Here is a 72,089-nt window from a genome sequence, read left to right as displayed (position 1 = left end):
GAGTTGTTTAACTTCAGCTCGTTTTTTGTCATCCAGCTCATAATATCATTAACAGTTTCTTCAACAGAAGATACGGCAGACGTGGTATTGGATTTCTTGAAAGACAGGTACAGCTGATTGTCATCAGCGAATTGATGGAACTGGCGTTTATGGCGGTGGATGAGCTGTCCGAGTGGTGATATGTAGATTAGAAACAAGAGAGGTCCAAGAACAGACCCTGTGGAACTCAGTATCGCAGCATTTGAGGCAGTGATCTTTGTCCATTTAATGTAACTGACTGGGATCTGTCTGTGAGATATGAACGAAGCCATTGAAGAGGAGTAGATTTGATTCCAAGATTTGATAAACGCTGCAAAAGTATGTCATGATCAATGGTATCAAAAGCTGCAGATAGATCCAATAGAACCAGTAAAACAATTTGTCCAGAGTCAAGAGCAGTGAGAATGTCGTTATGAACAAGGAGGAGTGCTGTTTCTGTACTATGATATTGTCTGTAGGCAGATTGAAGTGGATCGAGTAGATTGTTTTGGTTCAAGAAGTGTGTGTGTGTGTTATGTTATATATACGAACAAACAGACTGAAGTAAACCATTATGGTTGAGAACAACTGTTGTGCAAGAACACTATCTTAACAATTTCTTTATTTTGAACGCACCTTTTACCTTCACTACAAACGAACAATTAGCTGTGTTGCCTGAAGGGTCTTCAGCTTCGTAAGCCACTGTTGTAACGCCAATGGTAAAGTAACTACCAGGTTCATGGCTTCCGGTCACTCGGACAATACCAGAATTGTCAGTGGCACTTGGAAGTGGCCACGTTAACCGTATAGTGGGCGTGTCTATGTATGTGTTTGTTTCTATGTTCGATGGGCAGATAAGAACAGGCGTCACATTCTCTGTGAAAAAAGCCGGATGGTTAAGCAACAAAGAGAACAAATGACAATGAGGTACCTGCACAACAAGCGAACAGTTAGCCGTATTGCAATATTCATCTTCAGAGCTTTGAAACACACAGATGACACTGCTATTGAAAGTTACAACACGTGCAAGGCTTCCTGTCATCAGCACAGTACCAAGACTGTCAGAGGCATTGAGAAGTGACCATGTTAACTGAATAGTAGGCGTGCCTTGGCATATGTTTCTTTTGATCGAATCGATACGTAACAAAAGCATCCGCTAGATCGGTGAGGGCAAAGATATAATTGGGCATGAAATGGAAAGAGCGGATAAATAAAAAGCGTCACTCGAATGTGATGATAACATTATATCAATAACCATGTCACATTGGAGGGTCTTGCACTCATAAGATCACATTCAATGCACATTTTAATAGTTTAAATAGCTTGAACTGATTGGGATTATTCGATTTACACATTTTTTCAAAATATTAACATTTTTTCAATTATAACACCAAACATTGACAGCCGGAAGACATATTCTATTAAAAATTTGTAATCTCGTGCAGACAAGACAATATCGGATTTAATATCATCTAAAGCATGTGATCGATATAAAAATGATATTATGTCGCACATGTTTTATCTTATTTAAATTCGTTGTTTTGCCTAGACAAATATGACCCTTTTTGGTCGAAATGTGTGATATGCCCTTGCTACATTGGTGTTCACTATGTGTCGAACTACGGAAAAAGAAAGAGACATTACCAAAATGGCCGTACTCTAACAGTCACTTATTACTTCATGATGACATTTACAAAAGAATAAAACAGCTAAACGGGTACGAATTCGACTTACATGATATTTATGAATATATGTGCATTAATTTGTTTATTTGTTTTTTATGTTTTGGATCGCTTAAAACTAACTTTTTAATGTTAATTAATCCTTGCATACTTTTGTTTTGTGTTTGTTAATCAAGCGTCTGTTTTGCGTGTGTCTTAAGTTGTAGATCTTCCGTTAGGCCATCACTGTCTGAGATAGAGTAGGACTTTTTTGTTTGCTTTAACGCCTGATAATAGCGCAAACCTTTTCAAATGTTTCAATGTTTCGCAAATTTCGATGTGATCATTTTGTTAGAAAATGTAAACATTTCGATTTCTTGACCTGTTCATTATATTAACTGCTATCCATTTATTGTGATTAAGCTATATTAAGTGCCATCTAATTATTGTTATTAAGTTCCAGTGGTGCTGACAAACACGCTCCTAACAACACGCTAATAAGAAGTCTTCTGATCAGTCTGCATTGTAGAAGTACAAGCTTTTCATTGACAATCAGTCAATAACAGCAAATGATACGTTTTACTATTTGTTCGATAGTTTCTTGAAGAGAACCTTCTCACCTGCTTTACAGGAAACAGATACATCTTCATGATGTCCGCAGTTTTCATTTCCCCAACCACTGTGCCCGCACACTGCCAGTTGATTTTCATATCCATTGCATTCCATATCATCAAGCCATATTGTGCCTACTCCTTCACCAAAGTGGGCTCCCTTATGCTGTGTACCCCCACTGTAATGAAATGAGCTTCTCATATAATTCTTTGGCACAGTGTCATGGATGCTAAATCTGAGACCCTCTATTATAGTATTGAAACTGTGGCTTATAAATATAAACTATATACAGCAGAGTGTGGGCATATGATATGTATTTCTCGAGCAACTTTTAAACGGCAAAGGTTTGTGATATATTATGATACTTATCATGGTAGGAATTTCTTAGAGGTAGTCACCTGTATCCAAGTTGTCGGCATGCTACTTGTGCGTCCTTCTTTCCGAAGCTGTCATCACAGATTGTACCCCATTCATTGTTGTGATAAATTTCTAAGCGACCTTCATATCTGTTAGAGCCATCCTCTAAACGAATTTGACCCTCAACTCCTACAACAAAGAGAGAGTAAAACGCAAATAAAGGTGTATGTCATTCTCAGGGAACATTTTGACTGTCACTTCTGTCTCTTATTTGCCTTTAAATTATCAATTAATGTTCCGTTGAACATGATTTGCCCTAAATATGACTTGAAATATGTATTTGTACATTCTGAGCGTCTAGGCGTAAATGTATTTACTTCTCTTAGCGCTCTGTGGTACCTCTCACATGGCATTCGAGTTCGTACAAACCATTTAGTCAAGCTATTGCAATCTAAAGGGAACTATGCCACTTCACTTTTTTGATGTACCCTTGATAGGCTACTTACTGCTGGTGTCACGACACGTTGTTTCTCAAGTAGTATTGCGTGATATTCAACGTGACCATGTGCTCAGGTGGCAATAAAAGTGCCGACAATGAATGTAAGTTTAAAGAATCAACATATTATATAGAGTCAGCAATTCGTTGTGTCACGAGATGGTGTATCATTAGAATGCAATGTATACTACCGTCAAAGTAAATGTAGATTACGTAAGAGAGTAAACTTTTATTGTAATGAATGGGAATTGAACTGCATTCAGAGAGGCGAATATTGGATATCTAAAGTTGTAACTGGGGCATGCATCCATAAATAAACCCATTAATCGTAATTCTACCGGAGTAGACTAAAAGCTCATATTGTCTCAAATTCTTTAGATTAACCCTTACAATCGGCTTATATATGTCGATCAAATTGTCAAAAAGCACAACAACGCCCCTTTTTCCTTCGTCATTTGAAAAGCTTCGGTGTTAACAAAAGTATACTTAAGAAATTCTACCGGGCTGTTGTCGAGAGTGTCCTTACATTTCCGATTACGGTTTGGTATACGTAGTACTACTCAAAAGGATCGCTCGAAACTAAATAGGATAGTTAAGAGAGCAGCTAAAATCATCGGTGATGATCTGCAGTCGCTTGAGTCGCTTTTTATGGCCAGCGCCATTTAGAAATCAAATTCCATAATTAGAGACGTTACTCACTCAACAGCTCTATTAAAGGTCACTAATGATATTTATGTGCTCTTGATTCTAAGCAGGATGTATTTTTAGTTATGTTAGATTTTTCTGCCGCCTTCGATATGGTTAATCATAAAATTTTGTTAGAGCGTTTGCATCATCGTTTCGGTGTCTCTTATAATGCTTTGATGTGGTTTAAGTCATATCTTTCCGATCGAAGACAAGCCGCAATTATAAATTCTACCCAGTCGCCCCATTATCCTCTGGAAACAGGTGTACCTCAAGGGTCAGTCCTTTGCCCAATTTTATTTAATGTTTACACATCCCCCTTAGGCGACGTTGCTGCTCGTCATGGTTGTAAACATCATTTTTATGCCAATGACTCAGATCTGTACATGTCTTTTCCTCGTGAAAATTACCATGTTACTTTAAGTAATCTTGAATCCTGTATCTCAGATGTCAGAGCCTATATGTCCTCAAATTTTCTACGCCTTAATGATGATAAAACAGAATTTGTATTTTTCTCTAAGAATTTTGACTTTTATTCAAGTCTTGAGCGAAGTCCATGTTCCATATTCGACGCATTGCCCTCATTGGTAAGTACTTATCCAGATCTGCCACTGACCAACTTATCCATTCGCTTGTCTCCTCATGTGTTGGTTCATGTAATTATTTGCTGTATGGCTTACTATTGTATTTGATTAATCGCATTCAGCATGTTTTAAATGTAGCAGCCAGAGTTATAACTCAGTCAAACCGTTCTGATCATATAACACCATTTCTGCAGGAATTACCTTCAAGTTGGCTACCTGTACACCAGCGTATTATTTACGAGATTTTAATCCTTAACTTTAAATGTTTATATGGTGCTGGTCCACAATATCTGAGAGATTTAATAAATATGTACGTAGGCACAAACTTCGTTCTGCTAACGATTTTAAACTCAATACATTCACGACCAAGACAAAAATGTATGATTATAGGGCGTTCTGTTCTGTAGCCCTATTTTTATGGCACGAGCTTCCTGTGAACATTCGTTCTTGTAATAATTTTAATACTTCTAAACGTATGCTTAAGATACATCTTTTTAAGTTTGCTTTCTCTGATTAGACATCTTTTATGATTTTGCTTGTTTTTAACTTTCTCGATCAATTATATTTTTATCAGTTATCCATTTTCTTATTGTAATGTATCTTTCAGCGGCTGTCATCACTTTTTCCCTGTGGAGTTTGTCACTTTACAAATATACTATTATTATTCATAGTAGTAGTATTCGTCTTCAATTACACAAGTATTACGGTCCAGCGGTACCTCCAATATTTGATGAGGACTGGACAACTTATGAATACTGTTCACAACAGTCACCTTGGGGTTATTCCTATGTAAAACCCTAAGTGACGGTGAAACCAGTCATGACACCTTTTTGTCACCTTAGCATCAGGCCCTTGAAGTAGAACAAGTGGTATAAGGGTATTGGGACTGGGGTTATAGTGAAGGGTCCCCAACACTGTTTCAGGATTTTCCTGAGGAGCATAACTTATACACTTTAACACCAAAATAAGGCCCTGGGGCTTGCTGTTGGTTTAACTTCTACCCTAGGCCTTCGCCAACAACCTAGAAGTACCAGCAGCAAGAAGGGCACTTCCCCCATTCCAGACTTTAAGACAAAAATTAAGCCCCCGAGTGCAAATGAAAACAGTTGGAACACTCTATTAGAAAAATGAGAACACATCGGTAGGAACACAGGCACATCGCCAGGAGCGCCATGCCAAGAAGAAGCAATATTCCACCCTCGGCCTACGAGGAGATACGAATGGCCAAGCCCAGATTCTAAAGACTAGAAGGAGCTATGGGATCGCACACTCTTAATGTAAAAAGATCCAGCAAAGATGAGGCTACCCCTTCTATTGTGTCCCCTCTCATTTCATTCCGGAGCCTCAAGCAGACCACAGGTGGCGAGATTCTTGATGCCTTAGGTATTTTGATATAGGCTCGCCTGGAAATATGTCTATCCCACGAAGAATACAAGCACTTGGTGGCTGCGAAATGCGAAGCAGTTCTACACTTATGTAGTCCATAAATTCGTACATGTCAATCTATGGGATTTCCCTTGGCAGCTTCGCAAAATCTGTAGGCTAAAATACCTCATTTCCTACCCACTGGATGTGTATAGGACATCGTGGATATGCGATTCCATGAATGTGGCAGGTCCGGCGTTTCACACTGAGAATGCATCCTGCTAACAGAACGCTACAAACTGTTTCTACGACCAGGATTCAAAAGAGGCAGCAAGAGCGGCGAACAGAAGATGGTACGGCACATATGTCAGCAGTTGAGCGTCTCAATACCGCTTGCCACTGTGGAATAAAATATCAGACTGGGTGTTCAATATTATTTCAAAAAGCCTTAGTCAGTGCAAAACAAATGGAAACTCCTCTCAGATTGTACGAGATTGCACCATTGCACATACCAGTTTTTCAAAATTTTCAATTCTAAAGGGATACACTCTCGTCTCGCACCCTTCACTCTGGGGTTTCCTATGTCACTTTCAAATATTTTTATCTAGTACGAATAAATTGAAAACGCCTCTCAGATTGTACCAGAGAGCATCATTGCCCATATCAAGGTTTCAAAATGTTCGATGCCAGAGGGGGACATCTTGCATTCTCTCACTGTACTTTTCAATTCTCACCCACATAGACATCCTACTGAAAACCCAGCTGACTAACTGCAGCACAGATGCGGCGTAAAAAACGGGGTAAGTACTGCTGCAAAGAAATGTTTTCTTTCTAGTGATAAAGGGTATATAATCTGAGCAGTGAATGGTCAATACCACTGATGAGTATGAACTTTGGGTCCCCATACAAATAACTTGTGCGAATTTCTGTCCCCACGAGGAGTGTACGAATTCTTAACAGTTTGATGATCGACTGATATCCGACAATTAGTCTTGCTGGTGAGAATCGGGTAATTATATTTGATTGTCACAAACGCATAAAATTCTCACTCTATTAAACTTTGATGTTTTCTGCCGAATCCTATCGAAAGTCGAATAACATGTAGTCTTCTACTTCTAGTATATCCTGAATAAGATCTTAAATATGGCAGTGGCTTAAAAAAGATACAAAAGAATGTTGCTCGTGTATGTATGCACTTAGTTGCATGAAATACGTAGCTGCACAGACGCAGGGAGAGGATAATCAAGGCGGAACGTATCATGATTCTAAACCTGTCATTGAACAACTTTGCAGCAAGAACACTTATGGTGATCATCCATGCAGTTATGATAGAGATGATGCTTCTGACCCAGTTTTTTTTTTGTCGTCCTGTTCAACAATTATTGGCTTTCTCGTACACGCCTACAAAATATCCTTTTCGAGTCTTAATGAAAATAACTCTGAATGTATTTGAGTGATTGTGTTTTACGATGCGGATAAGTACACCTACACGTCAGAAAACAAATATTAATAATTATGAGATCTTCTTAAGATATGGATCATTAATGGGCTGACATATGATTGGTTGAAACAACTGGAATGTTGTCAAAGAGAAATCATCCGTTTATTGCCTGAAACGTCTCCAAATGGCTACAATTTGATTTATTATGCAGTTTGTATACGTATTCCCGTCATTTTAATAGCTCTTTGAATCACGATCAAATTTCCATCCGTATGTCACCGGTTGGTTTCTTTGATTTCGATTTTTCTAGAATGCCAGATAAAAAAAAAGAAGACAAAAACCAAAACCCGGAGTCCGAAAATCTCACCCTAGATGGAATGGCGGTAATTTGCACTGTTTTAATGCCAAGCCACGAAGCAAGACCCGGGATCGGCACTTAAAATCAAGCATGACGGGACCGACACCTAAATTCTCCACTGTACCATCGCAATATAAATACAATACGCAATTGACAATTTAAAGCTGCAAACTGCATCTTTGCAATTTTGTGCGAGCACTTCAAGGTTGACAGACTTGATGTAATTGAACATAAAACTCAAATGTCAACGGACGACTTAAGAAATATAGCTTCCAGTGACGTTTTGTCAAGCAGCGACCCCATGGCATCGAGTCGGAAAGTGTCGTTTGACCTGTTGTTTTATTTTGAACGCAGGAAGCGAGAGGGAGTCAGAAAGCAGACGAAATCCATTTACTGCGTTAGGGAAAGCTATGTTGGAGCGAAATATTAGAATTTACGTTCTCAGAAAGCAACGAAAAGTCACCTGGACACAAGCAGCGTGCTGCATCGTTATTACTTGTTTTCTTAACCTTTCAGTAAATGTCAGTATTATACACAAAAATTAAAGAAGAATACATTAAGTACGCTATTGATCCATCCCTCGCGTAATTAAGATATGCTGCCACCAAGTACGCAGGTTATAGATTATTCAAGTCGCATTGGTATGTAAATATGTTATTGTATTGAACTTTCACAGTGTTCGCCTGTTGTATTGTTGATAGTTACGTTTGTTCTATCACTTCAAAATAAAAATTCGTTTGGCAATGTTATATGAAAGTTATTGTTCTGCATGTCTCTGTATTTTGAGTGTGGGTTTTCTGGAGAAAGTTAATATGCTTGTTCCGGGGCCTATTTCATTTAGTCACTGTTATGAGCAAAAAATGTACCCCGGAATTATTTGATTACGGTCCCTTTTATCGATATTAATGTTTAGAAACATAATAACATGGAGTTGATATAAAATGATAGCAATAACCCTCCTGCGGCCATTGTTAGTCCCCCTGGACTATGTCCGAGGGGACTTACAATAACAGTTGAGAAACACCTGGGATAGAAATTTCGCGATGTTCGTTGCTTGATTGAATCCAAATTAAGTGACCTACATTCATATCCTGAGATTTCCTTATTCACGCCAAAATCAATCACTTATAAATGGCTCATACTGTACGATCGATTGCTCTACACAAGTGTATGCGAAGTCTTTCACAGGTGAAACCATTTTCAATGACACAATGACGAGCTTTATATGATTATTTAAATATAGCGATTATTTGGTGTACGAGAATTTCGTTGGCTGGAAAGTATCCGACCGATACACATGCCTTTCTAGCAGGTTGTTTATATCAAGCGCTGCGACATACAGACGACTTGTGTAATGACTGATCGCAAACTTTATCACCCTTTTCATCCGTGCTCTTCTCGTGTCAGTTGAAAAATCTCACATTTCTTTAAATATTATTAGCGGACTAATAGTCAGAGGTAATTTTTAGTCCCCACGGACACCGTCCGGGGGGACTTATAGGTTTGGTCATGTCCGTGCGTCCGTGCGTCCGTGCGTGCGTCCGTCCGTCCGTTCACGCAGATATCTCAGACATGCCCAGGTCAATTTCTTTCAAACTTTGCACACGGATAGTACCCTACCCCATACAGATGCACGTCGATTTGTTTCACAATGCGATCAAATTTGGCCGTGTTAGAGGACTTTTTAGTTTTCACCACCATAGACTCCCATGTATAAGGCAGTCTCCATAGACTCCCATGTATAAGGCAGTCCATAGACTCCCATGTATAAGGCAGTCCATAGACTCTCATGTATAAGGCAGTCCAAAGACTCCCTTGTATAAGGCCAAGAAAAATAAAAATTTAGTTTCTCATCGTATTCATATTGCAAAAAGGATGCAGTGACACAGTTTTTAGTCCCCACGGATGAAGTCCAGGGGGCTTATAGATTGGGTCATGTCCGTCCGTGAGTCCATCCGTGAGTCTATCCGTTCACGCAGATATCTCAGATATTTTGACAAAATGTCATGTGACCTTTGACCTCAAATATATATATTTGTCCCTAACTCAGTAACCACAAGTGCTACACCCTTCATATATGGTATGATGGGACACCTTATGACGCCACATATTGTACCTCATTAATTATGCGCATATCTAATTTTGAGCGAGCCAATAGAGCTAGAGGTCTGATTTTTGGTATGTAGGGATAACTTAGCAATACAATTTTTTTGACAAAATGTCACGTGACCTCGGTGACCTTTGACCTCAAATATACATATTTGTCCCTAACTCAGTAACCACAAGTGCTACACCCTTCATATATGGTATGATGGGAGACCTTATGATGCTTTATACTGTACCTCATTAATTATGTGCATATCTAATTTTGAGCGAGTCAATAGAGCTAGAGGTCTGATTTTTGGTATATAGGGATAACTTAGCAATACAATTTTTTTGACAAAATGTCATGTGACCTCGGTGACCTTTGACCTCAAATATACATATTTGTCCATAACTCAGTAACCACAAGTGGTACACCCTTCATATACGGTATGATGGGACAGCTTATGACGCCACATATTGTACCTCATTAATTATGCACATATCTAATTTTGAGTGAGTCAATAGAGCTAGAGTTCTGATTTTTGGTATCTAGGGATAACTTAGCAATACAATTTTTTTGACAAAATGTCACTTGACCTCGGTGACCTTTGACCTCAAATATACATATTTGTCCATAACTCAGTAACCACAAGTGTTACACCCTTCATATATGGTATGATGGGACAGCTTATGACGCCACATATTGTACCTCATTAATTATGTGCATATCTAATTTTGAGGGAGCCAATGGAACTAGATGTCTGATTTTTGGTATATAGGGATAACTTAGCAATACAATTTTTTTGACAAAATGTCACTTGACCTCGGTGACCTTTGACCTCAAATATACATATTTGTCCATAACTCAGTAACCACAAGTGGTACACCCTTCATATATGGTATGATGGGAGACCTTATGATGCTTTATACATCATTAATTATGTGCATATCTAATTCTGAGCAAGCCCATAGAGCTGGATGTCTGATTTTTGGTATATAGGGATAGCTATAGGATAGAAATTTTTTTGACCAAATGTCATGTGACCTCGATGACCTTTGACCTGAAATATACGTTTATGTCGATAAATACATAACCACAAGTGTTATGTCCTTTATATCTATACCCTCCAATTCTGATAGGATATTAGACCTTAAAATGTCACATCTTGTACCTCATTATTATGCGCATATGTATTTCTTGGCTGGCCAATACAGTTAGAGGTCTGATCTTTTTTCCCGATTTAGAACCATAACTTAGACATGCCTCATGTGTTTCAAATTGGGAACAACGACATAGACCTATGTGCACATAGATCTCAACATATACACTCCAGTGATACTTCTTAATGACCACATTTCCCTGCCCCATCAAGACTAATACTCCTATTACAAGTGGGGACTATGTCATTGTCAATGACTTGTTATTTTCATTTCGTTCATTATTTGTTTGTTTGCAACTGTGAGAATCTACCGCTGAGGAAATGACCTCGCCGGCCTTGCAATCTCTCATCTGCTGGCTTCTAATGAAAAGCCTCCAGATTTCCTCTCTGTGACCTTACGGACAGGACAATACCAGTTTATATAGACAGAAATAACTTATGACTATACTGTCAATTTTTTTTCAGCTTGCAAATAAAACGAATATGAAGACAACATGATGCATAAGGGATATACAGTGAGCAATGAATTCGCAACTCTTCAGAGACGATTTGCATCCTAGGAACAAGACAGTTGTCGTCCATAAAAGTCAACTTGTTGGCGTAACTATAGTTAAAGTACCTGTATCAGCTAGACAGTGTCCGTATTTGAAGAATATTCACAGAAGACTGTCAGCATTGCTCCTTTAAATCAAATCAAAATCAAACAGTTTTTTACTAACTGGTAACAACCGGTAACGTTTCAGAAGCCAAATTGTGTCAAAGTGACAGACGTTTAACCCTACCTAGTATTATACATGATCAGGAAGATCTACGCTGGGTTTTCCGTACAAACATGACTGTACTTGCACAGTATGAAAAGCGGGGAAGGTGAATCGGAAAGCACATTCGGAGTGTCCTGCAAACCGGAAAACGTTTGATTTCCTAGAAGCGCTGAACAAAAAGGAAGATATCGTTCCATAATAACATTCATCATAAGTAATAAGACAACTCTTTATCGTTCTTGTCTATAATGACCAGAATTTTCTGTAATCGGTTTTCCATAAGCCATGTCACTGTTCATTCCTTCAACAAAGCCAGCTATTCTACCGTGTCAAAAGAACGAGGAGAAGCGAAAGACGAACACTATTTATTATCCCAGGAAAATTTTGTCGAGAAAAATTTTCCTTATTTAGTCAGGTTCGACATTTAAACAGTAAATCAATTTCTTGTTTTCATTTTTCTTGTACTTTGAACATTATCAACGATATTTTGCATTTTGTATTCCCCCGAACCTTAAACGAGTCAACGTAAAACAACATTTCTTTTACTGCCCTGTGGATTTGTAGATAATTTAAATCCGAAGCGGTCCTAACCTTTTATTGGGTTTGCACTCAGCAACCATTGTAAGTTTTTCTTCTTCGCAAGCTTCTTTCGCCAGACGATGGCTGGAAGAGACACGGTACTAAAATCACTCAAACAGTTTTTAATTTCTTTTCAAACATGAGTCACGCTCCGTATTTTGCTAGTGATAAATCTATATCCGAACATCCAATTTCCGTCCATCAATATTTCATTTCCTTTTGAAGCACTTAATTACTAAAATGCAGTTTATGACATTTACCTGCTATTTACCGCATCATGAAGCACCATCGCCACTTTGTAGTCGGGTAAAGAATGATTCGCATCGTCACATATAAACAAAAGTAAGTATTGATATCAAATTCTTCTACTTCCCAATGGTAACAACGTACTCTGGAGTACTTATGCACGTCAATTTGTTTTGTAATACGATCCAACATGGCCGCCTCGCGATGTATAACTCAGACATGCACAGACTTGTTGTGTTCAAACTTGGCAAATGGTTAAGGTGCTATGACATACATAAGCATGCCAATTTTTGTTGCGATACGCCCAAAATTGCCGCCTTGCGGCCATTTTGTTGCGTTTTTTCCGGGTCTGACTCTATTACGCAGACATGCTTGATCTGATTTTGTTCAAGCTTTGAACAAGGACATGACATACATATTCATGTCAATTTTTGTTGCGATACGCCCCAATAAGGCCGTCTGGCGGTCATTTTGTTGCTTTTTTTGTCTTACTCTATTACGCAGACATGCCTGAACTTATTGTATTCAAAACATGGCACAGGGACAATAATGTACTATGATTTACATATGTCAATTTTTGTCAAGATACGTTGCAAAATGGTCATCTAACTGCTATTTTTTTCAACTTTTTGATATTTTGAGCCATTCTTATGTTTTTTTTTTCAAACTTGGCAACAGATAATGTACTATGACATACATATCCACGTAAACTTTTATCACAATATTATAAATGGCTACTTCCCAAAGACTGTAGGGGCCAATCAACTTGCAATTTGGTTTTGTGGCATGCAGGCCATTAGCCTGTAACATCTGGCCGATAAAATCGTGAGTGGTCATGTGACCTTTGCTGCCATGATGGATTTTCAAAACAATTCATGAATATTCAACATTTTCTTCTCCAGAGCCAACAGTTACAGTGTTCTGTGCAAGGTTATATTACCATTGTCTACAAAATTCGTTAACCTTAAGCTTTTGGAGTCCATATTATTTGCATAACAATCCACTGTGCTGGTCAGAACTTTCCAATGGATGCTGAGATGATCAAAATTAGGTGTGTTTGGGGTATTTTAGATTTGCAAAAAAAATGGTTTGAAATTGGCTGCTGCAAGTAAACCGTATTTTTCAGTGCTGAAAATTTTCTTTTGAATGATGTGTGGCACATGTTGTATATGGAAAGTTTCCATTCAACATTACTTCATTGAAAGCAGCTTTTGTGCATTTTACACTTTCCTTTGTAGGTGAAGAGGTAGATCAGCTTTGAATAAAAATAAATAAAATGAAAATAAGCAGTGTCTTTGTCCATTATTCATAGTATTTACAATTATTCTTATTTCTAAAAAAAAATATTTGTGTACCATTTAACTTTTGTTCTCGTCTCCATGTAAGTGTAAATAGGGGAGGTGGGTTTGTGCATTTATTTTGTTGTTTTGATATTCTCTTTTTTGGGTCTGATTTTTTCTCACTCAAGACAACAACCACAAGTGCACTGATGGCACTGATGAAAACATTATTTTTATGGCCTGTACAGCAGGCAAACCCAGCACAGGTTTAATGCTGTAACCCTATCCGATTTGGGCAAACTACAATGAAGCGTACCTGATTTCAACAAATCAAAGGCTAACCTGGGTGAACTCAAAATTATCATAAAACGAAATGTGCCTCATGTTGTGGTACATTCTTGATAGCTGCCAAACGAACAGCATATCCAAGGCTTATCTGGGGGACTTGGCCACGTACCCTTTCCTGGGCCCCCCGCCTGAGTCTTATGCACATACCTAATTGTACGTGGACTTCCTATCACTGCTAGAGAAGTATTTTTGGTGGGTGTATGTAACTATGGGACCAACATGCTTTCTTGTATTGAAGTATGTTTCAACTATTAGATTTATGAACTTTCAATGAATTACAGGGACATATTTATATTTTCGGGGACTATGTCATTGACAGTTACCTGTTTGATATGTGTTTGCGGACGGTCAGAAATCTGAGCTTGTCAATCAGTCATTGCTGTTTTCTAAAATTATTTTTGACGAACAAATTTCGTCAGTCTCCTTAGATTATTGCATTTACATTTAAGTTTCCCTTGGTTTTACATCGAAGTAAAGCTGCCGTCAAGTTGAGTGATTAAACGAAGCCATGCATGTCAGCCTGCTGAAACATTGAGCACACTGATTCGAAAGTCTAAACAGAATATAAGCTATTATTGATTTACGGTGTCTCTTCGACATAAATCGTTTCCCTATCAGGAACAATGGGCTAACAACGACTTTTGAAATTTCAGATCGTGTCAGATAAAAGCTACGTTGTGACATAGTTCTTCAATCACACAGTGACATCATGATTAAGCTTGAATGAGTGGTAGATTTCTGTGTCTGTGGTGTTGTCCATAAAGTGGAGTAGATTTAAAATAAGCGATATATTTGGTGAGTTTAGTGATTGATTTATTTTGTCTTTTAATTTTGCCATTCCTACAAATTATTTTATCTCCGAGTCTGGTAAGTTGAGAGCATTTTATCAGGTACAAATGTATTGACATTATTGGATTGTTAAATACTGTGACGCATACACAAGTCATACAAAAATGTAATATTAATATTAGTGTTGGATGTCATTATCAAACAGCCTTACTTAGTGCAAAACAAATTAAAACAACTGTCAGATTCCACCGGATTTCACAATTACACGCATCAATTTCTCAAAAGTTTCCATGCGAAAGGAAAGACGGCAAAGTCTCACACTCTTCCCCATGATGTGGCATATGTCACTTCAAATAGTTTTATCTAAAGTGCCTCTCAGATTGTACCAGATTGTATCATTGCACACATCAAGGTTTCTCTATGCGAGACGGAGACATCTTGAGTTATCCCACTGTACGTTCCTATTCTCATCGAAAGAGATATCCTGTAAAAGCCCTCACTAATCTACAACACAGATGCGGCGTCAAAAGCTGCAAGGAGTAAGTGCTGCTGCAAAGCGTTTTTCTTTCTGGTGAGAACGTTTATATGATCTGAGCAGTGAATGGTCAATATCAAGTCTACGCACCGATAAGTGCGAACTTTTGGTCCCAAATACAAATTACTTGTGCGAATTTTCTGTCTCCTCGACGAATTATTAACAATTTGATGATCGATTGATATGGGAAAATAAGTCTTGCTGGTGGGAATCGGGTAATTATTTATAGGGGACTGCAATTCTCACTCTGATATGATGATAATAATCGCAATCATACCAATCCATAATCCAATAACACTAGGTCAAAATTTGTAAGACAATAGTTGTAAACATAGACACAAAACAGCACAGAACAGACAGTAAATAGACGGTACACAACAAAGTCAAATTCATGAAAGAAAGATATATGGACCTCTGGCCAAAAGACCAAGAAGCGATAATATTAAACGTTAGTTTTCTGCAGAATTCTATTGTAAGTCGAATTATATCTGGTCTTCTAGTACCTGTGTATCCTGAATTCAATCTTGAAAATGGCAATCGCTGAAAAAACAAAGACAATGTTTCTCATATGTTTAAACTTACTTGCATGGACTCCACAGCTGGACAGAAGTAAGGAAAGCATAGTCAAAGCTGGATATATCATGATTCTAACCCTGTAGTTGAACAACTTTGCAGAAGATGACACTTAATAGATGATCATCCAGGCAGTTGTAATAGAAAGTGCTTCTGACTCAGCAATTGACCTATTGTCTTGTCATCCCGTTCCGATTATAATTGCTCTCTCATGCACGCCTACAAAGACTCATTTTTAAGTCCTAATGAAGATAACTCTCAGTGTATATAATCACTTGAAGTGATAGTGTTTTATCATGCGAAAATAAACAAACACGTCAGAAAACTAACATTAGTAATTATAAGAGCTTCCGAGGATATGAATTATTGATGAATTGAAATATGGTTGGTTGAAACGTCTGGAAGGTTGTTAAAAAACGTTGTGTGTGTAATTTCTGAAAACATCAGAAAATTTCTAAAAAAACCCCCGAAAAATATATAACTTAAATAATAGCATTGAAGAGGTAGAGCACACATCTACCAGCGTTTCAGTTTCATATTTGCTGGATCATTACTGTTCTTAATATGACTAATTTTAACGAATGTTTGCACTGCGGTTTGCTATGCAAATATACCCATCGACTATTAACAACCAGTTCCATCCAGCTACCTTGACCACTGAGATATCCCTACAAGACAAATACCCTCATTGTAAGATTACTTTTTTTCCTCTGGCATAAGAACAAACAAAATATAAAAGCCTTTTTTATCTTTTTCTATGCGAAAAATAGTATAATATAAAGCTCAGCCCATTGTGTCGCGAAAGAGGTTGAAATTATTTTGCCGTCTGCAAATGCACAGTCTACGATTACATGGTCAATAATAGCATCGATTGAAGATAAGTGATGAAAAGTAAGAATAAAATAGAATTAATGGTCAGTTGCTATGCAGGATCCTCACGCATTGCCTAAACATAAATACAACCATCCAGTTTACTTGGTCACCGACTGTTGCGCACATTTTATACGCAGGTTTTCTGTTAATCATGCCATTGTCAAAATATTTGACATAAATGGCAACTTTTGTACACGACATCGACGCAACATATATTTAAATGGTGTTAAAAAATGAAATAGTTGATGGTTAATGAATGGAAATGGTTTGCAAAGTGTCACAGTGACGTTTACATATTAAGATCAAGACCTGTATTGATGCAGTGGACCCGAGACATTTAGACCATGGAGAAGCGTACTTTGGGATCACGGCACCTGTCCACAGTACAATTAATTACCCACAATGCTGTTTGATTTGTACCAACGATGTTAGCTTTTTTATAACTTTTTCAGTTCTGCATAAAAGCAATAATGTGAAGTCTCACGATAATTGATTAATTATATTTATTAAAAGTACGTTGAAATATTGTAGTATAAATTTCAAAGAAACCATTAAATAACCATAAAAGTCACATTCTGCAGGTACTACAAATGTCACAGTTTTGCGAAGCAAGTTATGACCAACTGAAGGGGTCATTCTCTGAAAAAAGTTAGCATGTAAATTTCTTTTGTCTACTCTATATTTGGAAAAAATCAATATCCTTTTGTTTCATAAAACAGGTGCAACTAGTCTCCCTACTTTTCATCTTTTTATTCTGTATGGCTGAGGACACAATCAGTGGAAAATTTACAAAAATCCTTTCTCTTCTCTCAGTCAAGCACAATTTTCTTAATCCTTAAAATGGCAATTGAGAAGAAAGGTGTTTCTAAAAGTACGTTTTCCGAATTTTCACAACTAGTCCAGGAATTTGTCTACACATGGGAGACATGGTAGACTTCACAGGGGAATCTACGTTGGTACAAATCATGATGTATTATGGGAAATCTCTAGTACTGTGCTGTCTGTCAAGCTTGTGTTTCAGGTATGAAAATCTATGTAGTTCAAACGAACTCTGAAAGTCTCGTGTAGTCAAAACTTTGAAGATTACCTTACCTCTTAGCATGCAAAGGCGAGTCCACGAGAATGCATGTGTATTCGATACCATTGCGCTGGGGCAAAAATGTAACACCCCAAGAGAATTTCCGGACCGTCAATTTGTACCAGTTGTTAGTTTGATAATTTTCACATGTTTGTGTTAAAGTTTGCCAATGTGTGTGAAACTCTGTGGGCTTCGGTACCAACCAGACGAAGAGAATTACATTTTTTGTCCTTTTTCAAGTGTAATGAATGTGGCGTTGCACTACTAGATGGACATTTTATAAAAAAAATCATTCAAGAATAAGAGAGGCCGGGCTTAAAAACGACAACAAAATAGGCGACGAGATTATCAATCCTGGCTACCAAATCTTGCAAATCATGTCCCCACTCTTCCTTGGGGATTCATCAAGTCCTTTTAGTATGCATGCTTTGGTGAAGAACATAATTGTTGATAATGCTCAAAGTACAAGGAAAATGAAAATAGAAAATTGATTCACTGTGAAATGACAAACCTGAAAAAATTAGGGAATGTTTTCTCGACAAAATTTTCTGGGTAGAATAAATACTGTTTGACCTTCGTTTGTCTTCGTTCTTTTACTGTGTTTGAAAAACTAGTTTTCTTTGAAGGATTGAACAGTATTATGGCATTCAAAAAACCGATCACGGAAAATTCTTATCATTATAGACAAGAACAACAAAGCACAGATAAAGAAGTTTCTTATTACTTATGGTTAACGTCACCATGGAAAAACAAGTCCGATTCCGTCCTTCTTGTTCAGTGCTTTAAAGAAATCAAACGTTTTCCTGGTGTGCAGGCCTCTCCGAATATGCTTTCCAATCGCCTTCCCTGCTTTTCATACCGTGCATGTACAGTCGTGTTCATACACAAAACCCAGCGTGCATCTTCCTGATGATGCATATACTGAATAGGGTTCAAACTCTGTCAATTTGAAAAAAATGTCACAGTGGCTTCTAAAACGTTACCAATTGTTACCAGTCGGTAAAAGGTTTTATTTCTGAACGATCTGTTTGTAATAGTGTATGTGAATCGTTACTCCTGACTTCCATTTTGATGTCGCCTTTAAAGGCGCAACGCTGACAGTTTTCTATGAATATTCGTCAAATACATACACTATCTGGTACTGGTACTTTAACTATAGTTACGCCAACAAGTTGACTTTTATGGACGATGATTTACTTGTTCCTTGGAAGCAAATCGGCTCTGAACAGTTGCAAATTCAGGGATCACTGCTTATCCCTTATGCGCCTGTGCATTATGTTAGGTATCTTATCATCTTTATATAGTTTTATTTTCAAACTGAAAAATTTTGATAATGAGGTCGGAGATTATTTCTTTCTGTATAAACTCGTATTGTCCTGTCCATAAGGCTACATAAGGGAAATCTGCAGGCTTTTAGTTAGAAGACGGCAGATGAGAGATTGCACGGCGGGCGACGTCCTTTCCTCGGCGGTAAATTCTCAAATTTGCAAACAAATAATCACGAAATAAAAACAAAATTGCCTCTGACTATTAGTCCGCTATTAATAGTTCAAGAAACGTAACATTTATCAAATGACACAAGAAGATCACAGATGGAAAGGATGATACAGTCTACGGTCAGTCATTACACAAGTCCGCTGTACGTCGCGGCGCTGGATACACACAGCCTGCTAGAAAGGCATGTGTATAAGTCGGATATTTTCTAGCCAACCAGATTCTAGTACACCAAACAATCGCTCTATTTAACCAATCATATAAAGCGTTTCATTGGGTAATTGAAAATGGCACCTGTGGAAGAGTTCGCATACACTTGTGCCGAGTAGCTGATCGCACAGTACGAGCCAACTATAATTGTTTGATTAAAGTGAGAGAAGGAAATCCTGATAAGAAAGGTAGCTCACTTGATTTGGATACAATCAAGTATCGGACATCGCAAATTGCTATCCCAGGTTTTTCTCAACTGTCAGTGTTTTTATGTGTTTTGGGACGGTCCGAAATGTGAGCTTGTCGATCAGTCATAGCTGTTTTCTGAAATGATATTTAACGAACAAATTTCGTCAGTGTCTTTAGATTATTGCATTTACAAAGTTGCCATTAGTGTTGCATTGAAATAAAGCTGGGCCAAGTTAAATGATGAAACGAATCCGCATGCGTGTTAGCCCTATATTGCAGCATGGGGATTTATGACGCCTGCTGAAATATCTAGCCAACCATTTTGAAAGTCTAAACAGAATAAGGTTTCTCTACGACATAAATCGTTTCCCGATCAGGAACAATGAGTTAACAACGAGTTTTCAAATTTCAGATCGTGTCAGATAAATATTGGACTTAATGAATATAGTAAAAGCTAAGTTGTTTCACAGTCCTTCTATCACACAGTGACATCATGATTGAGCTTGAATGAGTGGTAGATTTCAGTGTCTGTGGAGTTGTCCATAAAGTAGAGTAGATTTAAAATAAGTGATATTTTTGGTGAGATTAGTAATTTATTTTTTGTTGTCTTTTTAATTTTGCCATTCCTAAAAATAATTTTATCTCCATGTCAGGTAAGCTGAGAGCATGTTTACCAAATACAAATGTATTGACATTATTTGATTTTAGAATAATGTGACTCAAACACAGATCATACAAACATGTAATCATAATATTAGTGTTGGATGTCATTATCAAACAGCCTTACTTAGTGCAAAACAAATGTCATTATCAAACAGCCTTACTTAGTGCAAAACAAATTAAAACAACTGTCAGATTCCACCGGATTTCACAATTACACGCATCAATTTCTCAAAAGTTTCCATGCGAGAGGAAAAACAGCAAAGTCTCACACTCTTCCCCATGATGTGGCATATGTCACTTCAAACAGTTTAATCTAAAGTGCCTCTCAGATTGTACCAGATTGTATCATTGCACACATCAAGGTTTCTCTATGCGAGACGGAGACATCTTGAGTTATCCCACTGTACGTTCCAATTTTCATCGAAAGAGATATCAAGTGAAAGCCCTCATTAAACTACAACACAGATGCGGCGTCAAAAGCAGCAAGGAGTAATTGCTGCTGCAAAGCGATTTTCTTTCTGGTGAGAACGTTTGTATGATCTGAGCAGTGAATGATCAATTTCAAGTCTACGCACTGATAAGTGCGAAATTTCGGTCCCAAATACAAATTACTTGTGCGAATTTTCTGTCTCTTCGACGAATTATTAACAATTTGATGATCGATTGATATGGGAAAATAAGTCTTGCTGGTGGGAATCGGGTAATTATTTACAATGGCCTACAATTCTCACTCTGATATGATAATATTAAACGTTAGTTTTCTGCAGAATTCTATTGTAAGTCGAATTATATCTGGTCTTCTAGTACCCGTGTATCCTGAATTCAATCTTGAAAATGGCAATCGCTGAAAAAACAAAGACAATGTTTCTCATATGTTTAAACTTACTTGCATGGACTCCACAGCTGGACAGAAGTAAGGAAAGCATAGTCAAGGCTGGATATATCATGATTCTAACCCTGTAGTTGAACAACTTTGCAGAAGATGACACTTAATAGATGATCATCCAGGCAGTTGTAATAGAAAGTGCTTCTGACTCAGCAATTGACCTATTGTCTTGTCATCCCGTTCCGATTATAATTGCTCTCTCATGCACGCCTACAAAGACTCATTTTTAAGTCCTAATGAAGATAACTCTCAATGTATATAATTACTTTAAGTGATAGTGTTTTATCATGCGAAAATAAACAAACACGTCAGAAAACTAACATTGGTAATTATAAGAGCTTCCGAGGATATGAATTATTGATGAATTGAAATATGGTTGGTTGAAACGTCTGGAAGGTTGTTAAAAAAACGTTGTGTGTGTAATTTCTGAAAACATCAGAAAATTTCTAAAAAAACCCCCGAAAAATATATACCTGAAATAATAGCATTGAAGAGGTAGAGCACACATCTACACGCGTTTCAGTTTTATATTTGCTGGATCATTACTGTTCTTAATATGACTAATTTTAACGAATGTTTGCACTGCGGTTTGCTATGCAAATATACCCATCGACTATTAACAACCAGTTCCATCCAGCTACCTTGACCACTGAGATATCCCTACAAGACAAATACCCTCATTGTAAGATTACTTTTTTTCCTCTGGCATAAGAACAAACAAAATATAAAAGCTTTTTTCTCTTTTTCCCTGCAAAAATAGTATCACATAGAGCTCAGCCCATGGTGTCGCGCAAGGGGTTAAGATTATTTTGCCGTCTGCAAATGCACAGTCTACGATTACATGGTCAATAATAGCATCGATTGAAGATAAGTGATGAAAATTAAGAATAAAATAGAATTAATAGTCACTTGCTATGCAGGATCATCACGCATTTCCTAGACAAAAATTCAACCATCCAGTTTACTTGGTCACCGACTGTTGCGCACATTATATACGCTTTGACAATCCTGGCAGGATTAGACTTTCTGTTTAGCATGCCATTGTCAAAATATTTGACATAAATGGCAACTTTTGTACACGACATGGACGCAACATATATTTAAATGGTGTTAAAAAATGAAAATAGTTAATACTTAATGAATGGACATGAGAATTTGACGTAAATGGTTTGCAAAGTGTCACAGTGACGTTTACATATTAAGATCAAGACCTGTATTGATGCAGTGGACCCGAGACATTTAGACCATGGAGAAGCGTACTTTGGGATCACGGCACCTGTCCACAGTACAATTAATTACCCACAATGCTGTTTGATTTGTACCAACGATGTTAGCTTTTTTATAACTTTTTCAGTTCTGCATAAAAGCAATAATGTGAAGTCTCACGATAATTGATTAATTATATTTATTAAAGTACGTTGAAATATTGTAGTATAAATTTCAAAGAAACCATTAAATAACCATAAAAGTCACATTCTGCAGGTACTACAAATGTCACAGTTTTGCGAAGCAAGTTATGACCAACTGAAGGGGTCATTCTCTGAAAAAAGTTAGCATGTAAATTTCTTTGTCTTTTCTATTTGGAAATAAATCAATATCCTTTTGTTTCATAAAACAGGTGCAACTAGTCTCCCTACTTTTCATCACTTTATTCTGTATGGCTGAGGACACAATCAGTGGAAAATTTACAAAAATCCTTTCTCTTCTCTCAATCAAGCACAATTTTCTTAATCCTTTAAAATGGCAATTGAGAAGAAAGGTGTTTTTAAAAGTACGTGTTCAGAATTTTTACAACTAGTCCAGGAATTTGTCTACACATGGGAGACATGGTAGACTTCACAGGGGAATCTACGTTGGTACAAATCATGATGTATTATGGGAAATCTCTAGTACTGTGCTGTCAAGCTTGTGTTTCAGGTATGAAAATCTATGTAGTTCAAACGAACTCTGAAAGTCTCGTTTAGTCAATACTTTGAAGATTACCTTACCCCTTAGCATGCAAAGGCGAGTCCACGAGAATGCATGTGTATTCGATACCATTGCGCTGATAGGAAAAGCCCACTTGGGCAAAAATATAACACCCCCAGAGAATTTCCGGACCGTCAATTTGTACCAGTTGTGAGTTTGAGAATTTTCACATGTTTGTGTTAAAGTTTGCGAATGTGTGTGAAACTCTGTGGGCTTCGGTACCAACCAGACGAAGAGAATTACATTTTTTGTCCTTTTTCAAGTGTAATGAATGTGGCGTTGCACTACTAGATGGACATTTTGTAAAAAAAAATCATTCAAGAATAAGAGAGGCCGGGCTTAAAAACGACAACAAAATAGGCGACGAGATTATCAATCCTGGCTACCAAATCTTGCAAATCATGTCCCCACTCTTCCTTGGGGATTCATCAAGTCCTTTTAGTATGCATGCTTTGGTGAAGAACATAGTATATATGCAAAAGTCTATGATGGATTTATAAATGATGAGGTGTTGGTAAGCTTAAAGGTTCTTGTATGTGCGATGTGTGATAGTGAGCATGCGTGCGTGAGTGCTTCACGAACTCTACAACGTGTGGAGCGGTCTCAGTCAGAAAAATGTAACAACTTAGCCGGCTATTGAACCACTCTTTTATGGGAGTGGAGATTTAGCCGAGCGGTTCTCTCTGTGGCCTCTCTGCTAGGCGACTGATGCCGTATGTTGTGGGTTCGAACCCGATTGAAAACTAGCCGTATTTACCCTTGTGAGCACAAAAAACATGACAATGAACCCCGCAACGCATTTAGAATAAAAGTTTTCTCTTCGGTGAAAATTCTAGCCCTGTGGTCGGTAGCTTCTATGTCAGGTTGGGTCGAATGATCCTTAAAGTCGAAGTCATTGATTCTAACGGGGTGTCCTTAGCTGCTGAGAAGTCCTTTCACCAAGGCAGTGGTGTTTAACGCAACCATGCAATAGCTTTGCTTTGTGGGACTTGTGAGGATGATGGGCGTTGTTGTAAGAGATACAGAGCCCTAAGCTGTGTTCTCCTTGTGGTGCAGGCTAAGGGTACAGAGTTACGCTACTCGTAGTTGAATTTATTTTGACAAGTCGTATTTTTAGATCATTCTAACACATAAATGATCGACGATGTGAAAGGTTTTCGAACAGTCTAAAATAATATCACCTTGAAAAATGTATAATGTTATAAACGTAACCAACGTATTATACTCTCCTTGCTAAGCCGAAAAATATTATTCTGATTACTCGAAAAATTGAGTGCTTCTCTTTATAATGATAAAATAGACAAAAGAAAACCTACCCACAATATTCGGAATTCTATTGGAAAAAAATTAAAATGTCATTAATATGACAGTGCAGTAAAAATCATCGTGATTAATCAGATGACAAGGTCCTACTTTTCACATAAAAACATGGAACGGAGGTGTCAGCAACTTGAATATTATAAAGGAAGAAGGCGAGAAAATAGAGCATTGGACTCATAAGATATTGATCTCAATTCTTATTTTCCCATGCTATGGTTGCGGAGAAATATTGCCACTCTTTAGTTGATTAAATGCGACACAAGCCAGTAATTTAAACTGTACCCGTTCTCATTAACTTGATGAGGTTATCCCAGGTTATCACCACTTAATTGAGTCGTATTTCAACTATGGATCGCGGAGGATTCAGACCGCAGTAACATAGACGAAGACGAGTGTAATGAGACCTGCATCTCGACCAGCGGCAATACTACGCAATTTTAGCGCTGTATTTTAATGAAGGCTTATCAAAAATTAAAATAAGGGTTGGTTTGCCAAGTATTTCATTGGACTTTGATTTTAGATTATTGCGTCCTTCTGGACGCATAGATATAACTTTTCTCCACGATCGCTGATCGAGGAAATGTCGCGTCAGCTTGACTACGTCATGTCCCTGTGTCCACAAAGTATTATAATGGCCGATATTTTCTGAAGTATAGTAGTATAACGGAATTTATTTACCATACAAGTGAGAACCAGCACAAATTTTAATTTGAAATTACTTCGGCATCTTGAATTAAGGCTGAAATACGACTAATGTGACAAGACAAGGAAATTGTACGCATAAAAGATCAGATAGCAATCAGCAATATGATGTGATTGTGATTTTACTTTCGAAAATTACACACTGAAAGGGTTAATATCTCTCTATAATTCTGCCTTTATTGACTCTGTCTCTGGCCTGCCATAGAAATTATGTTGTATTGCTTCAGTAAAGTTTGTAAACTTTGCAAGTTTGGCATTCAAGACAGCCTCTGACACTTCAAAGTGGCACTAAAATCTGCATAAAAAGTATCCGAAACCTAGGTGAGACGTTCAGTCACCTACTTTGACCTCCTGTTGCAGCACATCTGTTTGCGATATCTGCTTTGGGTCTCAGAAGGCCCCCTCTATTCAAACTTCAACGAAGTACTGAAAGAACAACTGTAAATTGTATCTTGAAAATTTCGCGAGGGCCGCTATATTTATTTAAAAAATGTGCAAATACTTGCCAATGAATACAGCGGCCTGGGTATAGCGCTCTCACCGTGTATCAAACCAAAAGCGATTGTGCCTCAGGGTCAGTACACAAAATGTTGAAACAATAGTAAAGTGTTTAGAATAGAAGCTCTATAAGCTATATCATTTGAAAATTTGACAAAAATATCAACAATTCTGTTTTATGAAAAAATAAAGTCTAAGGGGTGCAGTTGGGTTCCCAAAAGCAACCACTGCCTGAAAATTAAGAATAAAATAGAATTAATAGTCACTTGCTATGCAGGATCATCACATTTATACACGACATGGACGCCATAAATATTTAAATGGTGTTAAAAATGAAAATAGTTGATATTTAATGAATGGACATGAGAATTTGACGTAAATGGTTTGCAAAGTGTCACAGTGACGTTTACATATTAAGATCAAAACCTGTATTGATGCAGTGGACCCGAGACATTTGGACCATGGAGAAGCGTACTTTGGGGATCACGGCACCTGTCCACAGTACAATTAATTACCCAAAATTATGTTTGATTTGTACCAATGATGTTAGCTTTTTATAACTTTTTCAGTTCTGCATAAAAGCAATAATGTGAAGTCTCACGATAATTGATTAATTATATTTATTAAAAGTACGTTGAAATATTGTAGTATAAATTTCAAAGAAACCATTAAATAACCATAAAAGTCAAATTTTGCAGGTACTACAAATGTCACAGTTTTGCGAAGTAAGTTATGACCAACTGAAGGGGTCATTCTCTGAAAAAAGTTAGCATGTAAATTTCTTTTGTCTTTTCTATTTGGAAATAAATCAATATCCTTTTGTTTCATAAAACAGGTGCAACTAGTCTCACTACTTTTCATCACTTTATTTTGTATGGATGAGGACACAATCAGTGGAAAATTTACAAAAATCCTTTCTCTTCTCTCAATCAAGCACAATTTTCTTAATCCTTTAATCCTTTAAAATGGCAATGAGAAGAAAGGTGTTGTTAAAAGTACGTGTTCAGAATTTTTACAGATAGTCCAGGAATTTGTCTACACATGGGAGACATGGTACAAATCATGATGTATTATGGGAAATCACTAGTACTGTGCTGTCAAGCTTGTGTTTCAGGTATGAAAATCTATGTAGTTCAAACGAACTCTGAAAATCTCGTTTAGTCAATACTTTGAAGATTACCTTACCCCTTAGCATGCAAAGGCGAGTCCATGAGAATGCATGTGTATTCGATACCATTGCGCTGATAGGAAAAGCCCACTTGGGCAAAAATATAACACCCCCAGAGAATTTCCGGACCGTAAATTTGTACCAGTTGTGAGTTTGAGAATTTTCACATGTTTGTGTTAAAGTTTGCCAATGTGTGTGAAACTCTGTGGGCTTCGGTACCAACCAGACGAAGAGAATTACATTTTTTGTCCTTTTTCAAGTGTAATGAATGTGGCGTTGCACTACTAGATGGACATTTTATTTAAAAAATCATTCAAGAATAAGAGAGGCTGGGCTTAAAAACGACAACAAAATCCTGGCTACCAAATCTTGCAAATCATGTCCCCACTCTTCCTTGGGGATTCATCAAGTCCTTTTAGTATGCATGCTTTGGTGAAGAACATAGTTTATATGCAAAAATCTATGATGGATTTATTGATGATGAGGTGTTGGTAAGCTTAAGGGTTCTTGTATGTGCGATTTGTGATAGTGAGCATGCGTGCGTGTGTGCTTCAGGAACTCTACAACGTGTGGAGTGGTCTCAGTCACAAAAATGTAACAACTTAGCCGGCTATTGAACCACTCTTTTATGGGAGTGGAGATTTAGCCGAGCGGTTCTCTCTGTGGCCTCTCCGCTAGGCGACTGATGCCGTATGTTGTGGGTTCGAACCCGATTGAAAACTAGCCGTATTTTACCCTTGTGAGCACAAAACAGACAATGACTTTGATGCCTATGCCCCAAAACCCCGCAACGCATTTAGAATAAAAGTTTGCTGTTCGGTGAAAATTCTAGCCCTGTGGTCGGTAGCTTCTATGTCAGGTTGGGTCAAATGATCCTTAAAGTCGAAGTCATTGATACTAGGGGGTGTCCTTAGCTGCTGAGAAGTCCTGTCATCAAGGCAGTGGTGTTTAACGCAACCATGCAATAGCTTTGCTTTGTGGGACTTGTGAGGATGATGGGCGTTGTCGTAAGAGATACAGAGCCCTAAGCTGTGTTCTCCTTGTGGTGCAGGCTAAGGGTACAGAGTTACGCTACTCGTAGTTGAATTTATTTTGACAAGTCGTATTTTTAGATCATTCTAACACATAAATGATCGACGATGAGAAAGGTTTTCGAACAGTCTAAAATAATATCACCTTGAAAAATTTATAATGTTATAAACGTAACCAACGTATTATACTCTCCTTGCTAAGCCGAAAAATATTATTCTGATTACTTGAAAAATTGAGTGCTTCTCTTTATAATGATAAAATAGAAAAAGAAAACCTACCCACAATATTCGGAATTCTATTGGAAAAAAAATTAAAATGTCATTAATATGACAGTGCAGTAAAAATCATCATGATTAATCAGATGACAAGGTCCTACTTTTCACATAAAAACATGGACGGAGGTGTCAGCAACTTGAATATTATAAAGGAAGAAGGCGAGAAAGTAGAGCATTGGACTCATAAGATATTGATCTCAATTCTTATTTTCCCATGCTATGGTTGCGGAGAAATATTGCCACTCTTTAGTTGATTAAATGCGACACACGCCAGTAATTTAAACTGTACCCGTTCTCATTAACTTGATGAGGTTATCCCAGGTTATCACCACTTAATTGAGTCGTATTTCAACTATGGATCGCGGCGGATTCAGACCGCAGTAACACAGACGAAGACGAGTGTAATGCAATCTGATTAAAATCAGATGTAGAGTACGGCGACGTCTTCCTATGCGTACGCTGTATTCTCTTGCTGTCGCCTCTCACTACATCTGACCAACTCCCATAGAAGGTCGCGTTCAAATCTCGCGCTCTGGCCAGAACAGCCGACCTATCAGAAGGCGCCTTACAGAGAACAATAGGTATGACTTGCAAGCGCTAGCATGCAGCATATCACGAAAATCAAAATGTGTATAAACCGAGCCATCCGCCCAGTTGTAAACACTGGCGCACGGCGAATTTTAAAATCGCCTGTCTGTAATTTTAATGTTGAAACATGCCTTTCATTAATAACTGTGCAAACGGAAATCACGCGGACAGACTTTGAGACCAGCCCTGCGTACGATGCTGTGTGTTCCCGGCGTAAAATACGGCCTCCCTGTACAGCCCTGCCGACCCTCATAGGAATACACAGCGACATCGGTACGCGGTCCTGATTTGGACCGCGCACGAAAAGCTACCTTTTCTGACTACCTTCGGCCGAATAACTCATTAGATAACGCCATTATATACGATCTTCAAAATATGGCCTGTTCCTGGATGGACAACTGATCGATCGTGAATCGCTGGAAAACTATTTACGGTTTGGGCGAGAGCAAATTTTGAATAGAAGAGAGGTCCGCCAGTACTAGTTGCGAGTTCGGCCGGGGGATAATTCCGAAAACTCAGCCAGTTACGTGACGAGCTTGGCCAGCTGGAGAAGTCAGCCAGTAGGCGAACTCGGCCAGTAGGAGCATGGTTATATGAGACTATGTCAACAGTGTTCTTCGATTTTCTAGGTTTCGCCAAAGTTACAATGCATTCATGAGCGTGATGATTGCAAACTTCCTTCCTTGCATGACATCGGCCGCATGCTGCACAGTGTGGTACATCTTGTTTTGCCTTCCATTAAACCTACAATTTACTCCCTTCAAACCATAACCTAAAACGTTATTCATCCACTGAACGATCAACGTCGTCGTCATTACTGCCAATTTGTACCTCTCGATCGTACGCTCGACTCGCGATCTGCAGAAACACTAAGGCCGACCAAATTGTTTTTCAGAGTGGAACGTCTTCTCATTGTTTTCTGAATGTTCAACAAAATAACATCAAAATACTAAAATTGGCATGCGTATAAAAGCATCTGTTGACTGTGAAGAGAAAGTGTACGCAATCATATGTAAGTGGCCGACCTCTCCCACTGGCCGAGTTGGTCGCCGCGGGCACTGGCCTAGCCCTGCGTACAGGTCTGTATGTTCCCGGCGTACATAGACCTGTACCGTGTACGCAGGGCTTGCACTGGCCGACCTCTCTGGTTCAAATTTTGTTGCAGTCTGTGAGTGAGAGATTGAGTGACTCGGGTAGGCATATATCGGAATCGAGCTGCTTTCGGCCGAAAGTAGTTAGAAAAGGTAGTTTTTCATGCGCGGTCCAAATCAGGACTGTGGTCGCTGAGTATATTCCGCCTGTTCAGCAGGGCTGTGGTAGGCCTACATGGTGGGAGCAGGCCGTAGATACGTCGGGAACACACAGCATCGTACGCAGTGCATACAGTGAGCAGCGCCCAGTGAACGACTTTGGCTGCTCAGTTTTACTTATACACTCCAGTACAATGTGTACAAGACAGCTGAGCGGCCAAAAATTTCTAGACTGGAATTTGAAAGTGCGTCGTGTTGTGCACTTGTCGCTGTAGATTTTGAACAACGATGGGATAAAAGCAAGAAGGGAACACGACATTGCATCGACGCACTGGACATCGCGGTCGCGTAACGTGCAATCTGATTGGCTGCTTCAGAGCGCGAGATTTGAACGCGACCTTCTATGGGAGTTGGTCAGATGTAGTGAGAGGCGACAGCAAGAGAATACAGCGTACGCATAGGAAGACGTCGCCGTACTCTACATCTGATTTTAATCAGATTGAGTGTAATGAGGCCTGCATCTCGACCAGCGGCAATACTACGCAATTTTAGCGCTGTATTTTAATGAAGGCTTATCAAAAATTAAAATAAGGGTTGGTTTGCCAAGTATTTCATTGGACTTTGATTTTAGATTATTGCGTCCTTCTGGACGCATAGATATCACTGTTCTCCACGATCGCTGATCGAGGAAATGTCGCGTCAGCTTGACTACGTCATGTCACTGTGTCCACAAAGTATTATAATGGCCGATATTTTCTGAAGTATAGTAGTATAACGGAATTTATTTACCATACAAGTGAGAACCAGCACAAATTTTAATTTGAAATTACTTCGGCATCTTGAATTAAGGCTGAAATACGACTGATGTGACAAGACAAGGAAATTGTACGCATAAAAGATCAGATAGCAATCAGCAATATGATGTGATTGTGATTTTACTTTCGAAAATTACACACTGAAAGGGTTAATATCTCTCTATAATTCTGCCTTTATTGACTCTGTCTCTGGCCTGCCATAGAAATTATGTTGTAATGCTTCAAGCACATACAGTAAAGTTTGTAAACTTTGCAAGTTTGGCATTCAAGACAGCCTCTGACACTTCAAAGTGACACAAAAATCTGCTTAAAAAGTATCCGAAACCTACTAGGTGAGACGTTCAGTCACCTACTTTGACCTCCTGTGGCGGCACATCTGTTTGCGATATCTGCTTGCGTCTTAGAAGGCCCCCTCTATTGACATTTCAACGAAGTACACTGAAAGAACAACTCTAAATTGTATCTTGAAAATTTCGCTAGGGTCGCTATATTTATTTAAAAAAATGTGCAAATACTTGCCAATGAATACAGCGGCCTGGGTATAGCGCTCTCACCGTGTATCAAACCAAAAGCGATTGTGCCTCAGCGTCTGTACACAAAATGTTGAAACAATAATAAGTGTTTACAATAGAAGCTCTTTAAGCTATATAATTTGAAAATGTGACGAAAACATCAACAATTCTGTTTTATGTAAAGTCTAAGGGGTGCAGTTGGGTTCCCAAAAGCAACCACTGCCTCCAACGGCCACTACATTAATTTCGACGACGTACTCTGAAAGTACTACGTTAGATTCTGACTTGACAATTTCGCAACTAATCCTAGGTCTTCGTTGTTATTCATTGATAGCAGTTTAGATGCAATGCAATCTCTAATGCACGTAAACGAGAAGTCGTATTTCAAATATACTTTTGAATTAAATGTTAGCGTAGGCGAGAGGAAACAAATATTGTTCCTTGATTTTTTGCGGGGTTGATGGAACAAGTACTGATGAGCATTTCGACATGCTCTGAGAAGACAACCACGAAAACATACTGACGCTGTTCAACTCATGCGGGCGCAGAACCATCAGAGACTAAAAGCTGCCATCACCTATATCAAATATTGTTCCTCGATTTTTTGGGGGGGGGGGGCAAAATCTCCGATGATGTACTGGAAGCCAGTGAAGTTGCATAAGTATCCAGGTAATGTAGACCATTATATGTACAGGCAGCGTTGATGGAACAAGTACTGATGAACATTTCGACATGCTCTGAGAAGCCAACCACGTAAACATCAACTCATGCGGGCGCAAAACCATGGGAGACTAAAATCGGCCATCACCTACATCACCTGAATAATGTCGTTGCGGAAACAAAAGTTTGCCAAATTTTCTAAAAAATAATTCCCTAATTCCTAAGTGGGCCAGGCAGACTTAATGATTCCGAGGAATACTTTGTTTTTCCTTCATAGCCTTACTTTTCAAACCTTTATGAAGAAGCGTTTTGTTCGATGGACGGGCATCGGATGTACTAATCTATTGTTATAAGGGGGTTGTCAGGGTAACAGTTGAGCAAACACCCAACTCAATGTGAAATCAAATCCGAAAGCGCAGAGTCAAGTAAATTTGAGACATCAATTTGCATCTTAAGATGATAGATTCTCACAACGTGACTGGTTGACAACAACACACGATGCATAGAATTCTTAACTTCATACGATTTATGAAATAACAATTACTTTGTGCTCGTTGGCATGTATTCTGTCCGTTTATTACTTCACTAACAAAAAATCAAGGGATACAACACAGAGGACTGTTCATGTAATAAATACACGAGCCTCATATGAAATGTTCTCCATTTGACGCTAAGCAACACTTATAATAATAAAAACCTTTAATTCGAGACCAAACTCATAGAAATATGCAAAGTTGAAATAAAAACAGACAAATACAAATACAACAAACTGTATGCACCAATAAAAAGTCACAACAATACAATGAAGAGATTCTACAAACACAGTAAAACCTTATAAATAATCTGTCATAAAACATTTTCACCATCTATTCCCTTTAATAATATACCTAGACCAGGCTAAGCAGACTAAAGTGTTCGTACTACTCGTCAATCTAAGATAAAAACCAGCCCTAGCTGTCAAATGTCAAACTGTCATTACGTACAAATGTTTCACTTATGCTCAATATTTGCTTAATATTCAAAAGATATCTATAACTATTATTATAAGCAACACGAATGTGGCTTATACATATTTTGGAGAAGACACTCCATAAATGGGAAATGTACGTCGAAGAAAAGAAAGTTAGGAAAAGTCTAGTTTTGACCAGAGTTGAACAGCTATGCAATTTACGAATAAGTAAATTCGCCTGTGAATACAGCGATCTCATTTGGCGTTTTATATCGTCATTGTCATTTCCAAAATGGTTCAAGATGACTACCAAATACTAATATGTTTCTCAACAAATTTCAACACAGTATCATTAAGAAAACTGTGAGGTAAACGTAAAATTTTGTACCTTGATGGTTTTAAAAACAAGCACTTCGGTTTCTTAGCATTAAAGATATTATCGTGGACAGTAGCATAACTACAACACTTTTTAACTAACATATTAAGACCCTTAACAGAGGGACATATGAGGACAATATTGTCTGCATACATGAGATGATTAACACATTTTCCTGCAAGAAAACAACCAATTTGTGTTCCATCAAGGTCATTACTTAGCTTATCTACATATACTGCAAAAAGCCATGGGGAAAGAATTTCCTCCTGTCTGACACCATTTTGACTGGAAAGCTGTCTGACAGCACTGAACCCATCTAACACGAAAATAGTTCTTTTTCGCTTTACGTTTATGTTTTCGATAGAAATGAAATACAAGGTAAGCATGAAAGGTAGACCCATGAAACAAAACCTAGGGGTCAAAAAGTAAGATGTCAGAGAGACCTATCTTGGTCTACTAACACAGCAATCACATTAGTGGAAATGAATAAACTATGCTTAACAATAAGAGACAACTATAGAGAACTTGACACAATGAACAGTGCTGTTTTACTATCTATTCCCCTTTATTATTTACTAGTTACAGCAAAAACATGTATGAACATACAACACGGGACACAACACGAATCGCAACTTTCTACGTTTAACGAATTTTCCTAGCGCCATTTTGATATTTGGCATTATGAATTACTTGGACTTTGAAAAGTGATTGAACAATTCTTATTTAAAAGCTTTAACTCAAAACTACAATAATAATATTTTTAGTTTTTCTTTACTAAAAATATTTCACTGTGATTTTACGAGAGTTCATTGAAAACGCGAACAAGACTGACACTAGTTTCGTGCGGCAGTTAAAATGTTTTTTTTCAAATTACTCAACACCAACGGGCGTTGTCGTTAAATGAAAAGGTTACATTTCTAAAGTAAAGAAAACCGTGCATCTGCAGAGAAAACATGTCGTACTTGCCTGTGTAGGGATTTCTTGTAAAAACTGGTAACGTGAATATTTAAAATGAAATTATGTAAGTGTGCCCAATCCTTAAACCTTAGTTTGTATTGTCAAGTTGGCAACTCGTCAACAATTAATCATCTTAAATTATGTTCGCTAATGCAAATTTTTAAGTAAAATGATTTCATCTTATCTTAGCTGTATGTACATGTCTGGCACAATCTAATATTCAATTTCGTTATGAAATGAATCACTAACAAGTTTGCATCTGGGTTAAAGTACTTTACGCGACAACACGGTGACGTTAATAGATATAATAATTCTGGTTGGTCCTTTTCCGTCTGGGTGAATTACATTTACACAGCATTGCAATAATTGCATATCAGTTTCTGCCTAAATGTCATCAATTTGTTTGTAATTTCATCAATAATTTCCGCTTAATTTCATCATCCATTTCCGCTTTATATTAGCGTAATGGCAGTGACATCACGTGTTCTTGTTCAGCCATCGCCACGAACGTCGTCAGATGATTACAGAGACAGACAGTAGACGTCATATTTGACCCTGGTGACACCTAGATATTATAAAGCAAAAGAGCATAGTTGGGTTTAAATACAGCATTTTTACTTTTTTCTTCCAACGAATGGTTTCTAACCATTTTCCTCGACAAAGACTGTGTTTAAACCCCTGCGATATTAAAAACCCAATACGTGCCATGAATGACGTCCATCTCTATATATATTTTTCATAATTTAAGTTATTGATGAGGATCCCCCACAACACTCTGTTTTAGGCCCAGAAAAATCCGCCTACAATATATATATATATATATATATATATATATATATATATATATATATATATATATATATATATATATATATATATATATATATATATATATATATATATATATAAACATCGGACAGACTGCTGCAACTTCTGTAATGATATGAGTATAATTACGTTAACACATATAATAATTATTCAATTACACTAATTTGTTTGTCCATTTTTATCTCATGTTCAAAGCGCAACAAATTGGCATTGTTTTGGCGTGCAAAGTGTATTTACACGTATCTTTCAATATTCATATCCCGAAGATAATAAGACGGATTGTGCGCTGAATAAATATTGTGTATATGAATACCGCATTGGCACGATTACCTTGCAACCGTCTCCGTTCCAGACACCAGTGTCACTCAGATAATTGCACGCGATATGCTTCATGGTTATGGAAATATTGAGGTCACGCTCTGCCGTTCGAAGCAGAAAACACAAAATAAAAAATGATTTAAATGTTAAATATACCAACGAATAGTATCTTATCTTGCAAAAAGGAAAAAAAACAAGCTCGATTGGCATCGTTGCAAAAGAGCTATGTGTACGAGGAGCACAAAAGCTTAAATTCACGGGCTAGCAACAGCGATCACAATAATGGAAAACACTTTGTAACTCACCGTGTGGGATTGTTAAGACCAGGTAGTGCAATCCAGACTTCAAAAAGTAATTCTCTGGAATAAAAGCAGTAGGACTGTCACCCAAAAAATGGACCTCCACAGAAAATTGGTAGCCTTTGAATTCAGGCATGTATTCAACGATGTGATTGTAGATGTACAGCGTGGAGTTTCCATAGATCGATGTAGAACTTTCCAACTGGATTATGGCTGCATGATATAACTCTGATATCTGTAATGGACAGCAATAATCAATTGCTTTCGAGCAAAATAATGTATTGTAATATTCTAAAACCTATCAAGCCATTTTATTTGTATCTATCCATCTATCTATCTACTATGTATTTATATATCTTGTTATCTACCCCGTATTAATTTTCTATCTTTATCTGTATATTTCTGTTTCTACATTTTGTCTATTCATCCAGATAGAATGATATACATCTATCTCGATCTCTTGCTATCCACATAGATCTCAAGTCATCTAGCTACTGTAGCTAGTTTTGTAGGTAGCTATGATGGCAGGCAAGCAGGCAGGTAGGTAGGTAGGTAGGTAGGTAGGTAGGTAGGTAGGTAGGTAGGTAGGTAGGTAGGTAGGTAGGTAGGTAGGTAGGTAGACTGACGTTTCCCACCAGAAAGTTTCCTTTTTATAATCATTTTTAGCAAAGTGTAATTTGTGATACATAGTTGTGTTGCGAAAAAACTCTGCTTCTTAAGTTTTTGTTAATTGAAAAAAGCTTATCCACATTATTTATTTGCTTACATTTATTTCCGATCGGAAGAGTATGACATCATCAACTTCATGATATACACCTTCTTCCCATGCATGGGTGTCAGGTTCAGATGGATCGCTTGAAAAGACAATCTTGATATCTTCCTTTGTATCTTTCACTAGATATTTATAAAATGACGGCTTGTTAATTTAAACTGCATTGTGCGTGTTTCATGAAACATTATTGGGTGAACAAAAAATAAAGCCTCATAAATTACCCTGTACGCCTATGTTGCAAAAAGAGACCGTAAAGTTATATAAAATCCTGAAATGTATATGGTAGTATGAATACTTACCTTCAAGTTCAGCTCCGTCTTTTGTAGTAAAGGACACACTCAGCACATCATTTGCTTGATCTCTGTTGCCAAGATTGAACGACGATTTATTCAACTGTGAAACCTGTTGATAATTAAAGACAAGCGTGCCATTTACAAGCTCATTTACTCAAAAAAACACTGTTACATTTCTCAAACCTAATTGAGTGTTTGAAAATGGTATGGAAAGTAACTGTTTCATCACTTTGCTCCATTGATGTGTGTCACTTGCGAAACAGGTGTGTATCGTTTTAGATATTATACGCCTCGAAAGTGAGATTAAAACGTTTGCTTAAACTTTCCTCAATGAAACTTTCAAAACATTCTCTCACCAAATCAAGAATAACAATCAGGGATAAAAAGTTTGAAACTAGAGAAACAAATCAATCAACATGAAAGATATTTGACATTCAAAATGATGGCCATCCTTGTGTTGACTCTAAGAGAAACAATTTCATAAAACTGAGACGTTGAATTTGTTTTTCTTTCTCCGAAAACTTAACAATGTGCCAATTAAAGCAATAATTTGAAAATTATTGTAAAATTTTGGGTGACAGATTATCTGTCCCCAAGGTACATTCTACTTGCTTATAGATCATCAACAGGTACTCATTATGAAAAAAGTGTGACTTTGGAACTATTTTCATTTATGCTTGTTTTGTTATATACACAAACTGTACTTACAATCCTATTAATGGTTAAAGGTGATGTCAAATTGGGGAAGAGTGTCTCCATTGAGGGTAGAGCAAAGCTGTTTCCATCTTCCATCACGACTGAACCATTCGTGAGTTTTTCCACGGAATCACTCTGCAAATTCATGTGAATGAAAGCAGTATCTAATACCACAGGACCAATGCCGGGCTCAGTGTTGCGAAGGACAAACTTGGCCAAGTTTTCAGTTGTGTTCAGTACAGATATCATGAGCAGATTTTTGTCTGTTTTGCTTTCGTCACGTTCAAGTGCTTTGTTCTGAAAAAATGTAACCGCTCTCTGCAGTGCTTCCAATACATCTAAAGAATAAATGGTAACTTGTTAGGGCAATTCTTATGATGTAAAGTGGTAGACGATCATTAGTTTTCTTGACGTCATTAATGCAATATATTGGCTCTGGACCTTTATCAACCGACATAAACATGACAACGGTTTTACCTACTCTGAGGCGCCTCATTGTTGAACACCCAAAGTTTTATTAACTTATTGACGTCAACAAAATATGCTTCCCTCGACACTTGTCACTTGTACAATTTACATGAATGTCAAATGCCTTTAAAAGTAAAACCAAATACGTAGGAAAAATTTGGAAATTTACATTATACTACTGTACACATTTTTTCTGCATTATTCCCTCTAAATCAAATGTAAATTAGACGTAATACATCGTGTACAATCTTTACTGCACAGCCTGATGGGTCAGCAGCTGGAAACACAGTTAGAATGTATTGTATTCGTCAGGCATATAGTATATCTTCGGATTAACCGACTGAAACCCATTAGCAACAAAAACGTATCCCTGTTCTTTGAGACACTCTCGGTGGATTCATCTTGTGTTTATATTGACAGAGCTACTTATACTATCATTATGTGGAAGATAAATTACTGCGAGTGCCTTATCAATGAGCTCAGCATTTCAGCGGCTTCGTACGATTCTATTTACAGAGGTTGTACATTCTGTTCGTTTAAAACATTGCTATCCGCAGGCCTATCTGGAACAATTCAATGCCAAAATAAGACAAGGTGGCTGGTTTAGCGCGTGTTACATACGAAGATTGCACCGAACACCTTATGGTATGGTAATCCAAGTGTTAAACGACAAAGCTGTCAAGTAGCATACCATTATCATATTCTTGGAAGTCATTATTACATAGATATCATACACTTTGCAAATGCTTGATATAATGATTCTGTATATGTGTCAAATACGTTCAGTATATACGTACATATACTGATAAAATGCAAAATTTCGGTGTATACTTAGTGTGCAAAGATCTGCATTACGTATACTCATGATCTGCATAGAAATACGCTATGCATATCAACGTATTGGAATGTTCCATACACAAGGATATACGTTGCGTATGAAATTAATATTGTGTTCCATATTAGTCAATATACGTAAAAATAAAAGCGCATATCAAGCATTTTGTCCAGTGATATTTGAATGAAATTATATAAATGAAAAAGGTCGATCAATATTCTAAATGTTCTGAAAGTAAGAGCATTTTCATATATATTACAGATTTTAAAACATTTGATTTTCTTTTCTTGGATGACGCAATATGAAGGCAAATCAAACTTAAGCAACAAATGAATTCAATATAAATAATTCATCGGACTAACTTCTGCAAAAGTTATTCTTTGTGCCATATTTTTTACATTATAATGATAATAATAGAATATAGGTTGTTGCATACGTTTTTACTACAGATATTTCGAATACTCAGAAAGATGTCGTTTTGTTGATTATAAACAATATTTTTGATGAATACTACGGTATATGTTGAGAAATGTCGAAATCTTATAGGAACAAATTTATTACTTTGCCACACACTTAGTTTTTTACTCATTCTACTAGAAATTTGTTCAAAACTTACTCAACAGCATGAAAACATCTATAGCAAAAGCTTGACAAACAAATATATCGATGACGTTGTTTTGTATGAAGAAAGTCTGGATTAGTCAGTACCTGCAAAGGAATTATTGACTTAAGCTAGTCGACAATAAAAAGGAAACAACAGAATGGTCTTCTTTAGCGTCCTGTTTATGGTAGTATTAAGGGCCGATGGAAAAATATGCTATATCTTTTAGGCAAAAATAGAAGATTTTATCAATGACAATGACTCAGAGTGTGACCATTTATATCATGTTTTAGATTGATGTTTGGTTACAAATGTAGGACAGGATGACATTGAGATCACTTCTTCATTCAAAAAGTCACTTTATGTTTCTTTCATTTATTTGACCACATGCTGTATACTGTGTAAATGTCAAGTATTGTCAATTTCTCTCTGTGTGATTTTGGTTGCACACCCTGTATTGGGCTACTACCATCTAAGATCATCAGAAGATAGGACTGCTGATTTAAAGCTTAATAATGGGCTAAATCCACTCGTATTTTATGACAATACACCAAACAAGCTACATTGCATACTAACACACTTTTCCATTGAAAATTATGTTTAATTGAGGGCGCTCACCTTGAGCTAGCGACTTGATTTTATCTTCAGGAAAATTCACGTTGGGTAGCATAGAGATATTGGCCGACACTCTTTCCCAAAATTCAATCATCTTTACCATGAAAAGAAAGAAAAATTCCAAATATTACCACATTTCCTTCGTGTGACGGCCCGCTCTTGTTATGAACGCACTTTTATCTACATCGACGACACTACACATATATCACAGGGCACCAAAAAGTAGTTACTCCAATGAATACTTCGTAACTAATGAATATCTTCACGTTTGTCAAATGTTTTAATAAATGGTAGCTCACCTGAGATGTTGGTATTTTCACCGGCGATGCATCCCTATCATCAATCAGAGCCATTAACCTTATGAAAGCTTCATAGGTTTGGGTAAGCAATACAGAAATAAAAGGTTTGGAAGCGTTAATAGACGATCTGGAGGTAATCAGTGATTTCTACGATCATGAAAGACTTGGTAAATCACAGGATACTAAAGGAAAGCAGAAGGAAAATGAGTCAGATATTAGGCTAAACGGAAGACTCTGTTCAGTCTCTTATCCAAACGTCAAGGAACGATCAAAAACTTGGAACAGATTTTTATTTGTGAATGAATTAATAATGCTGCATGATTTCATGTGCGCTGCAGTGGTCAATAGCACCCTTAATACCAGGATAGGTATCACTAAAAGTTTTAGTTGCATTTCTAAGGCTACTAAAAGGATTTGTATATTTCCTCGTAATGCAATCATCAAACGATGTTGTGTTGTTTTAATTTAATTCCACTTCACTCTATTGTCTACGCAGAAAATAGTTGTAGATGAAGCTTTGCTATACTATCGGCAACCTTGTGGTCCAATTCAGTTGGTATGGAGCATATACTCTACGCTTTAGTTAGTTATTTAAAGTTATATTGCGTTTGTTTTCCATGTTAATTCAAGACTGAGCCGAACATCTCACGAACTTCATTCTTTGTAAAAGACAAGAGTGGTGTATTAGGTGATCAATAAAAGAACGAGAATAATTTCAAGGTAAGGGAAAAGACAAATGTTTTCATAGAAAATGTAATGGGAGTTTAGTTTAATCTATGTAACCATATACTGATAAATTTATATGTGTTTCTTTCTCGTTAAGGTAGGACGCGTCTCGTAAGGTAAAGACTAAAAGTTTTGCGTACAATCCTTCTCTTTCAAAATCAGGAATAAAAATCAGGGGCCACCGTGCAAATCTTAGTACAGCATCACTAAAGTAACAGATTACCTAACATTTACCGATATTTGACATTCCAAATGCCCGCCACCCGTGTGCTTACTGTATGAGGAAAATGTAATTGTCATCTTCTACATATTGTTCGAGGACTCAAATTTTCATATCATTACCAAACATCTTGCGTTTGTCTCGGAAAATACTTTTCTCCTCTGTACGGGTCTAATGTAAAGCTGACGACATAATAACGCCCTGTCTACGAACAAACGCAATGATGAACAATTTATAGCATGCAGATTATATGCTTTGTAGCACCTAAATCAATAATGGTTCGAGAAAACGAATTTCGAAATATGCGAAAAACACTTACAAAACGCATTTCCAATCGCTAAGTCACAAAATTCATACTAATGAGTTGCCTGCATTATAGAATAATACGCTTGAATTTACATGAGTCCGCATGAATAGAGGCTTGCTGAGTACAAGCAATGAATTCTTGACTGTATTGATGCTTATATGCACTGTTCAGCTAAATAAGGAAATAATCAATGCTAATACAGTAAGTATTATTGTGTTTTTATGCAGTATTTGTGACTGTTGTAAGTGTGTCTTGATTTTCAAACAATTTGTTTTGTTGACTACTACATTGTACAATATGTATCTACAATCTCTTCAAAACCGCAAGAAATGCCAATATACAAAAATTTAGCATTGCGTTACTGCATTTCTGACATATGTTTTTGAAAAGAAACACTCACCATCTGTTGTTACTGTAACATTAAAGGAGCAAGACAAAAACTTAGTGGTGCTTATATCTATCTTGCAAAACACAACAGTGTTACCAATTATGAAGTTACTGCCGGCTGCAGGAGTACAAGTTGCAGCTGCTTCTAAAAATGTCCAGGTCACAGCTACAAGTCCCTTTTCGGAATCGTCTTTTCTTTCGATATTCGATGGACAGACAAATTCTATGTTAAAGAAATTACGCACATATAAGGTTAGACATGGTAGGTTAGTACCAGAATAAAAAGTTTAAGTTATAAGTTGTGAACAGCGCAAGACTTTCCATTAAGATTTATGACCTCATACAGTATTTTCTGTAAACTCCCGAATAATGCACAACCTTGCATATGGTTTCAAATTGATTTTCTGCGGAACTAGAAAAAAAAACCATGTTGTGAAGTTGATGCAGCTGCTTACGCGAGAAACATCAGTCTCAATGTCTTCAAGGTCTCTATCGCACTTTCTTAGGGAAAGTAATGGCATGTCCAAGCATTCCTTTACTGTTAAAAAGGCATAATGTTAGCAGAGGCCATGCAAAAGGTTTCAGAAAAATATTTGTGCCATACATACTAACATCCGTCAAAAACAAAACCAGGGGGGCGCTTTAGTTGCTGAGACACAATAAAGTATGTCAACTTACTGAGATAAATTAAAGTTGTTCAAAGCCATCTTAGGTCTCTATAACACTGTCCTATGACTATTTTGAAATAAACGATTCTGAAAGGTAATTGCCATTATGGTGCCTATTTCTACATATAACAAGGTAGCTTCAATGAGTTCAAAGAGTATGCAAAATAACAGCCTGTTCAAGTGTTCTCCTCTTTGGAGACACTGCTTTCAAGAGACACGTTGACCATTGTCTCCTGACAATATTTCTTTCAATAACAGCTTATTTTACAATTATCTGCACAGAAGATTAGCCAATTATTTAGGTTATATAACTGGAGAAGACTTTAAAGAGTAATTTCAGAATATATTTCCAAAATCGAAACCAGTCTTCGAATATATTTGTACAGATCGATAATTGCTCTAATTGGAGGAGTAATGACAGTATATGACAGTATATGACAGTACATGGCGAGATTCCCCGGCACAAATGCTGTAGGTTCGAAATCATTTCCATATGAAAAGATACCATTTTTGAGGTGTGAACTGACTGTCAATCGGTGATTACTCTACAAATATCACGGGCTATGTCATATTCATTAACATTGTGATCTATTGTTCTACTTGATCGGTAGTTTATTTACTCTCTGGGGAGTCATAAGCCGTTAATTCGGCAATGCGGAATTTTTCCGCTCTCAGGGGATTAGTCAGTCTACCTACATGGTTTGTGCCGGCCAATTCCCTCATGTACGTGTTTACATAGCTTCTAATTCAGGATAGATAAGTAACTGATCATGACAATGACATAGTCGCTGCTTGTAATTCTGAATTAGTCAGTGCAAATAACTCAATTGAATTCGATATGATCAACATCAAGAACAAAATGAGATTGTACGAAAAAAACCTATTTGCGACTTTTTCCTATATTGGATTGTACTGCAAACAAGTAGACATTAGTATGAATGGCAATGGGTTATGTCCTCTTACCAAGTTGGGTACAATTGGGTGTGCCATGTATATGTACTGGCTTTCCAAATGTCAAAATTCCACCAATCTTCAAGAAATTGTTTAAGGCATGCCTACGTAACGGTTCTTATTATTCATAAAGTCAGAACGCCAGATGTGAACAAAGTGTGTGTTCACTTCAGAGTAGAATTTCTATAATTAGCTATTGATACTGCTAAATGCCTTTCTTGACAGTTAAATCTTTTTGCAAGTTTCATCCTATTTAGTGCATTCAATGTGAAAACATGATTAGATTCAAGTCATATTGCACTTAGTAGCGTTAGAGATTTTCTTCATTATTTCGGAAATATGTCCTTCTATCTGAACGACCTGTTGCATATACAAGAACAATTTTGGATAAGTTCAGCGATGCAACAGTGCCTTTAGGCATTACAGCTTCATATCGATATCCCGATATAATTATTTTCCTGACATTGCGATTATATTAAATATACATCTTTTAGGTTGGCCTTGTGCAAGATACGTCTACAAAATTAATTCTTATCAAATTGTTCACACAATGCATATCTTTCCATCAAATTCCATCTGATCCATCTGACCTAAAATTTCCAGACTGAGATCGTTGTCTGATCTGATTTTGGACTGCTGCTGTCAAGTTTTTCTTTTGTTTGAACTATCAATTGAAGAGATTTCTGCTGATTCCCTTAGAGGTTTCCGTGTGCTGTTTCCTAGGCCAAGATGGCTGCGCCATTCATTGACAGTGGCCGCTTAGATACGTTTGCCGGTCTAACAATGAAACATGGTGTGAAGTGTAAAGCCATGGAAGGAGTCTCCGTTGAAAAGTATTTACCGGCTATTTCATCGATTATTGGTTCACAGAATATTATTGCTGCTTCAAGAGTTTACGGTTCAGTTATCGTTTATTTCAACTCAGTTACCTGGGTGGAAAATGTGTGTGTCAATGGTTTTGAACTGAACGGCTACACGATTCAAGTTGAGCCTGTTGTGAAACCAGCAACAAAGTCATCGTATCAGGGGTTCCACCGTTTATTCCAAATCATGTGATTGAAAGTGAACTCCTTACTTTTGGTAAACTTGTGAGTAAAATCGAAACAATTCCTCTCGGATGCAAGAGTGAACAATTGAGGCATGTAGGATCCTTTCGAAGACATGCTTTAGTGCTGATCCAAGCCGACTTTCACGGTACATGGGAAGGACCTTTGACTGTTAACATTGTGATCTATTGTTCTACTTGATCGGTAGTTTATTTACTCTCTGGGGAGTCATAAGCATACGAATACGAAGGTAAAGATACAGAATTTATCGTTCAACTGAAGAAATGAAATGTTTCAAGTGTTGGCAAAAGAGACACGTACAGCGTGATTGTCAACAATCGTTCCAAACCGAATAAACTGCTACATTGCAAGAAAAAGACAATACCACCGTAATTAACGACGATCAGTTTGAAAGAGGTGTCAAAATTCCGACCAACAACGATGAACTTGTTCAACGTCAGATGGAACCAATCAGTGGTGATTCGTCGACTGTTTTCAATCACAACACAGTTGTACGTGAACGTGGAAATGAAGACACAACGATGACTGATAATGTTAATGGTCATAACGTCGCGGACTTTTCTGATAAAAACGTTATTGATACACACAGTAGCTCGCAACAGAACAGTGATGGCCTTGGTAACGAGGAACAAGAAAGAATAGTGTGTAATAACGAAACTGACATTGTTCAATGTGAACCGGCTTCAGAAATTGATACAGAAACTGTCTTGAACACTGACAGAACGAATGGCAACGGAATTTCAAATGCAGACGATGTTACTGATGATGAGAGGGTACGAACCCCTCCATCGCCTTTCCACCCTTCTCCGGACCTGTGTTTTACGCAAGCTTCGGAATCCTCGGTGTTTTCTCCGGCTTGCACTCCGTCGCTTGTTCTCTCCGGACTTTCTGATTTCGTCCCGGATTCTCAAGACATTGCAAACAAGACCAATGCATCAATGGACATGGATATGTCTGCAGATGTTCCTCAGAGCATATCATTCTCACCGCTTTCTACTCAACACATTGCAAGCCCATCAACAGAAGACAGTTTGAAAGATTCAACGCAAAGACAGACTGATGACAATGAATCTGTGCTATCGGACATTTCAGATTTTTCGTTTTTCCATGATGTATCGACTCAATCGATTGCAGATATCTTGGAAAATACAAAATACTCAAAGACGTTTATTCAGAATTGTTTTGACTTTCATCCAAACTTGAAAGAGCTTGCAAAAATGTTGCTGGGATTTCGCTCTTCACAGCCCGTGAACACCGCAACGAGAGCTCGCATCTACAAGCTGGTTCATAAAATCAAAGACTATGTCAGAACTACTGGTAGGTCAACTGCGATTGAGTCTTCACTTTAATTCAGGTTGTTATGTGGAAGCTTCTTCTCACAATCCTATCTACAGGCATGGCTTTCGTTGGTGTCGAGACTCGATGAAACGATTTCAAGTTTTTGATTTTCTCAAGCATACCAACCCGGCTTCTTGTTACCTTTTACAAAAAACTCACAGCATACCAAGTGATGAAAAATTATGGCCTTTGATTTGGAGAGGACGTTGTATTTTGTCGCATAGTTCAACAAACAGTGCAGGTGTTGCTATATTGTTTTCGCCATCCTCTACAATTGATATCATTCGTACATCAGAACCAATTCCTGGACATTTACTGCACGTGCAAGCAAACGTTGATGGCAGCCTAGTCAATATTATTAATGTCTATGGACATACTACTTCCAGTGAACGGTTGTGGTGTTTTACCAAGTTGAATGATCTGCTATCAAGTTTAGATGTTAATAGTGTAATTATCCTTGGTGGAGACTTTAATTGTACTCTGAATGAAGAATTGGATAGAATCAATTGTAAGGAGTCTGACATGTGTGCAGTACGCTATTTTAATAATTTAATCCACAAGTACAGGCTTGTTGACAGTTGGCGTCACTATCATGGGGACAACCGTAATTACACCTGGCACAGAAATGATAAAAAGGCTCGTCTTGACAGGATTTACGTCAACAAGTGGATGAAATCACGCATCACGGTGGCTTCAATTCATCATTCTGCGCTCACGTTTTCTGACCATTCATTGGTAAAGTTAAAAGTAACTCAGAAAGAAGTCAAACATCGCAATCCAATATGGTGTCTCAATACAAGCATTTTAAAGCATATTGAGCTGTATAGAGAAATCATTACACATTTTTGGTCAAACTGGAGACAGCAGCAGAATCAATATTATGATTTGTGGACATGGTGGGAAATTGGAAAATGGAAAATCAATCTTAAACTCACAGTATTGTGCTTCGAACCAGTACAACCTGAAATGGGATAAATTGCGTTTAGAGAAGGAAATTCAAGAACTTGAGAAAAGTTTACATGGAGATAAAAGTGTCTTCGATGAATACCAACAAAAGAAAAAGTTCTCTGGCTCAGTTGGTAGACCTGGAGAGAAGAGCTCGAGGTGCAGCTGTACGATCTCGTCACCAATTACTTATTCACAGTGATGTTTCGAACAGTTTACTTTCCCTTGAGCGAGAGAGGGGAAGGTCAAAGCCCATTATTCACATGAAACGTGCTGACGGATCAATAACGGAAAATCCTGATGAAATTCGTGACATTTTTTACAATTTCTACAAGGATCTTTATTCTGCTGAAAATGTTGACGTTGATGCTCAGTCGGCAATTCTCGACAATTTGGCGCGATTAAATGAGGAAGATCGTGATTATCTTGATGGTGAAATTACTCATGATGAACTTACCTTTGCTGTAAAACAACTTTCAACTGACCGTACTCCAGGAATGGATGGTTTGCCTAATGAATTTTACAAAACATTTTGGTCAGTTATTGGTCAAGACCTTCATAAGGTTTTCATTGAGTGTTTTCGTAATGATCAGCTTCCTATTTCTTGTCGGAGAGCAGTGCTAAGTCTTCACCCGAAAGCTGGAGACAACAATTTAGTCAAGAACTGGAGACCCATTAGCTTGTTATGTAGCGATTATAAAATTGTCATGAAAGCTCTCTCAATTCGTTTACGTAATGTTCTTTCCAAAATAATTCATGTTGATCAGTCCTGCTCTATTCAAAATCGCCACATATTTGACAATATGAATTTATTACAGGATAATATTTTCTATGCCAATGACACAAACTCACCTTTGGGTATTTTTGCTCTAGACCAGGAATAGGCTTTTGACCGTTTCAGTCATGATTACCATTTTAAACCTCTGAGCTCTTTTGGTTTTGGACCCCGCTCTATTAATTACATTAAAACACTCTATACAGATATTCAGTTAGTGTTAAAGGTAAATAGTTCCATTACCGCTCCAATTTCAATTAATCGTTGGATAGACAAGGTTGCTCACATTCTGGTCAACTTTATGTGATTGCCTTAGAACCATTTTAGACAAGATTAGGAAAAACAGTAACATAAGGAAATTGATAATACCAGACACTCTTAGTCGTAATACCTGCCGACGATGTTGAAGTTTTTACTACTAGAGATGAAGATTTTAGTAACTTAAAGTCCACTCTTGAGTTATATGAAAATGCGTCTAATGCAAAAGTTAACCTAAGGAAATCTGAAGGTCTCTGGGCTGGTAGTTGGCGAAATCGTATTGACACACCATTAAATATCAAATGGAACTCAACAGGGTTAAAACTGCTCGGTGTGTATGTTGGTAATTCAAATAATTATTGTCAGAAAAATTGGTCTGAATTAGTGAACATCACTGAAAACAAGCTGAAATTTTGGTCGTCTTTTGCACCTGGCATGTCTTACAGAGGTCGTGTTTTAGTCATTAATCAGCTGATTGCATCAAAATTACTTCACAGATTGACTTGTACAACTCCCGATGATCAAACAATTTCTTACCTTCAAACCCTTTTTCTGAGATTTTTCTGGCAAGGACGTCATTGGATTCCTTCGGAAACTCTGTACTTACCTCTCATTCAAGGTGGCCAAGGCCTTATTCATCTTAAAACTCGTTGTATTTCTTTTCGTCTCACTTATATTCAAAAGTATTTGTATCAGGATGTTCATCATCCGCCGTATTATTTCACATATTTGTATTTTAGAAGAGTTGGTGGTCTCAATTATGACAAACAGTTACTTCTCACGACTTACATTGATTTTTGTGATCATGCTGTTATTCCTTCCTTTCATCGTGATTGGAATTCTTTTGACAAAATTCGTAATGGAATCCCACTGAGTGTTCCTGACATTCTAAAGGAGGCTCTTTTTCAAAATCAACTTATTATGCATCCCATTCATAAGTCTCCTTTTACTGTACCAGCCTTTGTCAATGCCAATATATAACTATAGGTGATCTTTTCAACACTGTGGAAAGTCCTTGGTTAACTTATTCAGATTTGTATGATAGAGTTGCGATTCATTCACAGCGTATTATTTATTTGTCTTTACAATATATTTGTAAGGCTGTTCCTGTTTGTTTAAAATCTGACATTGAAAACCATTTTTGTACAAGAATCCAAACAATGCGCCAGATACTTTGTATTCTTTTCATCTGCAACATTCTACAGAGGACAATTATTTTCTGTGTAAAATACACTGGGCAAAATGCTTGATGTACAACAATATATACACATATACTGATTCTGTGCATGGTCAAATACATTAAGTATACACGTACGTTTACTAATAAAATGCAAAATACAGTGTACGCTTGGTGAGCAAAGATCTGCATTACGTATGCTCATCATCTGCATAGATATACGCTACGCTTATCAACGTGTTGGAATGTTCCATTTAGAAAGATATACGTTGGGTATGTAATTAATTTTGTGTTCAATTTACGTCAATATTGGTAAATAACTGAACGCATATCAAGCCTTTTGTCCAGTGATAGAGAAAGTTGAAATTTACAAGTACTTGATAATGGTTCATCATTATGTATATTTATTAGACAGATTAGGCACCATCTGGAGGGGCATTTTGAGTATTCCACATTCCATCAAATCAAACTTTGATTCATGTTATTGTGATCCAATCATAAAGAAGAAAGGGAATTTACAATGGCGCATTATGCACGGAATCTATCAAACTAGTACTAGTTCTTTTTTGTTTCGTGCTAGTTTTCGTTCAGATGCCAACTGTTCTCTCAGTAATGATATTGATTCTCTTTTACATACTTTCCTTGAGTGTCCAAACATTCAACCACGTCCAGGTGTTATTTCCACTATAACGTCTCGTTTAGTTTTACCTGGACAAGCTGTAAACATTGCATGGTTTGTCATTACTCCTCCAATTAAAAATTATGTATTTATTCATAGACTTGCAATATCTCTGCTAAGTTGTCTATTTATTTAGCAAGATGAAATGTGTTTAGATTTTGTTGATCCTTTGGACACATATAAAACAAAGATTTTCACCAGATTGAGACTTGATTTTGAGTATCATAGTCTTAATAAACATTTACATTCTTTAAATGTAATTATTTTGACTTTTGATGACATTTTTGTGACACTCATGATGGTCAACTTAATTTCCACATATAAGGAACATCTCTGTTTTTGTCAGCCAGTAGGTTATATCTCCTTTTTTAATTGTAAATGGTGGGTTTAAGATATGTCTTTCTTGTTGATATTTAATTTTGTCATTCATGACATTTCTTGTTCAATGCCGACCATCACTTTGTAGCGATTTTCTTTTATTTGTGTTTATCTTATATTTCCTTTTGCTCCTGGCAATGTAAACATTTTCTGTTATAGTTTTAGTATGTAAGGACCTGTGTGAAAAAAGATGTTTGAAAAATTAATTCCCTTTCTTCTACTACTACGACATATTGTGCAGATAACATACATCTTTCATCAAAGTCCATCTCTGATTGGGGACCTTAGTGCAGTATTCAATATTATATTATAGCTTTCTCAATACAAGTGGATTTTGCCACTCCATACAACTGATTATTACTGATAATGTATCCGATTATTCAGCATTGCGGCACCATAGCGGGCATCACAATACAAAGTAATAAAAACACAGACAAATATAGACAGACTGGAAACGCGGCATGTCTTTTGTTCCATGGTCGTCTCGGTAGACTATTGGCTTTTCATATTAAAATGAGCTTCAAAGGTGTTAAACTTTTTGGAGGCTGTGTTTGTGGTTGATAATTGCACGAGAATATGCTAAAAATACGACGAGATGGCATCGCGTAGCAACCATAGTTACTTTGTGAGCTCTCAGGCCAGAAACACTGTTTCACGCCAATCAAAACATAACACGCCAGCAGTTTCATAAACATGTGCTTCCTTGACGCACGTGTAAAAGACGGTATGACTGACCGTAAACCATTGAGTGAAACCAGACAGTATCGATAAAAGACTTTCAAATTTGGTTCAAACACACTCATTATATATTCATAAAAATATGAGAGGAATTTTTAAAACGGTAAAACTCACTTTCCTGAAGGTCAAAACACTCCCGTTTTCGCCAGCACGTCAATTCCGCACCACACGACAACACAAACTTTGCCGAACATACTTTCGTTAACAATTGGCGAAAATCCGAAAATTACCGAAGGATGCATGGTCGGCACTCTTCGGATTAGAGAGGCGAGAGCAACCTGAGGCGAGGTGAAAATGGATGGGTTACGTAACCGCTTCACGCCTCAAACAATACCCGTTGCGAGTCTGTCTATGTTTGTCTGTGTAATAAACGAATAAGGGACTTGGCATTTCAAAAGAGGGGAAATTGCGGATAGGGGCCATGTAACACATCAAACGATATATCTTGATAATGGTGCACAATATCGTTAATAACACCTTACTTTACGGTTTATCAAATATTTGGTCTATCTAGCTGCGCTCAGCTGTCCCCGTCAGACACGCTGCAGTGCAGTGTGCATAGTGCAGTACTACATTGTTTACAATTTATAGGTGAAACAGAACTAAGTACGCTCGCAAACTCCTAGATGATGCTGGATTTGACACTCTGCATATTGTGTACGTTAGTGGCCATCTAAATGAGGTTAGCGTGAAAAGCTACTCTAACCAGTCATCAACCTTTACCGGTAGCGTTTACGGAAATGACTTCAGAGTCATTCAAAGTCTCGGTCCAAGGTCAGCTGCGACCAACAAACTTGGCGACCGTTGGCAATCCAATGATCTAATATTTCGGTTACTTAATTCTGATGTACTAGCTACATGTACCCGCAGACAACTTTTATTATCATTTTCGACTTGTTCCCGATGAAAACCCTTCAGTATATTTGTCAACCGTACGTTTCAAGCACCCTTTTCCATCGAGTTTTCCGTTCGCCAAAATACAACAGCTCTTCTCAAAAAGCCATCGAAATTTTAATTTAAAGACACAATTTCTAATGAAAGTTAAGCATTTATGGAAGACCGGTCACGACATGCGACATGTGACCTGCGACTTCAAAACTGCGACCTGCGTCCTGCGAGTTTGAAACATACGACCTGCGACTTCGGCATTTAGACCAAGGTGTAGGCCTAACCTGCGACTTCACAACAGCGACCTGCGTCCTGCGTGTTTGTCACACTGCGATATCAGTCTTGATTTGTTCGCACCATTGCTCTGAACACGAGCCTGAAAAACACGAGGGACACCATTGCACTATATTAAAACAGCCGGTTTACCGCATTCTCGCGACCAGAGCATTATTTTCGCACCGCTGGCCTACGCAAAAATCGGCCAGCGAAAGAATTCAACAAGCGATAGAAGTGCATGAAGCTGTGACGGTAGAGAATTCCACAAACGAAGAGCACAAATTTATTTTCCTTCTTACGAAAGGCAAACCGATCTGAAATAATGCAATAGCAATAGGGTTTTAAACGTCTACATCAGTGTTTAATAGTTTCTGGAACTTTTCTGCCTACATGATCTAAAATATTATATACACACAAAAAATAATATGTACATATTATAGTATGTACATATTAGGCTTAAAGACTGAAAATAGGATGGTAGGAGGGTTTAATTATGTCCTGTTTTACAGTTTTAACTCGCGTTATCTATAAAGAACTTGAGTCGGTCTCTGGTATTCATGGTTAGCAAATATGTTTGCACTTCTGTCAATATCAGTATTATTTTAACTGCTTTACTTTGCATATGTTATTTGTGTAGACAAACGTAGTCCGAAGTTAACCAGTAAGAATATTTTTATTTTTCCAACTGAACAAAAGTTGGATCAATTCGATTTTTTGACGAAAAGTAAAAATGAAATTAGACGAAAAGATGGCAACATCCGATGATCAATCACTGAAGACTTGGAACAAAACTGGAAATGTTAGAAAATGAACGACAATAACTGAAAATTCGAATGTTTGCAATGACACTGACGCAGTTATGATACAGGGGGGACAACTGATGAATTAAACAGACAGCTAGATGGTTATACCACAGTGAAATGAGGATAAATACCAGAGATTTCTAAAAATCAAAAAGTTTGTCGATAACATAAGGAAAGAAGCGAGGTAAGGCAGACGAAGAATATCTAAAATAATTTGAAATTATAATATAAACATATAAATGCCTAGATCACGTAGCATATTATTTTCCATGCATTAACACGTACTGTCAACATTTCCGTCATAAAATTATCTCTCCAGATGAAAATGAGTGAACTGGTGTGTACATGAATTGAGTTTTGCCAGACTTTGTGAACGATTTACCAAAGCGAGAGCAGCAATGGCTTATTAATTGATCGATGTTGAACGTTAAATCTCCTTTCCACGTTTTACCCTTTGAGCGCTGTAATTTTCTCCCACCAAAATTTTAGTGCAAAATTTTACCAATTGTATGAATTTTCTGTAATTTTTTGATAATTTTGGACCAAATCGACATCACATTTCATTGGCTACAGGTTTTTCCCAATTTTTTTGCAAAAATTGGAGAAAAATTGACAGGGGTTTATTATATAAAGGGGACAAAAATAGACTTTGGCGCTCAAAGGATTAAAGTTCACGCAAGATGCCTCCAATCTAATACTGAGGAAAACACCATGAAACGTTACGTGTTGTTGTCGCATGTCGCAGTTGTGAAGTCGCAGGTCGCAGTTTGACAAACACGCAGGTCGCTGTTGTGAAGTCGCAGGTTATACACCTAGGTCTAAATGCCGAAGTCGCAGGTCGCATGTTTCAAACTCGCGGGACGCAGGTCGCAGTTTTGAAGTCGCAGGTCGCATGTCGCATGTCGTTACCGGTCTTCCATAAGCATTTGAACAACATTGTTGAAATCTGTTGATAGTGTTTGCAATTGAATGCTGTACTACATATAGCGACATAACACTAATCGTATCTATCAGCTGATACGATGTAGTTCGATGATGTCGCTGCATGGACATTCCATTTTATTGCCTGGCATTTCAGCATGTTTCAGCCTTTTGAACAGTATGATATTAAAAGATGCTGTTTCAAGTTCGACATAGACGATAGGGATGCAGTTCGTTTTTTTATTTCCAAATCGAAACGTAAAAGTACAGCTCATTTTTTGTGTTGAATGTGCGTTTTCAGTGTAGTGCAGCTCCCATAACACGTTAACCAACCTGCGCTGTCAAATCGTGATAGTGTTAAATGATGCGAGAAATAGCAGGTAGGTAATTATTGTTGGGCGTTGATCAACTAGAATGTATGCTGTAATGAAAAGCCAAGCTTGTGAAGTTTGGCAGATCAAATTTGCTTGTTTTGTTCTTTGAAGATTAATCAGCCATAGATGAATACGTGGGATAATAGCTGTGTATTCTAAACGAATTCCAATATCACTTATTTCGTTCGTTTTTTGTACTGCTTGAGCATAACTGTAAATTTCTGTATATGTCATGCAAAGGGAGATTACAAATTGCATGTGTCATTTCCGTATTACTTGACACCCTGACTGTCAGTAAACAGCAAAGTTCAACTGTGCTCTTTCCGATAGATTCAAAACATACGGAGTAATTGCTTTTGCATTATGCGTGTCAACATAGTTTCAAGTTCAGGTTATAATATTTGTACTGCATATATTTTAACAAGATCAAACTCACCCCGTGATGGTGTAAATGGACACACACTTCCTTGGTAATACACAACTGTAAGAGAGAATGAGAATGTGCTTATTTTCTCGCAATTTTGAATGCGCTATTTTATAACAATAACAACAGCATGAGGTTTTGGCGAAATTATCAAGCTATGAAATCATGTAAATGATATAGAAGAATATGCGGAATTGTTTTTCATCATTCCAAGCGACAGTTTAAGCCACTTCTCAACAATGAATCAAAATGATTTATAATAATTAGCAATAGCATGAAAACAGTGCTTACAAACTTTAAATTGTAGGCTCCGGAATGGCTCTCCTTTCCCTAACTTTATGAATGAGGCCAGAATGTCAAAATACGTGTAAGCATCCCGCTCAGTACATTCTTATAGTAAGGCATACGCTAATCAAAGACTTATCTAGAGGGAAGCAGGGCGGCTGGATCAGATTCACGCAGTTAATGTGGACAATAGAGGTAACTTGGGTAAGCATGGATGGAAATCAATCACGACACACTGAGATAAATTTTTGTCTTGAAATAGAACAACAATCATGAAATTACCCATGGACATATCAAGTAATTCTTTGACTCTTGCGTAAAACACCCGAACTAGCGAAAATGTACTTTGTGTTATGATCGATGCTATTAAAACTCCCTTGTCCGATCAGCAAGTGCAAGCATTCAGTGTTCCGTTCTAAACTGATTAGAGTTCGAGTCTCTTGTCCGATCAGCTACACACTGTCGATGTACACGAAAAAGCCTTTCACAATCCTAGCTGCAAACTTGCGAAGTGAAGTAGTTTTCTACAAACGTCAACAGAATATCCAACAGTTCTATCCTACTGTGGTTCACAACCTATACAACTCTTTGCTGCGTTGTTTCGGAATACACCGAGTCTGTATAACTTGATAAGAAATATCTATATGGCTACTTCCACAGTTAGGGCTTCCCGATAAATTACTGTGAACTGTGCCACGTTCTAGACCTCCACATACACTAGAATGCACTTGCTAGCTTCACTAATTCTAGCCTTTAACTGCAACGGACATAATGTGGTTAACAGTAAACTATTGGCACAAATCTCATTGCCAATTATTTCCGAGTTACGTGAGTCAAACGGTTTGAATCCTGATACTTTAACCTTTGAAGATGGATAGCCTTATATATGAACTGCTTATCAATGTCTATGTATCTGATAACAGGTAACTGTCGACGTCTCTCAAGACAAGTGTTTGAGAATCGAGGAACTGATCACATGGTAAACACAGCGACTATTGCCAGGTATGAGCGCCGTAGGCAGTACACGTGGTTTTCCTGCCTCCTTTGCTAAAATGGAGTGAAACTGCATTAATCGTGAGTCTCTGCATGGTTGATCCATTACACTGTTATAATGTTTATCTGACAGGATTCTACCACCATGCTTTAATCTGAAATGTTTCTGGTTAAGCCGATCCATTTTTTATTGCCGGTGAAGCTCGGGACGGCCAATTTTCTGTTTCAAACATCCACACTCCTCTCGTTTTCTTCCTCGCGAATACTACACCGGTGCAAACAAATTATTCTAACGCTAAAGTTTCACGTATCATATGACTGTAATCGACAAACAAGTCGCGGAAACATGCACTACTTCAATATGAGCGGATTACCATATATTAATAAAGGCAATGTGATACTGAATCGACCTTGAAAAGTTGTCTACACTCGAACGTTAATATAATAAAGCAAAACACACAGTTGAACAACGGTGTGTACTATACAAACGGCTCTGAAATATTTGAACAGGTAATGCAAAATTTTACCTGGTCACATACACAGTGTTTTCTTACAGTCTCACTTTCGAATGAAACAAATGTTACCAAACTCGTCCGCATTTATAATTTCCTTAGTGACTGATCTCAATTACAACTTTATAATTTGTTTTAACAGAATGTTGTTTCTCTACATGAAAATCGAATAAAATGTGTACTTACGTTTAACATGTCCTTGACTGTCAAGATCGAAGTCATAGTTCCAAGGAATGGCTGATCCTTCTTTTCCACGATTATATCTTATATAATTTATTTCAGTGTCATCATTTTCAATTGGCCAAACGTTGAATTCTGCTAAACTTCCGCAGAATGCTTCCTCTGGTATAAATTCACCATCAAAGTAGCGCAATCGCTGACCCAAGACTAGCCTGCCTCCACCTTTCAGGTTTCCACCTTTCCCTACATCGGTCCTTTCCACGAGACGGACACCGTCATAATAGAACTTCAAGTCACCGTTTTGGGAGGTCCATGTCAAGCAAATGTGGTGCCATGTACAATCAGCAACATTCAGTGCTATTGGCTCGCTGTGTCCCTTGATGACCGTACGGATTGATGTTGCATTGTAATTTATGACCAATTCTTCACTTTGATTACTTACTGCGTACGATACTAACGTTCCCCTCCTGGTGACGTTACATGTTTTCATCCATATGCATACTGTCATGGATCTCATATCAGGCATAATCTGTGAAGGACTAACTTCACCGTCCGTACCTTCGAATTCTGCAACTAGACAATGATCTGTAGGGAGAACAAAATTTGATTAATTTGAATATTTTGTTTATTTTATTCTATATTATATTTCATTTTTCTAGTTCATTTTGTCTTGTTTTCTTCATTTAATTATATTAATTTTATTTTATTTTGTGACCGTATTTAATGTGGGTACTCTACAGAATCTTAAGAGAGTTCCGTCTTCTCCAAGCCCTGAAGGTTAAGAGAAACCCAAATATATCAAACACATAAAGTTTGTTTGTTCGTTCAGCTCATTCTAAACTGTCAACTTTGGCTCTCGGGACATCGTGATCATCGTGAGAGTTTGATTTGGTCTCACGGCAATGACACTGATTGACAGATTGAAATACAGTGGTTTGCGTTAAATCGGTTGCAATACGGGAGCTAGACATATTGCCTGAAATTGAATTGCCTACACTGTCAGTAGTAACTATCGTCTACATAGGTACATCTACGACGACACAACCACAACTTAGATCCAGCGATGAAATTTGAAATCTCACGTACCAATTACTTGAGAATATTCTGCCTCCTTAGGGACGTTAAGAATTCTAAACAATTTGATAGTCGACTGACAGGTGAGAATGAAGTCTCGCTGGTGAGAATCATGTAAGTTTATTTGAACCTCACCAAGGCATACAGTTGTCACTCTGATATGATAATAGTATACGTTGGTCTTTTGTTAAATCCCATTACAAGTCAAATAATACCTTGTAATGTAGTGCCCGTGCATCATCAATTAAATCTTTAAAAACGCAATGAAACCACATAGAGAACATTGCTCGTTTATGCACTGTATGTGTATGCATGTACGTGCATGCACTCCGCAGCAGGACAGAAGCAGGGAGAGTATAGTAAAAGCGAGATATATCATGTTTCGTACCTTGTAGTCGCACAACATTGCAGAAGAGAACACTAGTGGGAGGATCGTCCGAGTAATATGAGAGACGGTGCTTTTGACTCAGAAATTCATAAACCGTTTCTATTGTTTTCCACTCAAGAAAAGATAGGTACTCGAATATGACTACACACTGTCATTTTCGAGTCGTGATCATAAATATTACACTGTAGATATTTAATCATCTTAATTGTGTTTTACGATGTGAAAAAATACTGTAACAACACACGTCAGAAAATTTGTAGTAATACTTAAAAGAGCTTCCAAGAGAATGAAGTATGAATGGATTGAAATTCCATAGGTGGAAACTTCTGGGATTTTCAAAAAATATGTCCAATCCTCGAATAAAGTATTAATATTACAAACAAATCGATATATGTATGCCTTTAATAATTTTCACACAAATAATGACATATACGAGAGACGTTCTCGACTGATATCACAGCCCGGAAGGTAATTACGCCTGATAATTTTGGCAAATCCTCAATAGAGACAGAACGCCAAGTTTCAGCATTACTGACGATTCAAAGCAAACAATTCATTTTGGTTGTCGTAACACATGTTTAAATTTTGAATAATATCTTAAGCTAAAACTGTAAGTAAGCATCTAAATGACCCCCAACGCAGTCACATGAGACGCAGAACATGGTCCCAGTCAGCAACTCACACATTGGGTTTCAATTCCGTGCTACCACAATGATACACTTTTAGCTACGAAAACATCTTCCTACTTGCAGCTGTAAGTGTTACTAAAATAGCTACATGTACATCAAGTGTAATGAACTGTTCAGCTGTCGATCCAGACAAAGTTGCCTCATGCTGGTTTACTGCAATTTATCAATGATTCGGTGACTTTGAAATGTGTGGTGATACCAAAGCTAATCCTTAAATATTGTACATACGACTCACACAATGAGATGTGGCGCCGAATTGAAACTCACTGTATCCAATTATACATTCCACTCAAAGACTCCCTACTATTATTTTGACTTTTGTTTAAGCAAGATATGTTTTAGCATACATTTCGAAATTTAAGCGTTTGCTCAGATGAAAACAAACTTACTCACATGTAAAATGCATTCAATCAAAATCGTGCATTGTTATGACGACAATCTGAATAATATAGTTATCACACTGAATTCACATAGTGCTGAGTAATCGGCCAAAAATATATCATCATGAAAAAGCAAATTACCGTTCAATTTTGCTACTACTTACACACGAGATTTAACAAATACAAATGAAAGGGGGAATCTGTCTCAAAGGTGAAAAACTCACCAAACATGCGCACGCTGTACAACTTGACTCGTCGCCTGAATACTTTTCAACAATCAGATATGTGCAAATAAATTATGGACTGTGTTAACTAGCCAATCATACAGAGTTGTTACCTGTCTTAAGACAGGCTTGGAGTCAAGTGATTTCCACTGCACTGTTTCATGGAATTCTTTTCGTTGTTCCTGAAATATGTTTGTACATGTAAACGACTCATTGCATATGTTAAATTAATCGAACCCATAATACCTTCTGGCATTTCATTTCATCCGAATGTTCCGATTTTTCTCTTATTCTTGCCATGGCGATCATTTAAAAATTATATTATTTAAATTATGCTCATTCAAGATGCGTCAACAAATTTTAATGATAAGCTGATGACACATCTTTCATCAAAGTTCTTCTGAACGGAGATCTTAGTATATTATTATATAAACAGTCGAAGATTAAAGCTAGATGTGTTATATGACCATTGTAGCTTGTTGTCCGAGAAATTTTCCTTAAGAGCCTCACGGATGATGACCTCTATAGTTGTGTGTGACACGGTGCTTGTCAGAAGAATTTGACATCAATATTTACTTTTGACATTTTGTGACGATACGATAGCAACGTTTACCCGACTACTAACTTGCGCTTTCAAGTCGCGATGGTGTTTCATGATGTGAAACATAGCTGGTAGATATTATAAAACTATATTTTTAGTTCTGAAGTACTTCAAAGGGGAATTCATTATTGATGAAGAGGGGAATGCATTATTGATAAGTAGAATTTAATTGATCACGACAAAGAATACAGAGCTTCACAAGTATTTGGATATTTGTTGAATAAAAGTTAAAAAATTCTGGAATGTTGTAACAAAGTCAAATAATACCTTGTAATGCAGTGCCCGTGCATCATCAATTAAATCTTAAAAACGCAATGAAACCACATAGAGAACATTGCTCGTTTATGCACTGTATGTGTATGCATGTACGCACCCGCACTCCGCAGCAGGACAGAAGCAGGGAGAGTATAGTAAAAGCGAGATATATCATGTTTCGTACCTTGTAGTCGCACAACATTGCAGAAGAGAACACTAGTGGGAGGATCGTCCGAGTAATATGAGAGACGGTGCTTTTGACTCAGATATTCATAAACCGTCTCTATTGTTTTCAACTCAAGAAAAGATAGGTACTCGAATATGACTACACACTGTCTTTTTCGAGTCGTGATCATAAATATTACACTGTAGATATTTAATCATCTTAATCGTGTTTTACGATGTGAAAAAATACTGTAACAACACATGTCAGAAAATTTGTATTAATACTTAAAAGAGCTTCCAAGAGAATGAAGTATGAATGGATTGAAATTTAATGGATTGACACTTGTGGGATTTTCAAAAAATATGTCCAATCCTCGAAAAAAGTATAATATTACAAAAAATCGATATATGTATTCCTATAATAAACTTCAAACAAATAATGACATATACGAGAGACGTTCTCGACTGATATCACAGCCCGGAAGGTAATTACGCCTGATAGTTTTGGCAAATCCTTAATAAAAACAGAACGCCAAGTTTCAGCATTACTGACGATTCAAAGCAAACAATTCATTTTGGTTGTCGTAACACATGTTTAAATTTTGAATTATATCTTAAGCTAAAACTGTAAGTAAGCATCTAAATGACCCCCAACGCAGTCACATGAGACGCAGAACATGGTCCCAGTCAACAACACACACATTGGGTTTCAATTCCGTGCTACCACAACTCTCTGGATGATACACTTTTAGCTACGAAAACATCTTCCTACTTGCAGCTGTAAGTGTTACTAAAATAGCTACATGTACATCAAGTGTAATGAACTGTTCAGCTGTCGATCCAGACAAAGTTGCCTCATGCTGGTTTACTGCAATTTATCAATGATTCGGTGACTTTGAAATGTGTGGTGATACCAAAGCTAATCCTTTATATTGTACATACGAATCACACAATGAGTTGTGGCACCGAATTGAAACTCACTGTATCCAATTATACATTCCACTCAAAGACTCCCTACTATTGTTTTGACTTGTGTCAAGATACGTTTTTGTAAAGATGTGCAAGATATGTTTACATTTCAAAATATTAAGCGTTTGCTCAGATGAAAACAAACTTACTCACATGTAAAATGCATTCAATCAAAATCGTGCTTTGTTATGACGATAATTTAAATAATATAGTTATCACACTGAATTCACATAGTGCTGAGTAATCGGCCAAAAATATATCATCATGAAAAAGCAAATTACCGTTCAATTTTGCTACTACTTACACACGAGATTTTACCAAATACAAATGAAAGGGGGAATCTGTCTCAAAGGTGAAAAACTCACCAAACATGCGCACGCTGTACAAATTGACTCGTCGCCTGAATACTTTTCAACAATCAGATATGTGCAAAAAAATTATGGACTGTGTTAACTAGCCAAGTTGTTACCTGTCTTAAGACAGGCTTGGAGTCAAGTGATTTTCCACTGCACTGTTTCATGGAATTCTTTCGTTGTTCCTGAAATATGTTTGTACATGTAAACGACTCATTGCATATGTTAAATTAATCGAACCCATAATACCTTCTGGCATTTCATTTCATCCGAATGTTCCGATTTTTCTCTTATTCTTGCCATGGCGATCATTTAAAAATTATATTATTTAAATTATGCTCATTCAAGATGCGTCAACAAATTTTAATGATAAGCTGATGACACATCTTTCCATCAAAGTTCTTCTGAACGGAGATCTTAGTATATTATTATATAAACAGTCGAAGATTAAAGCTAGATGTGTTATATGACCATTGTAGCTTGTTGTCCGAGAAATTTTCCTTAAGAGCCTCACGGATGATGACCTCTATAGTTGTGTGACACGGTGCTTGTCAGAAGAATTTGACATCAATATTTACTTTTGACATTTTGTGACGATACGATAGCAACGTTTCCCGACTACTAACTTGCGCTTTCAAGTCGCGATGGTGTTTCATGATGTGAAACATAGCTGGTAGATATTATAAAACTATATTTTTAGTTCTGAAGTACTTCAAAGGGGAATTCATTATTGATGAAGAGGGGAATGCATTATTGATAAGTAGAATTTAATTTGATCACGACAAAGAATACAGAGCTTCACAAGTATTTGGATATTTGTTGAATAAAAGTTAAAAAATTCTGGAATGTTGTAACAAAGTCAAATAATACCTTGTAATGCAGTGCCCGTGCATCATCAATTAAATCTTTAAAAACGCAATGAAACCACATAGAGAACATTGCTCGTTTATGCACTGTATGTGTATGCATGTACGCACCCGCACTCCGCAGCAGGACAGAAGCAGGGAGAGTATATTAGTAAAAGCGAGATATATCATGTTTCGTACCTTGTAGTCGCACAACATTGAGGAGAACACTAGTGGGAGGATCGTCCGAGTAATATGAGAGACGGTGCTTTTGACTCAGATATTCATAAACCGTTTCTATTGTTTTCCACTCAAGAAAAGATAAGTACTCGAATATGACTACACACTGTCATTTTCGAGTCGTGATCATTAATATTACACTGTAGATATTGCATGTGTTGTACGATGTGAAAAAATACTGTAACAACACACGTCAGAAAATTTGTATTAATACTTAAAAGAGCTTCCAAGAGAATGAAGTATGAATGGATTGAAATTTAATGGATTGACACTTGTGGGATTTTCAAAAAATATGTCCAATCCTCGAAAAAAGTATTAATATTACAAAAAATCGATATATGTATTCCTATAATAAACTTCAAACAAATAATGACATATACGAGAGACGTTCTCGACTGATATCACAGCCCGGAAGGTAATTACGCCTGATAGTTTTGGCAAATCCTAATAAAAACAGAACGCCAAGTTTCAGCATTACTGACGATTCAAAGCAAACAATTCATTTTGGTTGTCGTAACACATGTTTAAATTTTGAATTTATCTTAAGCTAAAACTGTAAGTAAGCATCTAAATGACCCCCAACGCAGTCACATGAGACGCAGAACATGGTCCCAGTCAACAACACACACATTGGGTTTCAATTCCGTGCTACCACAACTCTCTGGATGATACACTTTTAGCTACGAAAACATCTTCCTACTTGCAGCTGTAAGTGTTACTAAAATAGCTACATGTACATCAAGTGTAATGAACTGTTCAGCTGTCAATCCAGGCAAAGTTGCCTCATGCTGGTTTACTGCAATTTATCAATGATTCGGTGACTTTGAAATGTGTGGTGATATCAAAGCTAATCCTTTATATTGTACATACGAATCACACAATGAGTTGTGGCGCCGAATTGAAACTCACTGTATCCAATTATACATTCCACTCAAAGACTCCTACTATTGTTTTGACTTGTGTCAAGATACGTTTTTGTAAAGATATGCAAGATATGTTTTGGCACACATTTCAAAATATTAAGCGTTTGCTCAGATAAACAAACTTACTCACATGTAAAATGCATTCAATCAAAATCGTGCTTTGTTATGACGATAATTTAAATAATATAGTTATCACACTGAATTCACATAGTGCTGAGTAATCGGCCAAAAATATATCATCATGAAAAAGCAAATTACCGTTCAATTTTGCTACTACTTACACACGAGATTTTACCAAATACAAATGAAAGGGGGAATCTGTCTCAAAGGTGAAAAACTCACCAAACATGCGCACGCTGTACAAATTGACTCGTCGCCTGAATACTTTTCAACAATCAGATATGTGCAAAAAAATTATGGACTGTGTTAACTAGCCAATCATACAGAGTTGTTACCTGTCTTAAGAGAGGCTTGGAGTCAAGTGATTTTCCACTGAACTGTTTCATGGAATTCTTTTCGTTGTTCCTGAAATATGTCTGTACATGTAAACGACTCATTGCATATGTTAAATTAATCGAACCCATAATACCTTCAGGCATTTCATTTCATCCGAATGTTCCGATTTTTCTCTTATTCTTGCCATGGCGATCATTTAAAAATTATATTATTTAAATTATGCTCATTCAAGATGCGTCAACAAATTCTAATGATAAGCTGATGACACATCTTTCCATCAAAGTTCTTCTGAACGGAGATCTTAGTATATTATTATATAAACAGTCGAAGATTAAAGCTAGATGTGTTATATGACCATTGTAGCTTGTTGTCCGAGAAATTTTCCTTAAGAGCCTCACGGATGATGACCTCTATAGTTGTGTGACACGGTGCTTGTCAGAAGAATTTGACATCAATATTTACTTTTGACATTTTGTGACGTACGATAGCAACGTTTACCCGACTACTAACTTGCGCTTTCAAGTCGCGATGGTGTTTCATGATGTGAAACATAGCTGGTAGATATTATAAAACTATATTTTTAGTTCTGAAGTACTTCAAAGGGGAATTCATTATTGATGAAGAGGGGAATGCATTATTGATAAGTAGAATTAATTTGATCACGACAAAGAATACAGAGCTTCACAAGTATTTGGATATTTGTTGAATAAAGTTAAAAAATTCTGGAATGTTGTAACAAAGTCAAATAATACCTTGTAATGCAGTGCCCGTGCATCATCAATTAAATCTTTAAAAACGCAATGGTTGAAACCACATAGAGAACATTGCTCGTTTATGCACTGTATGTGTATGCATGTACGTGCATGCACTCCGCAGCAGGACAGAAGCAGGGAGAGTATAGTAAAAGCGAGATATATCATGTTTCGTACCTTGTAGTCGCACAACATTGCAGAAGAGAACACTAGTGGGAGGATCGTCCGAGTAATATGAGAGACGGTGCTTTTGACTCAGAAATTCAAAAACCGTTTCTATTGTTTTCAACTCAAGAAAAGATAGGTACTCGAATATGACTACACACTGTCATTTTCGAGTCGTGATCATAAATATTACACTGTAGATATTTAATCATCTTAATTGTGTTTTACGATGTGAAAAAATACTGTAACAACACACGTCAGAAAATTTGTATTAATACTTAAAAGAGCTTCCAAGAGAATGAAGTATGAATGGATTGAAATTTAATGGGTTGACACTTGTGGGATTTTCAAAAAATATGTCCAATCCTCGAAAAAAGTATTAATATTACAAAAAATCGATATATGTATTCCTATAATAAACTTCAAAAAAATAATGACATATACGAGAGACGTTCTCGACTGATATCACAGCCCGGAAGGTAATTACGCCTGATAGTTTTGGCAAATCCTTAATAAAAACAGAACGCCAAGTTTCAGTATTACTGACGATTCAAAGCAAACAATTCATTTTGGTTGTCGTAACACATGTTTAAATTTTGAATTATATCTTAAGCTAAAACTGTAAGTAAGCATCTAAATGACCCCCAACGCAGTCACATGAGACGCAGAACATGGTCCCAGTCAGCAACTCACACATTGGGTTTCAATTCCGTGCTACCACAATGATACACTTTTAGCTACGAAAACATCTTCCTACTTGCAGCTGTAAGTGTTACTAAAATAGCTACATGTACATCAAGTGTAATGAACTGTTCAGCTGTCGATCCAGACAAAGTTGCCTCATGCTGGTTTACTGCAATTTATCAATGATTCGGTGACTTTGAAATGTGTGGTGATACCAAAGCTAATCCTTAAATATTGTACATACGACTCACACAATGAGTGCGCAAAATTGAAACTCACTGTATCCAATTATACATTCCACTCAAAGACTCCCTACTATTGTTTTGACTTGTGTCAAGATACGTTTTTGTAAAGATGTGCAAGATATGTTTACATTTCAAAATATTAAGCGTTTGCTCAGATGAAAACAAACTTACTCACATGTAAAATGCATTCAATCAAAATCGTGCTTTGTTATGACGATAATTTAAATAATATAGTTATCACACTGAATTCACATAGTGCTGAGTAATCGGCCAAAAATATATCATCATGAAAAAGCAAATTACCGTTCAATTTTGCTACTACTTACACACGAGATTTTACCAAATACAAATGAAAGGGGGAATCTGTCTCAAAGGTGAAAAACTCACCAAACATGCGCACGCTGTACAAATTGACTCGTTGCCTGAATACTTTTCAATAGTCAGATATGTGCAAAAAAATTATGGACTGTGTTAACTAGCCAATCATACAGAGTTGTTACCTGTCTTAAGAGAGGCTTGGAGTCAAGTGATTTTCCACTGAACTGTTTCATGGAATTCTTTTCGTTGTTCCTGAAATATGTCTGTACATGTAAACGACTCATTGCATATGTTAAATTAATCGAACCCATAATACCTTCAGGCATTTCATTTCATCCGAATGTTCCGATTTTTCTCTTATCCTTGCCATGGCGATCATTTAAAAATTATGTTATTTAAATTATGCTCATTCAAGATGCGTCAACAAATTTTAATGATAAGCTGATGACACATCTTTCCATCAAAGTTCTTCTGAACGGAGATCTTATCATATTGTTATATATATATACAGTCGAAGATTAAAGTTAGATGTGTTATATGACCATTGTAGCTTGTTGTCCGAGAAATTTTCCTTAAGAGCCTCACGGATGATGACCTCTATAGTTGTGTGACACGGTGCTTGTCAGAAGAATTTGGCATCAATATTTACTTTTGACATTTTGTGACGATACGATAGCAACGTTTACCCGACTACTAACTTGAGCTTTCAAGTCGCGATGGTGTTTCATGATGTGAAACATAGCTGGTAGATATTATAAAACTATATTTTAGTTCTGAAGTACTTTAAAGGGGAATTCATTATTGATGAAGAGGGGAATGCATTATTGATAAAGAGAATTTAATTTGATCACGAGAAAGAATACAGAGCTTCACAAGTATTTGGATATTTGTTGAATAAAATGTTAAAAAATTCTGGAATGTTGTAACAAATTCAATCGACCTCGGTACCGTGTCTTCTCCACTCATCGTCCGTACACGCACCTAATGGAGCGAGGTAATTTTTATGTACTAGGCTGTTACAGAAATAATCACAGTGGTTGTTGACCGAATTAAACGTTTCGGTCGCTTCGGATTATTATTTACAAATCCACTGAGTAGTAACAGATGTATTGCTTTACTTTGACTCTTTTAAGATTCAGAGAACACAAATACAAAATGCTATTGATAATGCTCAATGTCAAAGAAAAATGAAAAAACAAAATTGTATTGTTTTGAAATGCCATACTTGATAAAATAATGAAAATGATTACTTGATAAAATCATGAAAATGATTATCAACAAAATTTTCCTGCGAGAATGTATATTGTTCGACTTTCGCTTCTAGCTTTTTCATTTGAAAAGGAATAAGCAAGCTTTCGTTGATGAAGGATTGAACAGTGACATCATTTATGGAAAGAACAATCACCGAAAATAATATTCATTATAGACAGGATCAAACTGGTAAAACTTACCGTTGAAACAAGTAAGATTCCGTCCATATTGTTAAGTGTTTCAAAGAAATCAAACATTTTACCACTTTTCAGGCAACTCCGAATGTGCTTACCATATCCTAATAGAATGCCTTGTTTGTCATACCATTGACATACATTTTTGTTCATACTATAAACCCAGAACGCACCCTCTTGGGGATTAATGATACCACGAAGGGTTCAACTTCCGTTTAAAGCAATTCAGCTTGTGAAATGAGTGTTGTGTACCAGCCGGCATCCATTTGCAAAAGAAAATTGCGCGTGTTTATGAAAATCTGTCAATAATTCTGGACGATCTGCTCGTACTATTGTACTCTTTACTCCCGTTTTATGCCGTCGAGTTCCTGGTGATAGACAGATTGCACAACGTTGACAGTTTTCAATGAATATTTCGTCAAATACTGGCACTGTCCCTGCGAGAAACTGAAAACAAGGCCTGAATGCGAAGTATGCGTAATGCTATTACTTGAAAAATTTACGGGCGCGGGGTTGGTAACATCCGTTGACGATGCTTGTGTAGTCCGGTTTGGAACGGGACAGCGTCACATTCGGTAAATTCAGCCCTTGGGTACGCAGACTCGAACATACGATTGGCGTGCAAAATCAGTTCATCGACCACGGATATTTTGTTAAACTAGTACTGTTGATCTTACTGCACGTATATACATATGCCATGATATATATTTTTTACTCTTTTTTCATTGTTTAGAAAGTCTTTCTGTCAGGCGATTGTGCTCATTTGCGATTGCGGTGTGAATGTTGCACCACGGAACATCCTGATTATCCCTGAGAACGATTTCCTGGACATTAATTCTCAGCTCCCATATGTGTATTACTTTTCTGATTTAATTATATAGTCATTATACATAGTCTTGTCAACACGTTTTATGGACAAAGATTGACTTTGGCAGAAAATTGCCTGTGAACAATTGCTACTGAAAGAAGCTTCAGTTTGGGTCAATTGTGCAGTGTTTCTCCACGGAGCGACTGTGTATCATGTTCTATAATAAAGCAACTAGTCGTCGTCATGTTTATTTCATTTCTACATTGATATAAAAGGTTTCCTTGTAGAGTGCTCTTTTAGCCTTCGTGAACCGTTCAAAACAATGACATACTGTATGAGAGAGACACGTGACGGAACATCTTCAACGAGGATCAAGCCTCGATAGTGGGAAAAGTCCCGCTAAAGAGCGACATATCCTTTGTCTTGAAAATGTTTGTGTGGTCTCAGCATTATAGTATATCCACCACCATCACAATTGTAAGAACTCCTAACAATATGATGAATGGCTGTATGACAGGTGAGAATTAAGTCTCGCAGGTGAGAATCAGATAACTCAATCTGATTCGCACAACGACCTATAGATTCCACTCTGATATGATAATAATAGATGTTGGTTTCCTGCTGAATAAAATAGCATGTTCAATTAGATCTGTTCTTCTGTTATTTTAAAACAGGCAATCGTCTATAGCGCAAACAGAATGTGTTGCTCGTGTCTGTACGAAAAAGTGTGTATACATGTACTTACTTGCATGGACTCCACAGCTGGACAGAAGCAGAGAGAATATACTCAAGGCGGTATACATCATGATTCGTACCCTGTACTTGCACAACATTTAAGAAGAGAACACTCGTTGGAGGTTCGAATTCGTCAAGGCAGTTATGAGAGACGTTCCTACTGACTCAGAATATAATTACCTTTTTCTTTTGTATTCCTGTCACGACATAATGGATTCTCGTACACGACGTTCGAGTCGGGATCATTAATATAGCTTTAACACGATACGAGTTGGAACTAATTTGGGATAATGGGATCTTCATATTTTCCAAATTTCACAAAAAGAAAAACTGATCAGCTTACATTTGCAGATTAAACAGACATTACTTCATCATACAGTTGTTCAAAATTAGTTCCAATCGTCTTCTTTTTACATATGTATTCATTTTTGTGTGCTTTACGATGCAAAACAACACACACAATTCTCATAAAAAACTAATTACCCATAAACACAAGCAAATTGCAAAAAAACCGAACAGATGAGCCTAAATTTACTTATTTAATCAACATAAATATAAGAGCCTATTGTCAAAAAGTAGTTCCAATCGTGTTTTAATCAGTATACCTGACTAGTTTTAGTAATTATTGTATTTCTGCATACATTTACGACAAAGCCGAGTCTACAGATCTTCTGTGGCCAGATATATCACTTTTTCACAGAAAAATTCTTGAGTGTGTTGTGAAAATAGGTTCATCGCCTAGTAACAACAAGCTTGATCTACCAAGCTCATTCCCAAGAAAATCTTTGCGCGACAAATACCCGCCATTGTAAGATTGCTTATTTCCCCCTGCAAAAATCAGACAAACTCTTTCAGCAATTTTTATCTTTCTGTGCAAATATAAAAACACATAAAGGAATATTTTTAAATTTAGACCTTCGTTATAATACATGTTTAAATGTTGGGGTGAATTTATTACTACCAAGAGTGTCAACATATACTGGAAAGTCAGCAAAATATTATGTAGGTGCTGGCTTCTATTGCCGAATACAATCACAGCACATGCATCCAGGTATAGGTTGCGAAGCGCATTTAAATACTCCCTTTACAAATCAAGAGTACTTTATTCAGCATAAATCTCAAAAGCGCCGATCCCATGCATTGTTAAGTCAAAGTATATGCAACATTTTCTTACAGTAATACTGTACAAAAGTTTTTGATTATGTGCATGCGATTCGCACTGAGGGCTACCGTACTTTTGTTAATTCAAATGCAAGAACGTGGGTCAAAAAGACTTTTAGACTAGTGCAAAGCTGTTTTCTAGTTTAAAATTATAAAAAAATAACTTTACTGAAATGATGTATCAATTTCAACTATGGCAATAAATAATGTAAAACTGCTGTTAACATTAATCAGCGGATTTCGAAGTCTGAAACAAATACGTTTAACATTTAAGTCTCACTGAAAACTGTAAAAAATGATTTGTTATATATTCCTCCAAATATTTAATCATGCACTTATTTTAAATTTTAATTTTCTTAAAACAACACGAGTAAAAGCTTTTCAGTGCCGATATGAAGTTAATAAGTTACCAATTTTCTTTGTTGTCCTCGTTGGGCTGTTCAATGGTTTATACCAAGTTACGAGCTTTGCCTTCACCAATCTTTGACGAATTTGCTTTGCTTTTTTACTCCGATCAAAACAGTAATGCAATCAGCAGACCGTAACGGTTACCAACAAAACAACAACTTTGGCGTTTTACTCAACAGAAGACTCCATTTTCCGGAAATATTTGCATTGTGAAACTTTTCATGTAATCGGCTTGCTCTCCGTCATGACAGCCCTGCGCCCACACGGGGTTCAAACTGTTAGCTTCATAAATAAACGAACGAACATCAACAACACAATGGGGACAGCTTCCCCCACACAAACTTCAGCAAGTTAAAACATAAACATACTAACAATACTGTTAGAAAAGCACAGCAATCAAACATGAACCAAGAACCCGGTAGAGTCAGACGACTGATGTCAATTTATTTCAATCAAAAATACGAATTCGAAGATTACAAAACTCGATCGATGAGAAGAAACAACAACATAAAAGATTACATTAGTGGATGCAAGACTTCACAAACAAACGAGTGAACACCAAGGATGCAATGACAGCGTCTTCAGCACAAGCTACAACAAACTGAATAAAGAAATTCTAACAATACTGTTAGAAATGTTAAGCAATCAAACACAAACTAAAAACTACATAAACTCAAGCGACCGATAGAGGAACATCTCAGGGTTCCGAAACGAAAGCGTAAATGGGAAGCAAATCGTCTCTAAACAGTTGCAAATTCAGGGCTCACTGTTTATCCCTTGTGCACCTGTGTGTCATGTTAAGTATCTTATCATCTGCATATTTGGTTTATTTGCAAGCTGATCAATTTGGTTTTGTCGTCGGAGGTTATTTTATTCTGTATAAACTCGTATTGTCCTGTCCAATTCTACACATGGTACATCTACAGGTTTTTAATAAAAAGACGGCAGATGAAGAAATTGCACAGCTGGCGATGTCATTTCTTTGGCGGTTAATTATTAAAGTTGCAAACAAATAATGAACAAAATAAAACCAAACAGTGCCTCGGACTCTTAGTCCGCTAATTACATTTAAAGAAATGTAAGATTTTTCAAATGATGACACAAGAAGAGCACAGAT

At 37.1% G+C, this 72,089-nt stretch overlaps 1 protein-coding gene across 1 annotated transcript; it reads right to left on the bottom strand.

The window, feature by feature from the left end:
• Window positions 1–32,670: 32,670 nt before the first annotated feature.
• Window positions 32,671–69,547, bottom strand: LOC139126396 (uncharacterized). Its single transcript, XM_070692460.1, has 13 exons — window positions 69,414–69,547; window positions 56,696–57,274; window positions 54,732–54,776; window positions 42,073–42,282; window positions 40,420–40,487; window positions 40,124–40,214; window positions 37,614–37,939; window positions 36,912–37,014; window positions 36,607–36,734; window positions 35,847–36,075; window positions 35,554–35,642; window positions 33,437–34,960; window positions 32,671–33,019 (listed from the first exon to the last, which is right to left on the bottom strand). The coding sequence occupies exons 1-12, from the start codon at window positions 69,499–69,501 to the stop codon at window positions 34,853–34,855; spliced, it is 2,064 nt and encodes a 687-aa protein (XP_070548561.1). The 5' UTR covers window positions 69,502–69,547; the 3' UTR covers window positions 32,671–33,019; window positions 33,437–34,852.
• Window positions 69,548–72,089: the final 2,542 nt, after the last annotated feature.

The sequence above is a fragment of the Ptychodera flava genome, chromosome 3 (genome assembly GCF_041260155.1).
Source record: "Ptychodera flava strain L36383 chromosome 3, AS_Pfla_20210202, whole genome shotgun sequence".
Classification (NCBI taxonomy): Eukaryota; Metazoa; Hemichordata; class Enteropneusta; family Ptychoderidae; genus Ptychodera; species Ptychodera flava.
This window is presented reverse-complemented; position numbering and strand designations above follow the sequence as displayed.

Bases quoted from the DNA above. Each gene is read 5' to 3' on its own strand.
- LOC139126396 (XM_070692460.1), bottom strand. From the start codon at position 69,501: ATGTTGTGCAAGTACAGGGTACGAATCATGATGTATACCGCCTTGAGT. The intron at 57,275-69,413 runs GTAAGTACATGT...TTCTCCCTACAG, and splicing joins CAGCTGTGGAGTCCATGCAA to ATCATTGTCTAGTTGCAGAA. The intron at 37,015-37,613 runs GTAAGTACAGTT...AATTATCAACAG, and splicing joins CTTTAACCATTAATAGGATT to GTTTCACAGTTGAATAAATC.